Raw genomic sequence first — 72,089 nt, forward strand, 5'->3', positions numbered from 1 at the left:
AAACTGATTTTGCATGCCTTATTTCCTTATTCTATGATTGATTTATTTTGTTTCCTTGTTTGTTCGTTCAATTTTTACTGCTATATAAACCCCTACCCATTTTAGGACAGACTTGAATCGACATATTTTCATTAAAACAAATTGAGGCTTTGTTATGCTATTCTCTTGTTCTGTATTCTGTTTTTGGCCGGCTGTTATTCAACCTTCTCTTAGTGCAAGCATTGCCCGGAGTTCTTTCGAAGCTCTTGGGGACTTTGACGCATTGAGATTCTGGGTTCTTTTGGAATTTTTGCTCTTTACTTTTATTCGTTTAACTTCTAAGTTATTAGACTTCTGCAATTTTATTTTTATGTGTCTGTGATTTGCATACATTCTCACTTCTGAAATTCATAGCTTAATATGTTTCTGGACTGCCCTTATGTGCAATTCTGCTAGCTTTACCTCAGTTTTAGGTCTCTTTAGAATTTAATTTCACACAATGTGGCTACTCTGAAACATGTATTTGCCTAATTTGAGCAATTTAGATTATGTTAAATCCGTTTAGCCAATGTGTTCTGAACTATTGTTGTGTGTGACCTTTGAACTTGTTAGCATCTCTTTAATGTTTAGTTTTGCTTAAAATGTCAATTATGTTATTTGAATATGCTTCATCTGTATAATTTGTACGTTCTTTAGTTAATTGGTCTATTGTGTCCAAAACCTGAATATTTACATTTACTATCTGACATGAGCTTGTTTTCCCATTATGTTCTAAATCTGTATAATGGTAATCTTGCCTATGTAGTATGTTTTGAGTCTGTGTTAAGATCCTTCTCTACCAACCATGACTAGTTCCTTATTAATATGTCCCTCAGCATATTTTTGGCTCACTTGATCCACCTGTAATTTTCATAATTTGTGTTGCCCCATCATGTCTAATGCAGTTCTGCCGTCTGATGTGAAATTATCATGGCTATTTTATGACACTAGGATATATACTTAGCATAATTTGGACCTTTAGGTTTTCACTTGTTTGGTATTGGGCATCTGTGCATGATAATCTTTGTCAATCCTGCAAACTTGTCCTTTCCTTAACTCTGCCAATATGTGACTACCTATGTGCTAAGTGTTGAACCTGCTTCTAAATCTTTACTAAACTTGCTTTTAAATCCTGTGACCTGTTCAATTATCTACTCTATATGCTCAACGTGACCATGTTTGTTTTAAGTTATAATTGTATTCCTTAATTCCTGTCTCTCAACCTTGGTCCACTCTCCTTCACTTGTTACATATGCTCTCTTAAATTTCTCATTCTTAGCCAACTGAAAGCCAAGGCTACCTAGGCTTTACTACTGACCTCCTAGTGTGAGCACTGCTCGGGGTCCATTTGAGGCCCTTGTGAACTCTGACACACTAGGATTTGGGTCCTTAGTCATTCCTTGAAACTTAAACTACCCCCATTCAACCCCTTTCTTCCTATTATCTGTTGTACATCTAAGTCGGCTGGTTTAAATGATGTAATGCTTGGCAATATGGTTATATGAATTGACTTTGGGCTCCTCTATGGATTCTAGGGGTCCATTTGAGGCCCTTGTGAACTCTGACACACTAGGATTTGGGTCCTTAGTCATTCCTTGAAACTTAAACTACCCCCATTCAACCCCTTTCTTCCTATTATCTGTTGTACATCTAAGTCGGTTGGTTTAAATGATGTAATGCTTGGAAATATGGTTATATGAATTGACTTTGGGCTCCTCTATGGATTCTGGGGTTATGTTGATGAATACGACTCCTTGTTAGAAGTCTGGGTATGCTGTGTGAGAATTGCTGAAGGCCCAAACAGTGCTGGATATTTCATTTGGGCCTGTTGTGGGCCTATTGTCATTATTTGTATAACATTTGTATCTTACTCATTAATGGGCCTGTAATAACTTTGTATAAACGATTGGGGTGTTAGTAAAGTGAGGAATTGGTAGATTTCTAATATTTGCATACCAAATGGGTAGATAATATGCCTATAGGACTCAATGATTTACTTGTTATATATATGCTATTCCATCACTATGTGCACTATAGAAATCATGCCATTAGGGGAAAAACACACATACACACAGTATGCTAGCAAACATGAATTCAAAGTTCTGCAATTATGCTTACTGCTATGTTCTACTAGAAAACCTGCCTATAGGAATAAATGTCATTGATTTCAATTCGCATCAGCATTCACTAGAAATCATGCCTACAATATTCTGACTATTCTGTTTGCCACTGTAACCTAGAAAATATGTCTATAGTATTAAGGTATGACGATAAAATCAGCTCTAAGTGCTAAACGTTAGAGACCCTGCCTATAGGATATAATTACTAGCCATAATTTGTTAATGTTAAATCGCTCAAACATTGTTTCACGTATGCTATTGTTAGAAAGCATGAATAATTCTGGGCTTTCCTCCAATAGATTTAATTGTTACTTAGTGATTCACACCTAGACACAACATCTATAGGTTAAATAACTGAAAATCTGCAATCTCAAATCAGCATGCAACAATCGTATAATTATTTGGAGATAAGCAGCGCCTAGCCTTTGAAACCGCTTGTATGTTTTAATGCATAGTCACATAGAAATCATGTCTATAGGGATTACGGTTCTTAATTCCGAAATGGCCTAACATGAAAACCTATTTCGCGTGCATTTGTTGCTTAAGTGTGGAGGCTAACTTGAGCCCTTAACTTCCATATTTGAAGTCCAATATGTATTTTGTATGTCGCCTAGTTTTGACATTTTTAAGCAGCCTATATAAGGTCTAGAACTACCTAAATAGAGGTCCAAAGCCTACTGGACCATAGGTATGGGACGGGCAGTGCATGCATAGGGCACAACTTAGAATTGAATTAGAGCGCTCTTAGGTAAACCTTTAACATAGTAATCGGGTAGTAGGAGATGATAGTCTGTGCCCGCTGGATAATATGAGTAACATCCTATCTCAATAGAGTTATGAAATATTATTTATGTTTCACGGGGTGATCCTTCAGGCTAAAAAACATAGGACCCTCCCCCCCCCCTATTCTTTTTCTTTCTTTTCTATTAGAATGAAAAAAATAGTTGTACTTCCCTATTCAATATCTCTTTGTAATAAAATTCTTATATTTTGTACTTTCTTTGCTTACTTGATCACATAGACTAATCCATATAATTTATGTTCGGCCGGGACCCACAGTTGTAGACCTCGAGGAGTGCCTAACACCTTCTTTTTGAGGTAACTTGAGCCCTTACCCGATCTTTGGTGGCGTTGACTAGTTAGAACAGAGTTATTTGCAAATAGGTGCCCTAACGCACCTTAAAAATCGTTAGGTGGCGACTCTACTCTTTTAATACCTCCTTTAAAAGAGTTGTCACATGTCGAAGCCTGATTTCGCGAGCAAAAGGGGTGCAACAGTGGCCGCACACAAAATTGTGCGGACCGCACAAATTTCTACGGCCCCACTCACTTTTGTGCGGACCGCAGAACTTCAGCAAGGTTCAGGTAAAGAGTGAGGACCGCACTTAAAATTATGCGGCTGCTCTCAACTTCAATTTTGACCAACTTTGGTCAACCTATAAATAGGACCTCATTGCACTATTCACAACTTTACTTACTCTTAACTTCTGAGACCCAAGCAAGCACAGTGCATACAAAGTACCTTACAATCCACATTCATTTCATCAATGTAGATTCTTACATGCATACTTCATCACTGGTATTTTCAATTCATGTTTAGATTTTTCAATTTTTTTTTTTGTTTTTTTTGTTCTTAATTAGTATAGTTATTTTTAGGCCTAAAATGTCAAATGTTCTTCATGTGTGCTTGAAATTGTGTGGGTAAGTTCATGTGTGCTCATTGGGGACTGGGTAGATCATTCATCATGTTTAATTTGCAAATACCATGTTTAAATTGTGCAAAAACGAAAGTTGCAAAACCTAAGTTAGTGCCATTTTATTTTTGATTGTGCGGTCGCACACAAAAAATTGTGCGGTCCGCAGATCTTGAGTTAGGTCAAAATGTGATACATGAAAAGTGCGGACCGCACTCAAAATTGTGCGATCCACGAAAAAATAGGTGCGACTGCACTTTGGAACTTCAAAGAACCAGTAGTCTGAATCTGGTTTTGTCCGGCCGCACTCAAAATTGTGCGGTCCGCAGACAAATTGGGCGGTCCGCGGAAAAATGTGTGCAACCCCACTTTGAAACTTCAGCATGAACCTGGTTTTGTGCGGCCGCACTCAAAATTATGTGGTGCACACTTCAGCATGTGCGACCACACTTTGGAATTATGCGGTCCGCTCAAGGTAGTCTGCGTCCACACTCAATATTGTGCGGTCCAAACTGTCTCTTTTGTACACTGATTTCCTGCAATTATTAACATGCTTCTAAACTTTAACTGACTTATGTGCTTCGTATTGCAGACAATGGTTCATTCACGAGGTATAGGTGATACATCTAAAAGGAGGGGTGAACACTCCCGAGGCCGAGGAAAGGGCACTCAACCTCTGGGAGTGCAATCCAAAGCAATAACCAAAAAACCGACCACTGGGAGAGGTAGGGCCATAGAGCCCTCAGAATCAAGCTCGTTTGTCCCGTCTAGGGAAGCCTCTGAGGGTCACTCAGTGGAGGTACAACCTGAGGCCCAGTCCCAACCACCACAATTCACTGGGAGATACCAACTGCGCAACGAACCCTCTACCACAACAAGTTCTTCTGAGGATTCTGATGTCGGTTTCCAGGGTTCAGATCTCTACTCTACACACACTCCCTCTACACCAGTCATAGTAGATGATAATGATGTTCCTGATGATGGTATGAGAGGTGACACAAGAGTGGGTGTCCTAGACAGGTCGAAGAAGAAGGAAGCATGGAAAGGTAGGTTCGTGAGTTTGGTTGCCTTCACAATGTTTAGAGAGTGGTGGCCTCAGAGATTGCTCACACTCGAGCAACAATTCTTGCTGAAAGATTTGGATAAATACAACCCAAATATACTTAAGTAGTTCAGGGAGCGCAAGGGGTGGATATGTTTCACCAAGAGTGTTATGGATGCCAAAGAGCACTTGGTACGGGAGTTTTATGCCAATGTGGCACACATCAAGAACAGTACCAAAGTGACCAAAGCGAGAAATTTGAAAGTCAGATTCGACCCAAGCACTCTGAACACTTACCTGGGATTCGAGGAGGTAGAGGCAATCCAGTACATGGAGAAGCTTATTATGGGTGATGCAGCTCACCCTTGGTTAGCAGATATTTTGGTTCCTCCAGGACCACCACCACCGTGGATCACAGCAGGGGTTCCCATTGCACAGGCCACCCTCAACTTTGAAGCAAAGGGGTGACAAACTTTTATGTGCAGTCGTATTGACCCAAGCCAGAATGAGAACAATCTTCCAGTTCCCCGAGCTGCTTTGGTGGCATCTATCATGGCCGGGTACCCAATCAATGTGGGTTCCATCATGTCGGCCAACATGTCAGTGGTTGTCCGAAAAGGTGAAAGCTCCTACCTATATCCCAACACCCTCACAGAATATCTCACGGATGCAAAGGTGGAGCTGAGGAGTTTTGATACAAAAGTGCTGGCCAAGAATCCCTTTTCATGGTACTCTCTACAAGGTTCGGGAAGCCCAAAGTTCAAGGGTAAGGCAACTGCCACCGTTGGCCAGTCTGATGAGCCATCGGTGGTGGTTACAAATTCTGCTGCTGAGCCATCTACAACTCCCATGCCTTCCACAGTGGCCGGTCCTTCCACCGAGATAGCTGACATGCTACCACCCTCATATTCTAGACCATCAACATCAATACCAGTGCCTTCCTCATCCATATATCCACTCACTGCGCTGCGAGTCTCCCAGCCATTTGCGAGTCTCAACAACTGGATGCAGACAACTACTTCAAAGTTCTATGACATATCCAGTGATGTTGCAGCACAGTCTTCTACACCAACAACACCACAGGTTCCTCCGTTAGTAGAGGAAACATTAAAGAAGATCCTGGATAACCAGAAGACCATTATGGATACACTGGTGGCATATGAGGGAGCTATGAAGGAGTTGGGCAAACAGGTGAAGAAGATGAGGAAATCCCAGGCCTCGAAGAAATCAGTGGAGAGTTTGAGAAAGGAGGTGACAAAGATTGCAGTAGCTGGTGATTTACCATTTGACCTACTGATGGAGACAGATCTATCAGTACCAGCAGACCCAACAACACTATCAGTAGAGGCACCAGCTGGCCAGTCTGACGAGCCAGACCTTGTTGCCCATACTGCCAAGGAGATGCTTCAAATGCTCATCAACCCCGTTGTTCACCGAGAAGAGGATGATGAGATACAGTTGGAGGATCCCGAGGGTGGTGATGCTGCCATGCACCCTGAGACCACATAGGGATTTTTCATTACTCTCTACCCCCCCTTATTTTGATTTTTCTAAGCATTGAGGATAATACTTATTTTTATTCAGGGGGTGGTCAATTTTGATGGGTTTGATTTGATGACATTGGCATGTAATAACTTTAATACTTTTTTGTTTTATCTTTATTTTCTCTTTTATTATGTATATATTCCTCCCTCTCTTTTGATGTATATATTCTATTCCCCTCGGTTTGTATATTCATTTGTCTTACTTTTAGTAGCTTATTTCATAGCTTCTTTATTTTGTTTACTTAGTAGTCTAGCTTCTTATTTATGTTAATAGCTTCTTTTTGATTTGGTAACTTATTTTTATGTTTAAGTGAGCAATAAGCCTTTCGTTTTCTTAATACCACGGTTCTTTCCAAAGGTGGATTTTGTGTGAACCGAGTGGCTCTTCCCAACGATGGATGGCGTGACAACCTTCTTAAGGGATTGAGTCCATTTTTGATGTTTAGGTAGAAATAGTAGTGTTAATGAAACAAAAGGGGGTCAAGCATGCTTCACTTGGTACCAACACACTTAACTACACGCTTATGGTTAACAACAAGCTTTTGGAAAGAAATATCTCTAGTTAGTGACCTTGTGACTCTTGTGTTGACTTAGGCAATCATCGGGTGGTTTAATTGTACCATTAGTGATCTTCAAACTTGAATACGGTTGTTGTGGGCCCTCGACTCTATCCTCTATAATAATCCGGTTGTGTGATAGGTGAGATATTTTGTTACAAGTCCAAGTACTCGTGCGAATGGTCTAGAACTTGCCCCAAATGTATTTCTAGGCGAAATTCTAAGTTTGCTTGGCTTGAGAAATGATTGTAGGCTCTCCTGGGCCCAATTTGAAACCTTTTATGGCCCACCAATGATGTTATCCTTAGTCAACCCTTTTGAGCCTAAAGTCTTTTTCATTCGATAACCATGTTACAAGCCTTTACCCGTTTTATAGTGACCCTCTCTTGGCACCCGAGTTTTCCTTAGCACTCATGAGAAACAAATGGTGAAAACATAAGTTTGGGGGAGAGATGAGGAGTTTGAAAGTGGTATCAAGGCAGAAGAAGATAAAAGAAATGAAGAAAAGGAAAGGCAAAGAAAAAGAAAGAAAGAACAAAAGAAAAACACAAAAAGAAAGTGAATAATTTGATGGGTTGAAAGGATTCAAAAGTAAAAAAAATGCAAAGCATGGAAAAAACAAAGAAGGAGAATATTAATATCATTACCAAGTAAGACTGATATCAAGTCTCTCTAGTCCCCTAAGGAAAAGAAAAATGACTCAAAGAGTCGGCAAAGTATGAGCCGAAAAGAGAAAATGGAATACTAAAGGAAAGATGAACCTGTTCCATCCCAATATTTCCCTCCTTAGTCCAAAAGCCTTCATTACATGCCAAAAAAGTCCTACGTGATTTCAAGCCGAGTAAGCTTATATTAGTAGTGATCTACATGAGCATATGGTACTTAGAGCCGTACTTGTGTCATTCTTTGGAGAGTGATGAGCGAACCTTTCATGAATCATTGAATTGAGTGCTACATTCTTGAGTGAGATGAACTTACGGAGAGTATAGGAGGAGTTTGGGATCCATAGTGACCTACATGAAAGTGCGAACTTCCTTGATGAGTAAAGTCAACTCTTGATGCTCAAGTGTCACATTAGAGCTACTTGTGCTATATCATTCAAAAGATGGCCTTGTTGATAATTCATGAGTGTGTGAGTAATTGTTGGTCTCAATTGATGTGTGTTTGATGCAACTTAGGCCAGCTAAAATAGCTCTTTTCTTTTGGAGATGGGAATCACCTTATTTGCTTGAGGACAAGCAAAAGCTTAAGTTTGGGGGAGTTGATAAGTAAGGATTTTGACTACTTATTTTCTCTCTTTTACTTTAGTTTTAGCTCAAAAATACTTAAAGGTATTCCCGAAATTGATAAAATATGCTTACTTGTAGGAGCATTGGAAAAAGAGCCAAAATGATGAAATTCAACTCAAGAAGGAGTATTTTTGGACAAGGACTAAAACCAAGCAAAAGAGCAAAGTGCGGACCGCACAATATTGAGTGTGGCCGCAGACGACGAAGGACCTCTAACAGAATGCCTTTGCAAAGTGCGGACGGCATAATTATTGTGTGGACGCAGAAGAGAGGTTCAAAGAGATAGAGTTCTGAGTCCATGAAGAAGTGCGGACCACACTATTATTGTGCGGCCGTAGAATTCACGAGTGTGGACAACACAATTATTGTGCGGCCGCAAAAGATGAGGTTCAAAGAGATGGAGTTCTGAGTCCATGAAGAAGTGCGAACCGCACTATTATTGTGCGGCCGTATAAGTCAAGAGTGTGACTACACTCAGAAATGTGCGGTCCACAGAAGTCCCTCATGTCAAGCTCAAATTCAAGAGTGCGGCTGCACTCAGAAATGTGCGGTCCGCAGAATCTGAAGACGTGCGGCCGCAACCCAAAATTGTACGGCCGCAGAAGTCCATCCTGTCAAGCCCAGCTTCAAAGTGTGGACCGCACACAGAATTGTGCGGCCGCAGAACCTCCGCAGGGTCAATTATGTCCGATAATTTCAGCTGTGTATAAATAGTTCTGTTTGTCAAATTAAGGTCACGTTTGAACTCCAGAATGTAAATAGACGTTTTTCTTTTATTGCTTTGGAAAATTTGTATTAGTTTATCATTTTAACATTGGATTTTCATCCCTTTATCAGCTATTATGAGTTTAATCTTTTTTTCTTCTCAAGTTTCTTCATTTTTGCTTATGAGTAGCTAAATCTCTAGGTAGGGTTTTGACCCAATACTAGTATGGGTACCTAATGGGTGTTTGATTTAGGGCTTGTTTAAGGTTGGGTGTATGATATTTAGCCTAGTTCTTGCTTGAATTTAGGAATTAATGGTTGCAAATATTGATTCATGCCTAATTAACTTAGTCTCTAATTGAGAAAGAGAGACTAAGTCTAGGAAAACTTGGCTAAGAAGAAATTGGGGTGAACTCAAGAAATTGATAGCCCCAATTAAAGGATTGAATATAGAGATAGTAAAATTCGGCATGAGCATATATCAACGGTTTTGTGAAATACCCAGTTGGACTTGAGAAAGCCAAAATTGGCAAAACCACTCTAACTACCGAGAGAGAGAAAAAGGGTGTCGTAACAGTTTTATATACAGTTCAAATAATATCAAAACGATAAAAAGTGGCATTTAGAACATTAGGCTCAAACACGTAAACAATTAAATAATAAACAAAAATCAAGTATAACAACTATTCTATGCTCGAATTCTGAATCCTGAACCAGAGATTCTGGGTTCGTTACCCAGCAGAGTCGCCAGAGCTGTCATACTTCTTTTTTCCCGAGGGATAGGGGAGTTGTTCCAATTAAAGTAACATTATTCGAAGTAGGATTATTTTTTAATTTAGAGTCTCCACTTGAAATTATTATTATGGGACAAAGTTACTAGTTTATTTTAAAATACCAAATCAAGGAAATTGACTCTATTTATGGTTTGCGAACACAGAAGTCCGGGTAAGTAATTATGTTAACCTGGGAGAAGGTGTGAGGCACTCCCGGATTTCGTAATTTTAACACGGTGGCTTTACAATTACACATGTCTTAATTAGCTGAATTATTACATGTTTAAAACCTTTTATACGCTACCGCTTCTATACCGCTTTTAATTAAATTATAACCGCCTTTTAGTATTTATGGAGTTATTTCTTGAACAAGTTACGATATCGTACACTTGTCGTTTTGGTACACATTGCAAACCGCACCACGTGAAATACACCTGTGATTTATAACATGTTTATTATTATTATTTGAAGTTATGGTCAAGTCACGCGAAACGCGCACTTGAACTGGGGTTACGTATCATGGCTATGCCACAATGATTTATTAATCGCGCCTAAAGCAAGCTACGATGTTCATCAATTGTTTATTTCCCTAAGTTTGAGATTATTAGTGATAGATCTAAGAGTTATGAAAATTATTGTTGAAAGAAATGGCATGATTTGGTTATTTGGAAATATGCATCACAAAAATGGAGAAGAACGTTTTGGACTCATGGATTCCACTTATTTTGGCCCAGATTCTTCTAAATTCAAAATAATCCCCACGACCAAGTCATTTTCACTAAATCCACACCTTATTTTCAACCTCTGTCAGCACATACAATTCCATTTCTCTTTAACAAATTTAAAATTGCTTCCTACTTCTACACATGACTCCAAACTCATAAAACTAAAAATATACATCTAAGTATCTAACCCATGGAAATTCTTAAACAGATACATGACTTAGACATACTAGTTGTCACGACCCAAAATCCATTATAGGCCGTGATGGCACCTAACACCGCTGTCAGGCAAGCTAACAATAATTAATAAATTTAATTACTCATTTTAGTATTTGAAATCATGATTTCCTTCAACTTAATAATAAAATATAGACTTTACAGAGTAAATAAAAATATTTTCACAATTTCCATACCAAACAACCCATAATCACCCCAAAACTCGATGTCACAAGTGTATGAGCATCAACTAGGAAGTGGAATAAAATATAGCATCTGTCCGAAATATAAATTGGACAGAAAAAAATATAAATACTCCGAAGGAGACTCTGCTAGCTGCAGATCGTAGTATAGAATGCAGCTCACATAAATCCTCACAATAACCGCGCATTTGCGCCCACAAGGCCACTAGACATATATGTACCTGGACAAAAATGTACAGCAAGTGTAGTATGAGTACGTAAATCAACGCGTACCCAGTAAGTATCCCATCTAACCTCGAAGAAGTAGTGATGAGGGATCGACTCCGACACTTACTATGGGCTAACAATAAATACTGATATTATACTTAAGCATGGATTGTATGAAATAGTTGTAAACTCAATAACAAGAAGTGAGTGGACAATTCTTCTATTAATAGGAAATTTTTTCAAACTTATTCTCGTCATTTAACAATGTATATCTCAAGCCAAAGAAGCAATATCAATTATAATTGGTTCCAAAGATTTATCATGCACAAATTATGTCGAGGTCGTACGGCCCGATCCAACATAATAATTAAATTGTGCAATGTTGAGGGTCGAACGACACGAACCATAGATGCATCTATCTGGTACCGAGGCATTCGGCCCACTCCACAAAAGAGAAAACACATTAAACAACCAATTCAAAATTTATTAAGGGAAAAATATTCCAAGAATTATAAATTCTCATTTAACGGTCAAGTAAATGAAGTTTAACCATTTTACAATTCCTTTATCGAGTTTCTAAATGTTTTAAATAATTAAATTAACCAGTAGGGCACAAACATCGCAACTACAACATGATATGGGTCCTAGACTACCCGTACATAAGCATAATAGTAGCTACGTATGCACGGACTCTCGTCACCCCGTACGTACGTAACCCCCACAAATAGAAGCACATAATGATTTGATTCACCTATGGGGTTAATTTCCTCTTACAAGGTTAAAAATGAGACTTACCTTGCTCCGAAGTCTCATAACCGGCTCTAAAGCCTTTCCAACAACTCAAACCGATGTCCATCGCTCCAAAACTAGTCAATAAATATGCAAATCCATAAATATATACTTTAATACTAACTAAATTCAATTTACAATAATTTTTAACTCCGCTCGAAAAGTCATTAAAAATCACTTTCGGACCCACGTGCCCGGATTTCAAAATTTTTCGGAGATAATCCTCACCCGTAACACTACGAACTCAAATATACGATTTATTCCAATTTCCATGACCAATTTCGTGGTCAAAATCCAAAAATACCAATTTTTAGGTTTTTCTTCAAAATCTCAAATTCCTACCAATTTCCATGTTTAAATCCATAGATAAACCAAGTATTTAACTTGCAATTGGTGAGATCACTTACCTCATGAAGGATGACAAAATGGCACTCCAAAATCGCCCCCAAGGATGGCTCCAACGAGAGAAAAGAGATGAAATGAGCCAAAACCCGATTTAGCTAACTTAAGTATTCTGCCCAGGCGACCTCCGCACCTGCGCTCACTGGACCGCTTATGCGGTTCCGCAGGGGCGGCAAAATGTTCTGCTTCTCTGGAAGTCCCCCAGCTGCCCAGCCCACTTCTACGCTAAAATCCCCGCAGGTGAGCATCCGCTTCTCCGGAAAATCATCCGCACCTGCGGACAGAGTCCCCCACTCTCTTTTTGCTTATGTGACCTCCTAACCGCTTTTACGGCTCTGCACATGCGGCCAAAACCTCGCAGGTGCGGTTACACCAGATGATAACATCTCTATCATTCCTCCAGGCCTAAACTCGATCCGTATACCACTAGAAATCCACCCGAGGCCCTCGGGACCTCAACCAATTATACCAACACGTCTTAAAACACAATATGTACTTAGTCAAGCCTTCAACTCATATCAAACAGCGCTAAAAACACGAATCGCCCTCCAATTCAAACTTATTGAACTTTGTAACTTCAAACGTTTACAATCGATGTTGAAACCTATCAAATCACGTCCGATTGACATCAAATTTTGCACACAAGTCATATTTGACATTACGGACCTACTCCCACTTCCGGAATCAGAATCCGACACCGATATCAAAAGTCCACTCCCTGTCAAACTTCTCAAAATTATCCAAATTTCCAACTTTCGCCAAATGACCCCAAAATGACCTACAGACCTTCAAATCCACTTATGAATGCACTTCTAAAGGCAAAATCAACATACGGAGATATTCTCAGACTCGGAATCCCAAACGGACATCGATAACATTGAAATGAACTTCAACCCAAATTTATGAAATTCTTCCAAATGCCAACTTTCCACAATAGGCGCCGAAACGCTCCCGGGTCATCCAAAACCCGATCCGGACATACGCCTAAGTCCAAAATCATCATACGAACCTGTTGGAACCTTCAAACCCTGATTCCAAGGTCGTTTACTCAAAATCAACCCTTAGTTAATTCTTCCAACTTAAAGCTTCCGAAATGAGAGTTTCTTTTCCAAATCAACTCTGAACTTCCCGAAATTCAATTCAGACCACACGCTCAAGTCATTATACCTGAAGTGAAACTACTCAAGGCCTCAAATCATCGAACGACGCGCTAAAGCTCAAAATGATCGGTCGGGTCGTTACATTCTCTCCCACTTAAACACACGTTCATCCTCGAACGTGCTAAGAACTGCTCTGAAATTTGCCGAAATCATTGGTCAACACCTCGTGCACCTACCCATGCTACCACAACCCGGTTGAGCACATTAGCTAGAGACAATCTGAAGATCTTCCCCTTTATTTAGTCAAGTAAGTCTTAGAGTCGAATTCCAACATCCGGAATTCTCCATCAGGCCTGTTTCCAACATAGGAACACCGTATCATTCACTACACATTGCACCAAACACGATTATATACTCTTACTAAATTCTTACCATGCACCGCATAATTCACATGACCATAATAACATTCTCCGATAACAATAGCCGAAATTCCACGAATCTGATGCCAACAATACACCTCATGACATGTATAAGTCCTGTTCCAACTCTTGCAATGCTGCCATGACGGTAGAGATGTGCAGAAATTCATAACCAACTGTCGAGCCAACAAATCATTGAGTTTCTTCTCTTGACAAGAACCATTACCTCATTATGAACCAAATAATGATATTTGCTCTTTAATATGCTTCATATAAATGTGATCGCACTGATCCCAGGTCTAAAAATCTTGTCTCACCCAGTACAAGTCGTTCCGGTAATAAGCCACCACAAACACTACCAAAGGTCTCATATGATGCCACCATGTGCCAACAATCCACAAACTCGAATGTGATACATAAGGAAATGAAATCTGGAAGGAACTACTCAACTCACGTAACTAATTGAACAACCAAAAGGATGTTATGAACCTTCCTCAGAAAGAGAGAAACAAAACACACAAGAATAGATATGGGGAGCTGTACTCACATCACACTGTTGCAGCTTGCAACCCCATCTACACATGATACCGTTGCGGCGTGCAACCCGATCCAATCATGATACCCGTGGCGGCGTGCCTCCCAATCCAAACAACATATCTGTGGCGGCGTGCCACCCGATCCACACATAATAATCTAAACAAAACATACCTCGAGTCGTAACGCTCATACTCATGAAATGGCCGAATATCAACCATAAGCACGCCAAGTGCATAATACAAATCCTAGGGAGACGGGTAGCGTCATACGCTATAAAACTCAAGCACAACTAAGGTGCGATATATGATCTGCATCTTGAGATCCATCCTGCTCATATAACACCACCGCTATGCGAGACCTCAACACATTGTACAAATAATCAAGCCGTCTCACAACCCACACGGCACAATAGAGTATTACATGAAGTAGCTGACGACGAAAATAACATACAATCCCCGAATACTCCTCCATAAGGAATGCTATGTTGCATGAACAGACCCAGGCTGGTGTGGAATACACATCCACATTTGGACCCATCAACGGACCCCAAACTGATTCTGATCATAGCATGCTTGGGCAAATACCCTCTCAAGGATCCACAATGACCTTTTTCCCATGACACACAAGAACAACCGTCAAATCCGGATAAAACTTCCACAATTCATAATCAATTGAATAGAGCACCTTTCAGGCCTAAACTCTCACATTAGCGATTGTACCAAAATCTCCATACTTGGTTTCAATCTTTAATCAATCAAGTGACTACATGTCACACTTATACAATATTCCTATGGGATACGCTCCCACGACCTTCCGCACCAGCTAACAAGTCTGCACATCCATACCACCGGCCACACTAATGCTGTAAAGCAAATCAAGAAGCCGTAAATTAGTACAACCTCTTACACAAGATACCGATCTCAGGTGACACTAAAGACAATACTAGCTTACTCTAAACATCTAAATTCTTCCCTGCTAATCGAAGCTCGTGAAATTCTTGTCAACACCGAACTGCAACCTTGATCCTCAGCTTTCAATTTCCCATGCCGCTCACTGCACCTAACGTGCCAATACGTGAGAGTACAAGAATTCCCTAATAACCCCTGATCCACTAATAAAATAAATACTCCATCATATAGTAACCTTTCACTTAACCCATTTTAGGAGAACTATTGCAACACACGACCAAATTCTCATAACCGTAGAAAATACAACCCCAAGTAGTGGTCTAAACCACCATAACTCTTTCGGGATCCATCCACACATAACAGGAGATAATAATCGAATACTCCCCAATAAATCAAATTATGGCGAACGTCAAGCCTCGCATGTACTACCACAATCACACGTACAATTTACATGCTGAAGGAACTGATCATTGCCACCATCGTGCCGATTTAACCATTGCTAATTGATCCGACTTCTTCTAATTTACTCCGGACTTGCCTTAGGAATAATCATAGCTCCATTCAAAACATGACGAACCTAATTTGCACTCATCCAGAATGACCCTATTTCACGAGACCACGTTGTCTCAAAACCCACAAACTATCTCATACCGTCCTTGTGTGCATATTCACATCTTCAACTGGTACACCCATTCTGATATTTCCTTTATGAATCCGAAGCTATTTTCTCCCATTTCTCCAATGCTACACCGTAGACCGATGATAACGTAGAATACTCTCCAAGCCCCTTTTCATGATCCACTACAAAATCTCAATACTTAACCATACTACTAGCTCGAAATCCTTAGGCATCGCACTTTGAATTTTGAACCCACTAGAACCATTGTTGAGAGTCACCCACTCCGACTTGTTTCTAATTATGATCAAACTCCAAGGCCCTGCTAGCACATGAACACCCTCTCAAGGACGCACTCGGTCGAATCACTTTCCTTGTACATCACATCTACACGAAGCATAAACTCCGAGTCTTCCCAAAGCCTAAACATGAATCGATAAGGCCAATTGTAGCAAATATTCCTCAAATCCTTGGCTCAAATCAACACTGATGTTCTCTTTTCTTAGTCGTAACAACCCACCAATATGCCAATAACCAGAAACCTCACAAGTAGACAACCATGTAATCCAATCGTAGGTGGTGGGGCTATCCCACTTAAGCTTGAAGCTACCATTACATGATCCTGGAACCTACCAAGATTCCTTATTCTTTACTGACATGACCTCGCGCAATCGACCCGCCAAATTCCTCGAAATCTTCCTGTTAACCATTTAACGAACGCTCTGAATCACTAGCCACATTTACATATTCGACCTCTTATCGGATAGCCAGTAAAATTCTTCATAGAAGCTTCATCAACACCATGCAACAGTTAACCTGCTCACCGAAAATAACCCACATGTGGAAATTCCATGCTGACATCTTCTAATAACGCTGCACAGAGTATAATTACCATGAAACGAATAAACCATCCCCAGCTCGTGCTCGTTCATCAGCTGTACAAGTTTGTTCACTCCTTATGGACATCAACTAAAGGTACGACAATACATTCCAATCCAAAGTCATGTTGTATCCTTCTTCATACCATGCAACTCCTTTCCGTCGTATCAACCCTTCTCCGTATAGCAGCCAATATTCCAAATTAAGTTCGTAGACTTAGTCATTGTCCACCATGAGTTCCAAATCACTCTAAACTTTCCTCAACACGTGTAGCTATCCTACCACAGAACCCATCTGATACTCTGCCACTCTCCCACTTTGGTCAAACCCTCTTCTTTAAGAAATTACTCGACTTCTACTTCTCACACTTGGCCTTCTAGAAACTTAACCACGACAAGACACCTCCCACATGTCTTTCCTCATCCTCCGCTGCCCAGTTGTTGCCTTAAATCAAAATTCGTCTTTATAGCACTTGAACCAATATATCGCTACCAACTTTAAACCTCTCCGAAGATCATCCTTCTCGATCCATCAACACTTGGAACACTAATTCGACCCTAAAACACTACACACCGTGATCTCTGACAGCCGTTTTCCCCGGTCCCATTTCACAATACCCTGCCCTAAAGGAGAATTGATGAAGACCATAACATTGACGAACTTAACATATTTAATCAAGATGACGACACCACATCACAGATAAAAATTCCACCACGCTCGAAAATACCAAGTCTCGTTTCTCCATCAACCCAGACCTGAACATCCTTAGTCTGATTGCTTTTCCTCCGCTGCAAATAAAATACTGAACCTCTGAATCATGCACTAAGAAAAACCCCTTTTCAAGTCGTTCACTGCCCCGACACATAGACAAGAATCCTACCATTATATCAATACTGTGCGATAACAACTTATGAACATCATAGCTATCTATGCATAGCCTCAAGACCATCGAAAATACAGCTACTGAGCTGAAATGACAGAACATCCTTCCGCAAGGTGACGACATTAACCCAAACGAATACGCAGGGAGAAACATCCTACACCACCTCTACAGTACTATTAAAATTTCTTGATTCCCAGTTGATAACAAGCGCTTCACATCACATAAGATTGAATAGGAAAGAAATAAAGGCATAAGCCTCAAAGGAATCAAGTCGCACGATGGGGAATCAAGAAGGGAAATGCTCCTAACAGCCCTGTAGCCTCTCGAAGATAAGTACAGACGTCTCCGTACCGATCCGCAAGACTCTACTAGACTTGCTCATGACTCGTGAGACCTAAGTGAACCTAGTGCTCTGATACCATGTTGTCACGACCCAAAATCCATTATAGGTCGTGATGACACCTAACATCGCTGTCAGGCAATCCAACAATAATTAATTAACTTAATTACTCATTTTAGTATTTGAAACCATGATTTTCTTTAAATTTAATAATAAAAGATGGACTTTATAGAGTGAATATACCAAACAACCCATAATCACCCCAAAACTCGAAATCACAAGTGTATGAGCATCAACTAGGAAGTGGAATAAAATATAGCATCTGTCCGAAATACAAATTGGACAGAAAAAAATATAAATACTCTGAAGGAGACTCTGCTGGCTGCGGATCGTAGTATAGAATGCAGCTCACATAAGTCCTCGCAATAACCGCGCATTTGCACCCATAAGGCCACTAGACATATATGTACCTGCACAAAAATATGCAACAAGTGTAGTATGAGTATGTAAATCAACACGTACCCAGTAAGTATTCCGTCTAACCTCGAAAAAGTAGTAACGAGGGATCGACTCCGACACTTACTATGGCTAACAATAAATACTGATATTATACTTAAGCATGGATTGTATGAAATAGTTGTAAACCCAATAACAAGAAGTGAGTGGACAATTATTTTATTAATAGGAAATTTTCCCAAACTTATTCTCGTCATTTAACAATTTATATCTCAAGCCAAAAAAGCAATATCAATTATAATTGGTTCCAAAGATTTATCATGCGCAAATTATGTTGAGGTTGTACGGCCCGATCCAACATAATATTTAAATTGTGCACTGCCGAGGGTCAAACGACACGAACCATAGATGCATCTATATGCTACCGAGGCGTTCAGCCCGCTCCACAAAAAAGAAAACACATTAAACAACCAATTCAAGATTTATTAATGGGCAAATATTTCATGAATTACAATTTCTCATTTAACGGTCAAGTAAATGAAGTTTAACCTTTTTACAATTTCTTTATCGAGTTTCTAAATGTTTTAAATAATTAAATTAACTAGTAGGGCACAAACATCGCAAGTACAACATGATATGGGTCCTAGACTACCCGGACATAAGCATAATAGTAGCTATGCATGGACTCTCGTCACCTCGTGCGTACTGTCACAACCCAAAACCTAACCCATCGTGATGGAGCCTATCGTGATACTAGGCAAGCCGGCATTTCCAAAACACTTTCAACATTTAACAGAAATGAATTAAGATATTTAAAATAACCATAATGTTTCATAAAAATGGGGTAAAACCCAAAATCATAAGTGCGGAAAAATAGCCCGACACCGGGGTGTCACTAAGTCATGAGCATCTAGATATCCAGTTTAACAAAAATAGTGTCTAAGTATCAACACAGAAAAGAAAGAAAACATAGAAGGAGAGATAAGGTCTGCGGACGCCGACAATTACCTCGTTGTCTCCGGTACTCGATCGCGCATGACAACACTGACAACCAGTTTCTTCACCACCCGCCTAGCCTTCTCAACGGTCTTAGCGTGACAATCTAGAATAGCATGACATAGAGACAACCAATCCATACCCAAAATCACATCAAAAGTAACCATACTAAGCAAAAAGAGATCCACTCTAGTCTCCAAACTCCCAATAGTTACCACACATGACCGATATACACGGTCTACAATGATAGTATCGCCCACTAGAGTGGATACATGAGCAGATGCAACTAGAGACTCACGGGGCATAACTAGATAATGAGCAAAATACGAGGACACATATGAATATGTGGAACCAGGGTCAAATAATACATAGGCATCTCTATGGCAAACTGAGATAATACCTGTAATCACATCATCCGAAGAAACGGGCCTAGACGCCCCCTGATCGGCCTCCCCCTCTAGGGCGGCCTCTAGCTGACTGAACCCCACCCCTAGATGGCTGGGCGGATGGTGAAGAAACTGATGCTGATGCCATCGACCGAGAATTATGCTGTGGACTTCCACCAAATAACCTAGAGCAATCGCTCTTAAAATGACCAAAATATCCGCACTCGAAACAGCCCCTCCTCTGACCAAACTGCTGCTCTTGATGCCCCGCAGAACTACCCGTAGACACCTGAGCTGACGAGGCAGGGTGAGAACTCTGCGCTGGTAGTGCACTGAATGAAGACTGACCCTGCTGATAGCTATGTGAACCATGTCCAGATGATGCACCATGGTGAACTGGGCGAGCCATTTGAGCATGTCTGAAATGACGACCTCTACCGTGCTGGAATTGACCCCTAGAAGGAACGCTGCTAAATCCACCCTGACCACGAAGCCTCTTGGCCTCCCTCCCAACCCGCCCTTGGCTGCGAACCATCTCAATCTGACGAGCAATGTCGACCACCTTGTCGAAAGTAGCACCATACACTCTCTCTCTAGTCATAAGCAATCGCAGCTGAAAAGTGAGGCCATCTATGAACCTCCTGATCCTCTCCCTGTCCGTGGGAACCAATAAGATAGTATGACGGGCCAACTCTGATAATTGCATCTCATACTGCATCACAAACATATCACCCTGAGGAAGCTGCTCGAACTTCCTGCACAGCTCCTCTCTACGGGACTGAGGCATGAACTTATCTAGGAATAGACCGGAGAATTGCTGACAGGTAAGGGTTGTTGCGCTGACCGGCCTACGCCTCTCGTAAGCCTCCCACCAACTGAAGGCAGCTCCAGAGAACTGAAAATTAGTGAATGAGACCGCCCTGGTCTCTAGAATACCTGTTGTATGGAGTATCCTCTGACACCTTACCTGTCCAAAAAGCCTTGTGCATCCTCTCCGTCGATGCCACTGAAAGATGGAGGCTGGAGTCTCCCAAACCTCTCCAATCTACGCTGCTCATCATCAGGTATGATAGGAACTACATAGTCCTGAGCAGCTGCAACCGGCTGGGCTGGTGGTGCCCTCGGTGTCTGGAGTCCCTGTACCAACTGCTCTGGTGTGCGGGTGGCGGGAGTCTGGGCATCTTCCCCGGCCTGAGAAGTGGTTGCAGTGTCCAGAACAGAGACCGCCTGAGTAAGACTAGTACATGCGGTCAGAGTCTGAGCTAAGGCCTCCTGAAGGCCTAGGATCAAAATAGGCACAGGTGGTGCCTGAGCTGTCCCCACAGGCTCGTCCATAACTAGAGCCTGCTCCTGAGCTGGGGCAACTGGTGGATCTGCAGGTGCTGCCCTAGTTGCGGTGCGAGCTACACCTCTGCCCCTACCGCGACCTCTACCGCGACCTTGGCCTCTCGCGGCCTTAACTGGTGGTACCGGTGGCTATCCATCCTCCCCCCGTAGTACGCGTCCTCACCATCTGTGAGAGAATTACAACAATATAAATTTAGTCACTAGAATCAAAAGATTCGCACGACAAGAATTCAAGAATCTAAAATTTCCTAAGGGTTCGGCAGCCTCTCGAAGATAAGTACAGACGTCTCCGTACTGATCCGCAAGACTCTACTAAACCTTCTCATGACCCGTGAGACCTATGTAACCTAGGCTCTGATACCAACTTGTCACGACCCAAAATCTAACCCGTCGTGATGGCGCCTATCGTGATACTAGGCAAACCGACATTTCCAAAATACTTTTAACGTTTAACAAAAATGAATTAAGACATTTAAAATAACCAGAATATTTTTTTTAATAAAAACGGGGTAAAACCCATAATCATAAGTGCTGAAAAATAGCCTGACATCGGGGTGTCACCGAGTCATGAGCATCTAGATATCCAGTCTAACAAATACAGTGTCTTAGTATCAATACAGAAAATAAAGAAAATATAGAAAGAGAGACAAGGTCTGCGGACGCCGGCAGCTACCTCGTTGTCTCCGGTACTCGATCGCACACGAACTCAACGACCTCGCTGATCAAACACACCTGGATCTGCACATGACGTGCAGGGTGTAGCATGATTACAACCAACTCAGCAAGTAACAGAAATATATAAGGAACTAAGAAGCAGTGAAGAGCTATACAATTACAGTTCATTTTTCAATAATTCCAGCAAAGAATAGACATGCTTTCATATCCGGTAGTTTAAGTCCAATCAATTTTATATAGTTAAAGTTCGTGTAATCCAGATATAGAATCTTTCAGGAATTTCACAACAATGACAAATAGCAACTAAATTCATCAACAAATAAAAAGAAAACAGGCACAGCCTCTCAGGGCAACAATCACTCAACTCGTCACAATAGCTCAAAACTCGGCTCTCAGCCCTCAGTACTCACACTCAATATGTACCTGCGCTCACTGGGGGTGTACAGACTCCGGAGGGGCTCCTTTTAGCCCAAGCGCTATAATCCGCACAGACAACTCACATGCTGCACGAACAACTCATGTGCTATAGTATCATATCAAGATCCGCACTGATAACTCACATGCTGCACAGACAACTCACGTGCTATAGTATCATATCAAAATCCGCACGGACAACTCACGTGTTGCACGGACAACTCATGTGCTACGGTATCATATACCTCACAAACATGCCCTCGGCCTCACTCAGTCGTGAACTTCTCTAGTCTCTCGGGCTCTCAGAAATCATAAAGATCTGCCCAAACAACAATAATATGATGCATCAATAATAAACAATATAGAATGAGGTAAATAAACAAGTAAACTGTGACTGAGTACAAAACAACAATTAAGCAGATAGTTCAACAGGTACGCGACCTATGCAGGTCCCAACAGTACCATCACGTAGTCTAAGCATGATTTCTAACACGATTTGTAGTCAAATTTCTATAACACAGTGAGAGCATATAGCTAGCAACAAGTTATTCAACTTTATAGTTCCACGGAATGGACCAAGTCCCAACTCCTATGGTGCACTCCCACACGCCCATTACCTAGTATGTGCGCCACCTCCAAAATACTCACATAATCCAATAATCCGGGGTTTCATACCCTCACGTCCAGATTTAAAACTGTTACTTATCTCAAACCACGCAAAATCCTACTCCACAATGCCTTTGCCCATCGAATAAATCTCCAAATACCCTGAATCTAGCCACATGCAGTACCATATAATTAATATAGGCTAAAAGAATCAATTCCATAAGATAAATACGAAATTATAAGCCAAAATTCGAAATAGGTTCAACACCACCCCGGGCCCACGTATCGAAACCCGATGAAAGTCACAAAACCCGAAAGCCCATTCACTCACGAGTATAACCATACCAAATTTATCAAAATCTGACCTCAATTGCCCCTCCAAAACCCCAAAATTTACTCTATAATTCCCAAGCCCTAATCTCCCAAATCTCACCTCAAACACTCACCAACTAGGTGTAACAATCATTGGGGAAACACCATTATTGAAGATAAATAGGCACAAGAAACTTACCTCAGCGATTACTCTAAAATCTCTCTCAAAATCCCAAAAATCTAAGCTAAAAAATGATGAAAAATCTCGAAGTCTTCTATTTATAGGTCCTGCCTAGACTTCTCGCACCTACGGCTCCATTTCCGCATCTGCGGAGCCGCATCTGAGGGAAAAGCCCCGCTTGTGCAGAAAAATCACTAAAACACTGCCTCCGCTCCTGCGATCAAGTGACCGCATCTGCGCTCTTCGCGGGTGCGGGAACTACATCGCACTTACGGTCCAAACTTGCACCTGCACCCCTAAATCCGCTTCTGCGACCATTGCAGGTGCGGGAATGTCATCGCACCTGTGTCCTCTGCCAAGATCCTCCTTAGCCGCATCTGCGGTTCCTTCTTCGCTTCTGCGGGCTCGAACCCGCGGTTCCCACTCCCTAGGTGCGGTTACACTAGTAGCAGCAGCTTCAGCGGCAATCCCTCAACTCCCATCAAGCCGTTAACCACCCAAAATCACCCCGAGACCTCCGCGACCTCAACCAATAATACCAACAAGTCCTACAACCCGATACGAACTTAGTCGAACCTTCAAATTCCTCAAAACAATATCAAAACACCAAATTACACCCGGATTCAAGCCTAAAGAACTTCTAAAGTTCTGAATTCCACAACGACGCCGAAACCTACCAAACCACGTCCGATTGAACACAAATTTTTCACCCAAGTCAAAAATGACACCACGAACCTACACCAACTTCCGGAAACTCAAGCCTAATTCTACTACGGACCTCCAAATCACATTTCGAATGCGCTCCTAAGTCCAAAATCACCTAATAGAACCATAAAAATTCAAATCTGAGGTCGTTTTCCCACAAGTCGGCATCCGGTCGACTTTTCCAACTTAAGCTTCAAGTAAGAGACTAAGTGTCTCAATTCACTCCAACACTACTCCGGACCCGAACCAACTAACCAGCTAAGACATAATACAGCTGTAAAGCATAAAAGAAGCAGAAATGGGGAAAATAGGGCTATAACTCTCGAAATGACCGGTCAGGTCATTACATGCGTACGTAGCCCCCACAAATAGTAGCACCAAATGATTTGATTCACCTATGGGGTTAATTCCCTCTTACAGGGTTAGAAAGGCGACTTACCTTGCTCCGAAGTCCCATAACCGGCTCTAAAGCCTTTCCAACAACTCAAACCGATGCCCATCGCTCCAAAACTAGTCAATAAATGTACAAATCCATAAATATATACTCTAATACTCATTAAATTCAATTTACAACAATTTTCAACTCCGCTTGAAAAGTCGATAAAAATCACCTTCGGCCCCACGTGCCCGGATTCCGAAATTGTTTGGAGATAATCCTCACCCGTAACACTACGAACTCAAATATACGATTTATTTCAATTTTCATGACCAATTTCGTGGTCAAAATCCAAAAATCCCAAATTCTAGGTTTTTCTTCAAAATCCCAAATTCCTACCAATTTTCATGTTTAAATCCATAGATAAACCAAGTATTTAACTTGCAATAGGTGAGAATTATTTACCTCATGAAGGATGACAAAATGGCACTCCAAAATCGCCCCCAAGGCTAGCTCTAACGAGAGAAAAGAGGTGAAATGAGCCAAAACCCGATTTGGCAAACTTAAGTATTCTGCCCAGGCGACCTCCGCACCTGCGCTCACTGGATCGCTTCTGCGGTTCCGCAGGTGCAGCAAAATGTTCCGCTTCTGCGGAAGTCCCCCAGCTTGCCAACTTACTTCTACGCTAAAATCCCCACAGGTGCGCATCCTCTTCTACAACAAATCATCCGCACCTGCGGACACAGTCCCCCACTTCATTTTCGCTTCTGCGACCTCCTAACCGCTTTTGCGACTCCGCACCTGCGGCCAAAATCTCGCAGGTGCGGTTACACCAAATGACAGCATCTCCATCATTCTTCCAAGCTCAACCTCGATCCGTTTACCACCCGAAATCCATCCGAGGCCCTCAGGACCTCAACCAATTATACCAACACGTCTTAAAACACAATATATACTTAGTCGAGCCTTTAACTCATATCAAACAGCGCTAAAAACACGAATTACCCTCCAATTCAAACTTAATGAACTTTGAAACTTCAAACTTTTACAATCGATGCTGAAACCTATCAAATCACGTCCGATTGACCTCAAATATTGCACACAAGTCATAATTGACATTATTGACCTACTCCCACTTCCGGAATCGACATCCGACCCCGATATTAAAAAGTCCACTCCCGGTCAAACTTCTCAAAATTATCCAAATTTCCAACTTTCGCCAAATGACCGCCAAATGACCTACGGGCCTCCAAATCCACTTTTGGATGCGCTACTAAGGCCAGAATCATCATACAGAGCTATTCCCAAATTCGGAATCCCAAACGGATATTGATAACATCGAAATGCACTTCAACCCAAATTTATGAAATTCTTCCAAATGCCAACTTTCCACAATAGGAGCTGAAACGCTCCCGGGTCATCCAAAACCCGATTCGGACATACGCCCAAGTCCAAAATCATCATACGAACCTGTTGGAACCTTCAAATCCCGATTCCGAGGTCGTTTACTCAAAATTAACCTGTAGTCAATTTTTCCAACTTAAAGCTTCCGAAATGAGAGTTTCTTTTCCAAATCAACTTCGAACTTCCCGAAATTCAATTCTGACCACGCCGCAAGTCATTGTATCTGAAGTGAAACTACTTAAGGCCTCAAACAGCCGAACGACGCACTAAAGCTCAAAACGACCGGTCAGGTTGTTACACTAATAATTATGTTTTAACAAGAATATCATCTAGCTTTCATTAGGCAAATAAAATTGTAGCAAATATCATGGAACTAAGAAGCATGTTAAAGAAGAAAAAGGGACCTTGTATTAACGGAAAACTCCAAGCCAACGTACAGAAAATTAGTCGTTTATCCAAAAGCAGATAAGACGAAAACTCGACTCGAAGCCAAAAAAGAACCTCGCGCGGGAAACCTTACTGATCTCATATTGGGGACCTCGCTAATGACGAAACCTCACCTCGGACCTACTCCAACGTTCGACATTACGGACCTACTTTAACTTGCGGAATCGGAATCCGATCCCGATATCAAAAAGTCTACTCCCCGGTTAAACTTTCAAACTCAAATTCTTATTTTAGCCATTTCAAGTCTAATTTAACTACGGACTTCCAAATAAAATTCCGAACACGCTCCTAAGACCAGAATCACAATACAGAACTATTCTCAGGCTTGGAATTTTAAACGGACCTCTATTACTCCAAAACCTACTCCAAACCAAATTTAAAGAACATAAACATTCAAATAGTTGATTTTTACTATTAATCGCCAAAACGTTACCGGGTTGTCAAAAATCCGATTCAAACATACGCCCAAATCCAAAATCATCATTCGAACCTATTGGAACCGTCAAATTCTAATTCTGGGATCGTTTTCTCATAATGAAAGTTAAACTTGCCCTTTTAAAGTCAAACTAAGGAACCAATTCTTTCGATTTCAGCCCGATCACTTCCAAATTCCGAATCAACCGTCCCCGTAAATCATAAATAATAAAAGCACATACGGGGAGTCTTATTTAGGGAAACGACGTTCTAACAGTCAAAACGACCGGGTGGGTCGTTACACATAATTTAAATATGAAAGGTAAAAAAGTCGGTCAATATTTCAGGGACATTTTTGTCGTTCAACATTTAGCGTGTAACATTCTTGCTTTTATAATAATATAGACGAGTCTCTATGTACGTGCTTCGCACATAATTTTCTAGCACTAAGAAAATAAAACGTGAAAACAAAAAGGTTACGCAAGAGAGTAAATATAAAAAGTGTATAATAATAACATATCTAATAGTTAACGGGAGATATGTGAATATACTTGTTACAGTAAAGCGTTGATTTCATCCAACTTATGATATTAAATATACCACTTTTTGTTAGCTAATTCATTTTTTATCATAATTACTTTTTTAGTTGCTTATACAAAAAGATAAGGAAGACTTCCGTGCGAATATAAGAGACTTGATAGATTGAGGCGTAAGAACTTGCTTCGTGTTGTGTCGTTTTGTCATATGAAGGAAGAGAAGCTTTTGGTCGCTGAATTTGTCAACAGTGTTAGCCTTGCTATTTATCTAAATATCTTACTACTCTTTAGACTCTCATATAATTAATTAATTAGTCACCGACAATCATAGCAGATTGATCTTGATTATTATATTAATTATATAATTAATTAATTAGTCACCGACAATCATAGCGTTTCTTAGAAAGAGCGGCTAATCGGACCTGACAGGCGCAGGTAGCATTGATCTTGATTAATATATTAATTTTTAATGAAACTAAATGTTCTCCAAAAATTTAAGAAAAGAAAAAAATTTATATTATTAAATGCGTTCTCTGTTTATGGTTCTTTTATGCTAAATAATTAAAATTTGTTGTCTTTCAAACATAATTCCTCTACCTTCAAAGGAGCATCCTAATTGTTTTCAAATAAACAATTTTTTTGTTGCTTTTTTTTTTATACAATCCTTTCTAATAAAGTTTTTACTTTCTTCATCTTGAGGAAGAAGCTCAGACACTATAAAGTATGTTACGTTGTTTATATTAGGGATATATATATATATATATAAGTACTACAAAATGAGATGAAATTTTAACATTATTAAATTTATGAATATTTCAAAAATATAAGTAGAAATAATGTTGAGATTACGATTAGTCTCGATTCTACTCGAAGGATGATACTATAAAGAAAATATAAAATTTAAATAAAAATCAATAACTTATGAGCTACAGGGCGTTCCATTATATATTTTTCAAGTAGATAGACTAATTTAGGTAAACTTCACTTTGCAAAATAAAAAAAATGTACATCCTTATGCATAAATTCAAAGGAGCATAAAATAAAATAAAAATATAACAAAAACTTATTAAAACTATGTCTTGAATTGCTGGCTTCCAAAGATCCAAAAGTTTTTAATAATTGAGATCACCACAACCTAAAATAAAGAAGGAGGCCTATGGAAGATCCTATATTAAAAGTGGGAAAATATAATCGCATATCTAAGGCATATTTTGAATGATTCTTTGTTTTACTTTTATGGAACTCACACCATGGGAGCTAAATACCTATATCTGAAAAGTTGACTTTCATAAATCGTAAAAATATTGAGTAAGGAGGAGGAAGAGAAGTAGGAAGGTTATGCAAACATGTCATCTTGTAAAATAAAACTCATTACCTTGTAGCTTGTTATCAAATCAATTATGATACTCTATAGTTTAAATTGTGACAAGTTTAACCTACGCATCACTCGCCCCGGCCATGAACTTCTCAAATAGATGAATCACCTAGCCATAACATCACAAGAATAATATATATAAATTCTATAAAAACTTGATAACACTCCTTAAAATATTTTGAAAATTAAAAAAACACAACAAATAGTACATAAAACATCATTAAACTAAAAATTAGCGAAAAGGATTACCTGTGGTGCCTCAGGTCTCCAAACCTCTAGCCAATCCAAGATTTAAGATCCAACAAAAAAGGGAGGTGATTGTATTATGTAAGTCAAGTCCTCAAGCGAGACAGTATGATCTTCGTATGCAAAATATGTCAAAATATTTCACACCTCATGATAATCTGACTAAATTCTTCTCTCCACGTCCTCCCTTAATCAATCATCTTCCGTAATAATCAATTGTATATCATATCTGAATGATTAGCCTAAAAAGACTATTTATTTTATCTCAGACAAATAATGTATAAAGTGCGAATGATCGGCAATATTTTTAGAACTTGTATAAACTTAAGACATTTATGACATTAAAATTTAATTCAGTCAAAATAAATCTTAAGATTCCTTGTTTCATCTAGAGAGGATGCAACATAGAGAAGGAGCACTTAAGAAAAAGTTTATGGAATGCACGACATAGTTTTATCACCATATACACATAGCATCAAATATGCATATATACAAAATACATTACAAAATAATACTTTATCAGATGAAATTAATCAATTGGACAACCAAAGTATTAAATAAATCTCTATAGAAGTTACTCTAAAGGAAAATAAAAGAAAATTTAGAAGAATTTATGCATTAAATTGGAGTGACTCAACCGGTCATTTTGACTATTAGAACCCTGTTCTCCTAAATAAAACTTTCCGTATGTATTTTTATTAATTTATGACTTGCGAGAATGGTTGGTTCAGAATTTGAAAGTGATCGGGTTGAAATCGGAATAATTGGTTCCTTAGTTTGGCTTTAAAAGGCCAAGTTTGACTTTGGTCAACATTTTGAGAAAAACGATCCCGGAATCGAGATTTGACAGTTCCAATAGCTCCGTATGGTAATTTTAGAGTTAGGAGCGTGTTCGCAATTTTATTTGGAAGTCCGTAGTTAAATTAGGCTTGAAATGGCTAAAATAGGAATTTAAGTTTGGAAGTTTGACCGGGGAATTGACTTTTTGATATCGGGGTTGGAATCTAGTTCCGAAAATTTTTATAGCTCCCTTATGTCATTTATGAATTGTGTGCAAAATTTGAGGTAAATCGGACTTGATTTGATAGGTTTAGGCACCGAATGTAGAAGTTGGAAATTTTAAGTTTCATTAAGCTTGAATTGGAGTATGATTCATGATTTTAGTGTTGTTTGATGTGATTTGAGGTTTCGACTAAATTCGTATGATGTTTTAGGACTTGTTAGTATATTTGGTTGAGGTCCCGAGGGGCTCGGGTGAGTTTCAGACGGCTAACGGATAATTTTTGGCCTTTGGGAGATTCCTGATAGCTGCTGGTATTTTTCTTCTGATTTCTTTATATGCGATCGCGTAAGTTCGTCTGCGATCGAGTAGGGTAATTTGGGCAGAGGTGACTTTGTTCTACGCGATCGCCTGAGATAGTTTGCGATCGCGTAGGCCTGTTTGAGGCAGTGATTTTTTTGTTCTTAGCGATCGCGTGAATAGGGCTGCGATCGCGTAGGTGTGGGAGTTTGGTATTCGCGAATGCGTGAAGAAGGTCGCGTTCGCGTAGAGTAAGTGGAGCAGAAGGGGAGGCCACGCGTTTGTGCATCGAGATCGCGTGAATTGGTTTGTGATCGCGTAGGCCTGTAAGTTTGAACTTCGCGATCGCGTGGACAAGTCCGCGATCACGTAGGGTTATTTTTGGGCAGTACAAATTTCTTCTACGCGATCGCGTGAGGAAGTTCGCGATCGCGTAGAAAAATCACTGGGCAGAGAGTTTAAGTTCTGAAAAATGGGACTTCCCATTTTTCATTTTTACCGATTTGGAGCTTGGATTGAGGCGATGTTTGGGAGATTTTCAGAGAAAACAACGGGGTAAGTATTCTTAACTCAATATTGGTTGAATTACCCGAATTCATTACTGTTTTTATCATTAATTGGTGAATTAAGTTGGAAAAGTTTTAAAAATCCTCTTGGATAGATTTGAGGATTTGAGGGCCGAATTATTATCGGAATTTAGTAATTTTGGTGTGGGTAGACTCGTGGTTGAGTGTGCGTTCATATTTCGTAACTTTCGCCGGATTCCGAGACGTGGGCCCCATAGACAATTTTTGAGTTAATTTTGGATTTTTATTGAAAAATATAGTATTTTCTTATGAAATCTATTCCTATAATATTTAGTGATTGTATCGAATTATTTTGGCTAGATTCGAGCCATACAGAGTTGGATAATCGAGGAAAAGGCCTACTAGTGGATTTAATTAGAGCAAGTTGAGGTAAGTCTCTTGTCTAATCTTGTGTAACGACCCGACCGGTCGTTTTGAGCTCTAGCGCGTCGTTCGGCGGTTTGAGCCCATGAGCACCTTCACTTCAGATATTATGACTTGTGCGTATGGTCGGAATTAAATTTCGGGAAGTTCGGAGTTGGATCGGAAAGTAAATTCTCATTTCGAAAGCTTTAAGTTGGACCTATTGCGAAAGTTAGCATTTTGGAAGAATTTCATTAATTTGAGTTGAAGTGCATTTCAATGTTATCAATGTCCGTTTAGAATTCCAAGTCCGGGAATAGCTCTGTATGGTAATTCCGGTATTGGGAGCGCGTCTGAAAATGGATTTGGAGGTCCGTAGGTCATTTTGGGGTCATTTGGCGAAAGTTGAAAATTTGGATAATTTTGAGAAGTTTGACCGGGAGTGGACTTTTTGATATCGGGGTCGGATTCCGATTTCGGAAGTTGGAATAGGTCCGTAATGTCAATTATGACTTATGTGCAAACTTTGAGGTCAATCGGACGTGATTTGATAGGTTTCGGCATCGAATGTAGAAGTTGAAATTCTAAAGTTCATTAAGCTTGGAATGGGGTGCGATTCATGAATTCGACATTGTTTTATGTGATTTGAAGGCTCGACTAAGTTCGTAACGTATTTTGGGACATGTTGGTTTATTTGGTTGAGGTCCCGAGGGCCACCGGTGGATTCTGGAAGGTTAACGGATCGATTTTTGGACTTAAGAATTTCTGAAGCTTAATGCTTCTGGTGTAATCGCACCTGCGTGACTTTGGTCGTAGGTGCGAGATCGCGGGTTCGGCGAATTGCTAGCAGAAGCGAGAAGGGACTGAAGCTGGGGGAGCTGCAAAAGAGGACTGGAGAAGCGCACATGGTTTGCACAGGCATGAGACAGCTACCGCTGGTGCGTAAAATTTCGCAGATGCGCATAGCAGGTCGAACCTGCGACGCTCGCAGAAGAAAAGTAATTTTCGCAGGTGTGAGGTCTTGGCTGGGAATTGGGGACCGCAGAAGCGGAATTTGGACCGCACCTGCGGAGCCGCAGGAGCGGCTATTGGACCGCAGGTGCGAAGGTCGGGCTGGGCAGTGTGTTTCTTTAAAATGGGACTTGGCCCATATTTCTCCCATTTTCATTTGGTTTGGGTGAGTTTGAAGATCTTTAAGGAAAAATTTTCAGTAATCAACTCAAGGTAAGTGATCCCCACTTAGTATAAGTTAAATACATGCTTTGTACAAGAAATTAAACATGAAAATTAGTAGCAATTGTAGGGGTTTTGGTCGAAAATCTAGAATTTGGTATTTTGGATTTTCACCACGTATTTGGGCATGGAATTTGGAATAAATCATCTATTTGAGTTCATAAGGTTATAGGTAATGATTATCTTCGAAAATTTTCAGAATCCGGGCACGTGGTCCCTCGGGTGATTTTATCGACTTTTCGAACGGAGTTGGGAATTGTTCTAAATTGAATTGTTATTAGTATTAGAGTATATTTTCATTAGTTTGCACATTGTCTGGCTAGTTTGGAGCGTTGGGCATCGATTTGAGTTGATTGAATAGCTTAGGAGCTGGTTATAGAACTTCGGAGCGAGATAAGTCTCCTTTCTAACCTTAAGACACTTATGACATTAAAATTTAATTCAGTCAAAATAAATCTTAAGATTCCTTGTTTCATCTAGAGAGGATGCAACATTGAGAAGGAGCACTTAAGAAAAAGTTTATGGAATGCACGACATAGTTTTATCACCATATACTTATAGCATCAAATATGCATATATACAAAATATATTACAAAATAATACTTTATCAAATGAAATTAATCAATTGGACAACCAAAGTATTAAATAAATCTCTATATAAGTTACGCTAAAGGAAAATAAAAAAAAATTTAGAAGAATTTATGCATTAAACTGTAGTGACCCAACCGGTCATTTTGACTTTTAGAACCCCGTTCCCCTAAATAAAACTCCTCGTATGTGCTTTTATTAATTTATGACATACGGGGATAGTTGGTTCAGAATTTGGAAGTGATCGGGTTGAAGTCGGAACAATTGATTCCTTAGTTTGGCTTTAAAAGACCTAGTTTGACTTTGGTCAATATTTTGACAAAACAACCCCAGAATCGGGATTTGACGGTTCCAATAACTCCGTATGGTAATTTTGGACTTAGGAGCGTATTCGGAATATTATTTGGAAGTCCGTAGTTAAATTAGGCTTGAAATGGCTAAAACAAGAATTTAAGTTTGGAAGTTTGACTGGGGAGTTGACTTTTTGATATCGGGGTCAGAATCCTGGTCCGAAATTTTTCATAGCTCCCTTATGTCATTTATGACTTGTGTGCAAAATTTGAGGTAAATCGGATTTGATTTGATAGGTTTCAGCACCGAATGTAGAAGTTGGAAATTTTAAGTTTCATTAAGCTTGAATTGGAGTATGATTCGTGGTTTTAGCATTGTTTGATGTTATTTGAGGTTTCGACTAAGTTCATATGATGTTTTAGGACTTGTCGGTATATTTGGTTGAGGTCCCGAGGGGCTCGGGTGAGTTTCGGACGGCTAACGGATAATTTTTTGCCTTTGGGAGATTCCTGATAGCTGCTGGTATTTTTCTTTTGATTTCTTTATACGCGATCGCGTAAGTTCGTTTGCGATCGCGTAGGGTAATTTGGGCAGAGGTTACTTTGTTCTACGCGATCGCGTGAGATAGTTTGGTTTGCGATCGCGTAGGCTTGTTTGAGGCAGTGATATTTTTTGTTCTTAGCGATCGCGTGAATAGGGCCGTGATCGCGTAGGTGTGGGAGTTTGGTATTCGCCAATGTGTGAAGAAGGTCGCATTCGTGTAGAGTAAGTGGAGCAGAAGGGGAGGCCACACGTTTGTGCATCGATATCGCGTGATTTGGTTTGCGATCGCGTAGGCTTGTAAGTTTGAACTTCGCGATCGCGTGGACAAGTCCGCGATCCCGTAGGGTTATTTTTGGGCAGTACAAATTTGTGTTACGCGATCGCGTGAGGAAGTTCGCGATCGCGTAGAAAAACATCACTGGGCAGAGAGTTTAAGTTTTGAAAATGGGACTTCGTCCTATTTTTCATTTTTACCGATTTGGAGCTCGAATTGAGGCGATGTTTGGGAGATTTTCAGAGAAAACAACGGGGTAAGTATTCTTAACTCAATATTGGTTATATTACCCGAATGCTTCACTGTTTTTATCATTTAATTGGTGAATTAAATTGGAAAAGTTTGAAAAACCCTCTTGGATAGATTTGAGGATTTGAGGGCCGAATTATTATCGGAATTTAGTAATTTTGGTATGGGTAGACTCGTGGTTGAGTGTGCGTTCATATTTGGTAACTTTCATCGGATTCCGAGACGTGGGCCCCGCGAACGATTTTTGAGTTAATTTAGGATTTTTATTGAAAAATATAGTATTTTCTTATGAAATCGATTTCTATAATTTTTAGTGATTGTATCGAAGTATTTTGGCTAGATTTGAGCTATACAGAGTTGGATAATCGAGGAAAAGGCCTACTAGTGGATTAAATTGGAGCAAGTTAAGGTAAGTCTCTTGTCTAATCTTGTGTGACGACCCGACCGGTCGTTTTGAGCTCTAGCGCGTCGTTCAGCGGTTTGAGCCCATCAGCAGCTTCACTTAAGGTATTATGACTTGTGCGTATGGTTGGAATTGAATTTCGGGAAGTTCGGAGTTGGATCGGAAAGCAAATTCTCATTTGGAAAGCTTTAAGTTGGAAGAATTGACTAAGATTGGATTTTAGAGTAAACGGCCTCAGAATCGGGATTTGAAGGTTCCAGCAGGTTTGTATGATGATTTCGGACCTAGGTGTATGTTAGGATCGGGATATGGATGTCTCGGGAGCGTTTCGGCATCTATTACGAAAGTTAGCATTTTGGAAGAATTTCATTAAATTTAGTTGAAGTGCATTTCAATGTTATCAATGTCCGTTTGGGATTCCAAGTCTGGGAATAGCTCTGTATGGTGATTCCGGTTTTGGGAGCGCGTCTGGAAGTGGATTTGGAGGTCCGTAGGTCATTTTGGGGTCATTTGGCGAAAGTTAAAAAATTGGATAATTTTGAGAAGTTTGACTGGGAGTGGACTTTTTGATATCAGAGTCGGATTCCAATTCCGGAAGTTGAAGTAGGTCCGTAATGTTAATTATGACTTGTGTGCAAAATTTGAGGTCAATCGGACGTGATTTGATAGGTTTCGGCATCGAATGTAGAAGTTGAAATTCTAAAGTTCATTAAGCTTGGAATGGGGTGCGATTCATGAATTCGACGTTGTTTGATGTGATTTGAAGGCTCGACTAAGTTCGTACCGTATTTTGGGACGTGTTGGTATATTTGGTTGAGGTCCCGAGGGCCTCCGATGGATTCTGGAAGGTTAACGGATCGATTTTTGGACTTAAGAATTTCTGAAGCTTAATGCTTCTGGTGTAATCGCACCTGCGTGACTATGGCCGCAGGTGCGAGATCGTAGGTTCGGAGAATTGCTCGCAGAAGCGAGAAGGGACTGAAGCTGGGGGAGCTGCAGAAGCGGACTGGAGAAGCGCACCTGCGTGTGCGCAGGCGCGAGACAGCTACCGCTGGTGCGTAACATTTTGCAGATGCGCATAACAGGTGGCACCTGCGACGCTCGCAGAAGCGAAGAAATTTTCGCAGGTGCGAGGTCTTGGCTGGGAATTGAGGACCGCAGAAGCGGAATTGGGACCACACCTGTGGAGCCGCAGGAGCGGCTATTTGACCGCAAGTGCGAAGGTCGGGCTGGGCAGTGTGTTTCTTTAAAACGAGACTTGGCCCATTTTTCTCCCATTTTCATTTGGTTTGGGCGATTTTGAAGAGCTTTAAGGGGAAATTTTCAGTAATCAACTCAAGGCAAGTGATCCCCACTTAGTATAAGTTAAATACATGGTTTGTACAAGAATTTAAACATGGAAATTAGTAGCAATTGTGGGGGTTTTGGTCGAAAATCTAGAATTTGGTATTTTGTATTTTGACCACGAATTTGGGCATGGAATTGGGAATAAATCATATATTTGAGTTCATAAGGTTATGGGTAATGATTATATTCAAATATTTTCAGAATCCGGGCACGTGGTCCCTCGGGTGATTTTATCGACTTTTCGAACGGAGTTGGGAATTGTTGTAAATTGAATTGTTATTAGTATTAGAGTATATTTTCATTGGTTTGCACATTGTCTGGCTAGTTTGGAGCGTTGGGCATCGATTTGAGTTGATTGAATAGCTTGGGATCCGGTTATAGAACTTCAGAGCGAGGTAAGTCTCCTTTCTAACCTTGTAAGAGGGAATTTACCCCATAGGTGAAATAAATCAATATGTTCTCCTATTTGTGGGGGCTACGTACGTACGAGGTGACGGGAGTCCATGCGTAGCTACTATTATGCTTAAGTCCGGATAGTCTAGGACCTAAAAGCATGCTCTACTTGTAATATTTGCAACCTTGTTGTCAATTTAAAATGCTTAAATCATATCGAACTTGGTAAATAAATTTTCTAAAAAGCTAATCATCATTTCTTGACTGTTAAAAGAGTAATTGCCATTTCCTTGGATAATTTCCCCTTGATGAATTCTTGATTGACTGTTTGAATGTGTTTATCTTTGTGGAACGGGACGAACGCCTCAGCAGATTAAATAGATGTATCTATGGTTCACGCCATTCGACCCTCTGGCAGTGCACAGTTTAAATATTTGTTGGATCGGGCCGTACGACCTCGGCATGATTTGTGCATGCTTGTAATTCTTGCCTTGAAATTTATAAATAATGATATTTCCTCCTTAGTCTGAGATAAATTGATAAATGATGAAATGTGAATTTGGAAACCTCTTATTAACAAAGGAATTGTTTACTTGATTCATGATTTTCTTGAGTTTACTGCCGTTTTTAATAAATCCACGACTAATTATATTATTGATGGCCACAGAAAGTGTCGGAGTCGATCTCTCGTCACTACTTCCTCGAGGTTAGAAGGGATACTTACTGGGTACACATTGATTTATGTACTCATACTACACTTGCTGCACGTTTTATGCAGGTACATATATGACTAGTGGCCTTGTGGGTGGAGAGGCGCGGTTATTACGGGGATTTAGGTGAGCTGTATCTTATGTACGACCCGCAGCCAGTAGAGTCTCCTTTAGAGTATTGTATTTTCTTTCCTGTCCAAATTTGTATTCCGGACAATTATTGTATTTTATTTTAAATTCCTAGAAAATGCTCATGCACTTGTGACACCGGGTTCTGGGATGATTATGGGATGTTCAGTATTGAAATTGGAAAACATTGTTCTTTATTCTGTAAATTCATCTTTTACTAGATAAATTGAAGTAAATTTACAATTTTAAAAATATTAAAGTGAGAATTTAATTAACTATTTAGTGTTGGCTTGCCTGGAAGTGATGTCCGATGCCATCACGACCTTTATCAGATTTTGGGTCGTGACAATATGGTATCAGAGCACTAGGTTCACTTAGGTCTCTCGAGTCATGAGCGAGTCTAGTGGAGTCTTGCGGATCAGTATAGAGATATCTGTACTTATCTTCGAGAGGCTACAGGGCTGTTAGGAGCACTTCCCTTCTTGATTCCTCATCATGCGATTTGATTCCTTTGAGGCTTATGCCTTCATTTCTTTCCCATTCAATCTTATGCGACGTGATGTGTTGCTTATAAATCGGGAATTGAGGAATTGTAATGGTTCTACAGATGTGGTGCAGGATGTTTCTCCCTGCGTAGTTGATTGGGCTATTGTCGTCGCCTTGTGGAAGGATATTCAGTCATTTCAACTCAGTAGCTGTACTTCTGAGAGCTTTGAGGTTATGCACAGGTTGCTATAATGCTCAGGAGTTGTTATCACATAATATTGATGTGATGGTAGGATGCTTGCCCATGTGTCAGGGTAGTGAATGACTTGAAATGAGGTTTACTTAGTGCATGATACAGAGATTCAGTATTTTACTTCCGACGGAGGAAAGGCAACCGAACCGAGAATGTTCAGACTTGGGTTGATGGAGTAGCGGGACTCAATATTTTCGAGCGTTGTGGAATCTTCGCCTATGATGTGGCATCATTGTCCTTGATTGGTTATAATGTGTTAAGTTCGCCGGTGTTATGGTTTCCTTCAATTCGCCTTGGGGCAGAGTATTATAAATGGTGCCGAGAAAGCGGCTGTCAGAGGTCACAGTGTGCAGTGGTTCAGGATCGAATCGGCATTTCCGGTATTGATGGCTCGAGAAAGATGATTTTCGAAAAGGTTTGAAGTTGGTAGCGATCTATCAGTTCAAGTGCTACAGAGGTAGATTTTGATTTAAGGCAACAACTGGGCATCGAAGAATGAGGAAGGACATGTGGGAGGTGTCTTGTGGTGGTTGAGTTCCTAGAAGGCCAAGTGTGAGAAACAGAAGTCGAGTAGTTGCTTAAAGGATAGGGTTTGACCAAAGTGGGAGACTGGCAAGGTAGCATATGGGTTACGGGGTAGGATAGCTACATGTCTTGAGGAAAGTTTAGAGTGATTTGGGATTCATGGTGGTCAGTGACTAGGTCTACAGACTTAATTTGAAATATTGGCTATTATGCGGCGGGAGATTAGATACAACAGAAAGGAGGTGCATGATATGAAGAAGGATACCACATGACTTTGGATTGGAATGTATTGTCGCACCTTTAGTTGACATCTATGAGGAGTGAACGGACTGGTGTAGCTGGTGAATGAGCTCGGACTCAGGATGATCTATTGATTTGGTAGTAATTATACCCAGTGCAGCGATGTTGGAATATGTAGGCATGTAATTTCCACAGGTGGGTTATCTCCTGTGAGCGGGTTAGCGGTCACGTGGTGTTGACGAAGCTCCTGCGAAGAATTCTACTGGCTACCCGGTAAGAGATATTATATGTAAAGGTGTCTAGTGGTTCGGAGTGTTTATTAAAGGTTAATAGAAGGAATTCGGGGAATTTGGCGGGTTGATTGTGCTGGATCATGTCGATGAAGGAAGAATCTTGGTGGGTTCTAGGTTTATGCAATAGTAGCTTCAAGCTAAGTGGGAGAGTCCCACCGCCTACAGTTGGATTTCATGGTCGTCTATTTGTAAGATTTCTGGGTATCGACATATTAATGGGTTGTTACGACTAAGGAAAGAGAACATCAGTGGTAATTTGAGCAAGCGATTTGAGGAATGTGTGCTATAGTTGGCCTTATTGATTCATGCTCAGGCTTTTGGAAGACTCAGGATTTATGCTTTGTGTAGAGGCGAGTTACAAGGAAGCTGATTTGACCAGGTGCTTCTTTGAGAGGGTGCTCATGTGCTAGCAGAGCCTTGGAGTTGATTATAATCGGGACCAAGTCAGAGTGGGTGACTCTCAATAATGGTCCTAGTAGATTCAAGTTAAGGTGTGGTGTCTAAGGATTTCGAGTCCATAGTATGGTTGAATATCGAGCTTTTGCAGCGGATTATGATAAAGGAGCTTGGAGTGTTCCGTGTTATCTTTGGTCTACAGGGTATCATGAGAGGAAGGGGAGCATGTAACTTTGGATTTATAGAAGAATCATCAGAATAGCTGTATCAGTTGAAGACGCGATTATGCGCACAAGGAGGGTATGAAATGGTTCGTGGGTTTTAGGGACAATGTGGTCTCGTGAAAATTTGTAGAATTTTGGGATTTTGAAGGAAAACCTAAAAATTTATATTTTTGGATTTTGACCGCGAATTTGGGTATGGAATTGAGAATAAATCATATATTCGAGTTCATGATGTTATGGGTAATGTTTACCTTCGAAGATTTTTGGATTCCGGACACGTGGGCCTGGGGTAAATTTTAGGAATTCTTCAATTTGGGTTGGAAAATCACTTTAATAGTTAGGATGTGAACTCTTGAACATGTATTGATTAGTTTATATACCATTTGATTAGTTTTGGATTGTTAGGCACCAAATTAAGGGTTTGAGCATAATCTTGGACCGGAAAGTAGGCTTTGAGGCAAGGTAAGTCTCTTTTATAACCTTGTAAGAGAGAATTAATCCCATAGGTGAATTGAATTAAAATGTGCTTCTATTTGTGGGGGCTATGTACGCACGAGGTGACGAGAGTCCGTACGTAGCTACTAATTATACTATTGTCCGAGTAGTCTAGGACCCATATCATGCTATACTTACAAATATTTGTACCCTACTTGTTAATTTAATTGCTTAATTCTTTTGAAACCTGATAAAAGAATTAAATTTCACTTACTTGAAGTTGTGAATGGAACACTTGACTGTTATTGAAAATTTGTGTTTTCCTTAAAATATTTTGTGTTTGTGGAGCAGGCCGAATGCCTCGGTAGCAGAAAGATGCATCTATGGTTTGTGCCTTTCGACCCTCGGTTGTGCACGGTTTAAATATTATGTTGGATCAGGCCGTACGACCTCGACATAATTTGCACATGATATATCTTTGGAACCAATTATAATTGATATTGCTTCTTTGGCTTGAGATACAAATTGTTAAATGATGAGAATAATTTGGAAAAGATTCCTATTAATAAAAGAATTGTCCACTCACTTCTTGTTATTGAGTTTACAGCTGTTTCATACAATCCATGCTTAAGTATAATATCAGTATTTATTGTTAGCCCATAGTGAGTGTCGGAGTCGACCCCTCGTCACTATTTCTTTGAGGTTAGACTATATACTTACTGGGTACACGTTTATTTACGTACTCATACTACACTTATTGCACATTTTTGTGCAGGTGAATATATGTCTAGCAGACTTGTGGGTGTTGAGGCGCGGCTATTTCGGGGACTTAGGTTAGCTGCATCCCATGTTGTGAATTCGCTGCACACATAGTCTCCATCAGAGTTATCTACCCTCTTCTGTCTAATTGTACTTTCAGACAGATGTTGTATTTCTAATATATTTCCTAGTTGATGCTCATGTACTTGTGACACCGAGTTTTGGGGGTGATTATGGGCTGTTCAGTATTGTAGTTGTGAGAATACTATCATTTACTTTGTAAAGTTTATCTCTTACTATTTAATTGAAGGAAATTGATTTCAAAAATATTGAAATGAGTAATTAAGTTAATCAATTATTATTGGTTGGCCTGACATCGGTGTTAGGCACCATCACGGCCTATTATGAAATTGGGTCTTGACACCATGATATCAGAACACTAGGTTAACTTCGGTCTCACGAGTCATGAGCGAGTCTAGTAGAGTCTTGCTGGTCGGTATAGAGACATCTGTACTTATCTTTGAGAGGCTACAGGGCTGATAGGAGCACTTCCCTTCTTGATTCCTCATCATGCGATTTGATTCCTTTGAGGCTTGTGCCTATATTTCTTTCCTACTCAATCTTATGCGACATGAAGCGCTTGTTATCAATTGGGAATCGAGGAATTTTAATGGTACTACAGATGTGGTGGAGGATGTTTCTCCCTGCGTAATTGCTTGGGCTATGGTCATTGCCTTGCGGAAGGCTGTCCTCTCGTTTCAGCTCAGTATTAGTAATTCCTATGGTTTTGAAGTTGGGCACTAGTTGTTATGATGATTCATGAGTTTTTATCGCATAGTATTGGTGTAATGGTAAATTCTTATCTATGTGTCGGGGCAGTGAATGACTTGAAAGGTGATTTTTCTCGGTGCATGATTCAGAGGTTCAACGTTTTATTTCCAGCAGAGGAAAGGTAATCGGACTATGAATGTTCAGGGTTGGGTTGATTGAGTAACGAGAGTTGGTATTTTCAAGCATGGCAAAATTTTTATTTGTGATGTGGCGTCGTTGTCCTTGTCGAATATGTTAAGTCTGTCAATGTTATGGTTTTCTTCAATTCGACTTCGGGGCAGGGTATGATGGAATAGTGTCGGGGAAGCGGCTGTCAGAGATCGCGGTGTGCTGTGGTTTAGAATCGAATCGGTGTTCCTAGTGTTGATGGCTCTAAAAAGGTGATCTTCGGGAAGGTTTAAAGTTGGTAGCGATCTATTAATCCAAGTGCTACAGAGATGGATTTTGATTTAAGGAAACAGCTGGGCAGCGAAGGATGAGGAAGGACATGGCGGAAGGGAGTCTCGTGGTGGTTGAATTACTAGTAGGTTAAGTATGAAAAGCAGAAGTCGGGAAGTTGCCTATAGGAGAGGGTTTGACCAAAGTGGGAGAGTGGCAGAGTAGCATATGGGTTTTGTGGTAGGATAGCTGCACGCCTTGAGGAAAGTTTAGAGTTATTTGGAACTCATGGTGGACAATGACTAAGTCTACGAACTTAATTTGGAATATTGTCTGCTATACGGAGAAAGGTTGGATACGACGGAAAGGAGTTGCTTGATATGAAGAATGATACAACATGACTTTGGATTGGAATGTATTGTCGCACCTTTAGTTGATGTCCACGAGGAGTGAACGGACTTGTACAGCTGGTGAACGAGCATGGGCTCAGGATAGTTTATTGGTTTCATGGTAATTATACTCGGTGCAGCGTTGTTGGAAGATGTCGGCATGGAATTTCCACAGGTGGGTTATTTTCGCTGAGTAGGTTAACGGTTGCGTGGTGTTAATGAAGCTCCTTCGAAGAATTCTACTAGCTACCCGGTAAGAGGTCGAACATGTGAATGTGGCTAGGGATTCAGAATGTTCATGAAATGGTTAACAAGAAGATTTCGAGGAATTTGGCAGGTCGATTGCGCAAGGTCATGTTAGTGAGGAAGAAGGAATCTTGGTAGGCTCCGGGGTTATGTAATGATAGCTTCAAGCTAAGTAGGAGAGCCCCACCGTCTATGATTGGATTGCATGGTTATCTACTTGTGCAATTTCTGATTATCGGTGTATTGGTGGGTTATTACGACTAAGGAAAGAAAACATCAGTGGTAATTTGAGCAAAGAATTTGAGGAATATGCGTTATATTTGGCCTTATCAGTTTATGTTCAGGTTTTGGGAAGACTTAGAGTCTATACTTCATGTGGATGTGATGTACAAGGAAAGGAATTCAGCCGGTTGCTTCTTTGAGAGGGTGTTCATATGCCAGCAGGGCCTTGGAGTTTGATTATATTTAGGAACAAGTAAGAGTGGATGACTCTCAACAATGGTCCTAGTGGGTTCAAAATTAAAGTGCGGTGCCTAAGGATTTCGCGTCCGTGGTATGGTTAAGTATCGAGTTTTTGCAGTGGATTATGAAAGGGGTTTGGAGTGTTCTATGTTATCATCAGTCTACGGTGTAGCATTGGAGGAATGGGAGAAAATAACTTCGGATTCATAGAGGTATTATCATAAGGGGTGTACCAGTTGAAGATGCGAATGTGAGCACAAGGAGGGTATGAGTTAGTTCATGGGTTTTGAGACAGCATGGTCTCGTGAAATAAGGTCACTCAGGATGAGTGTGGATTTGGGTTCGTTATGTTTTGAATGGAGCTATTATTATTCCTAAGGCACGCCCGGAGTAAATTAAAAGAAGTTGAATCGGTTAGCAATGGTTGAATCGGCATGATGTGGCAATGATCAGTTCCTTTGACGTGTTAAGTTTTACAGGTGGTTGTAGCGGTACGTGCGAGGCTTGATGACCATCATAATTGATTTTACTTGGAGGCATTCGAGTTATTATGGCCTGTTATGTATAGATGGATCCCGGAAGGGTCATGGTGGTTTAGACCACTACTTGGGGTTGTATTTTCTGTGGTTATGAGAATTCGGTCGCGTGTTGCAATGGTTCTCCTGAAATGAGTTAAGTGAAAGGTTTCTATATGACGGAGTGTTTATACTATTAGTGGATCAAGGGTTATTATAGAATTCTGGTACTCTCACGTATTGTCATGTTAGATGCCGTGAGCGGCATGGAAATCAGAAGTTGAGGATCAAGGTTGCGGTTCGATGTTGACAAGAATGTCACGAGCTCGGATGAGAAGGAAAGAATTCAGATGTTTAGAGTAAGCTGGTACTGTCTTCAGCGTCACCTGAGATCCGTGTCATGTGTAAGAGGCTTTGTGTACTGATTTGCGGATCCTTAATTCGCTTTACGGCATTAGTATGACCGGTGGTATGGATGTGCAGGCTTGTTACCTAGTGCAGAAGGTCGTGGGAGCGTATCCCACGGGAAGATTGTATAAGTATGAGATATAGTCACTTGATTGATTAAAGATTGAAATCAAGTATGGAGATTCTTGTACTATCGCTAATGTGAGGGTTTAGGCTTGAAAAGGCGCTCTATTTAGTGAGTTGTGAATTGTGGAAGTTTGTTCCGGATTCGACGGTTGTTCTTGCGTGTCATGCAAAAAGGGTCATTGTGGATCCTTGAGTGGTTTTTTGCCCAAGCATGGTATGATCAGAATCGGTTCGAGGTCCGTTGATGGGTCCAAATGTGGATGTGTACTCTACACCAGCCTGGGTGTGTTCATTCAGCATAGCATTCCTTATGGAAGAGTATTCGGGCGTGGGATGTTAATTTCATCGCCAACTATTTCATGTAATACTCTATTGTGCCATGTGGGTTGTGAGATGGCTTGATTATTTGTACAGTGTGTTGATGTCCCGTGTAGCGGTGGTGTTGTGTGAGAAAGATGGCTCTCGAGATGCAGATCATATATCGCACCTTAGTTGTGCTTGAGTTTTATAGCGTATGACGCTACCCATCTCCCTAGGATTTTTATTATGCACTTGACGTGCTTATGGTTGATATTTGGGAATTTCGTGAGTATAAGCATTACAGCTCAATGTGTGTTTTCTTTAGATTATTATGTGTGGATCGGGTGGCACGCCACCACGGGTATGTTGTTTGCATCGGGTGGCACGCCGCCACGGGTATCATAGTTGGATCGGGTTGCACGCCGCAACGGTATCATGTGTGGATCGGGTTGCACGCCGCAACAGTGAGATGTTGAGTATAGTTTCCCATAGCTATTCTTGTGTGTTTTGTGTCTCATTTCTGAGAAAGGTTCATAACATCTTTTCGGTCATTAAATTAGTTACGTGGGTTGAATAGTTCATTCCAGAATTCGTTTTCCTTATGTATCACATTCGACTTTGTAGCTTGTTAGCACAACGTGGCATCATATGAGGCTTTTGCAGTATCTGAGGTGGTTTATTGCTTGAGCAGCTTGAACTGGATGAAATACGATTATTGGACCTGGGATAGCTTGGGAGCCGGTTATGGAACTTCGGAGCGAGGTAAGTCTCCTTTCTAACCTTGTAAGAGGGAATTTACCCCATAGGTGAAATAAATCAATATGTGCTCCTATTTGTGGGGGCTACATATGCACGAGGTGACGAGAGACCGTACGTAGCTACTATTATGCTTAAGTCCGGTTAGTCTAGGACCAAAAAACATGCTCTACTTGTAATATTTGCAACCTTGTTGTCAATTTAAAATGCTTAAATCATATCGAACTTGGTAAATAAATTTTCTAAAAAGCTAAACATCATTTCATGACTGTTAAAATAGCAATTTCCATTTCCTTGGATAATTCCCCCTTGATGAATTCTCGATTGATTGTTTGAATGTGTTTATCTTTGCTGAACGGGCTGAACGCCTCGACAAATTAAATGGATGCATCTATGGTTCGTGCCATTCGACCCTCTAGCAGTGCGCAGTTTAAATATTTGTTGGATCAGGCTGTATGACCTCGGCATGATTTGCGCATGCTTGTATTGCTTTCCTTGAAATTTATAAATAATGATATTGCCTCCCTGGTCTGAGATAAATTGATAAATGATGAAATGTTAATTTGGAAACCTCTTATTAACAAAGGAATTGTTTACTTGATTCATGATTTTCTTGAGTTTACTGCTGTTTTTAATAAATCCACGACTAATTATATTATTGATGGCCACAGTAAGTGTCGGAGTCGACCTCTCGTCACTACTTCTTCGAGGTTAGGCAGGATACTTACTGGGTACGCATTGATTTACGTACTCATACTACACTTGCTGCACGTTTTGTGCAGGTACACATATGACTAGTGGCCTTGTGGGCGCAAAGGCGCGGTTATTACGGGGATTTAGGTGAGCTGCATCTTATGTACGACCCGCAATCAGTAGAGTCTCCTTCAGAGTATTGTATTTTCTTTCCTGTCCAAATTTGTATTCCGGACAGTTATTGTATTTTATTTTAAATTCCTAGAAAATGCTCATGCACCTGTGACACCGAGTTCTGGGATGATTATGGGATGTTCAGTATTGAAATTGGAAAACATTGTTATTTATTCTGTAAATTCATCTTTTACTAGATAAATTAAAGTAAATTTACTATTTCAGAAATATTAAAATGAGAATTTAATTAACTATTTAGTGTTGGCTTGCCTGACAGTGGTGTCCGGTGCCATCACGACCTTAAACGGATTTTCGGTCGTGACATCTTGTGAGGGAGAAATTAGTCCATAGGTGATTAAATTAATAATTGTTGCTAATTGTGGGGACTATGTACGCACGAGGTGATGAGAGTCCGTACGTAGCTACTATCTATGCTAAAGTCCAGGTAGTTTAGGGCTCAAAGCATGAATTATGTGCGTAAATTGTTTTCTTTATTTAATTAAATTATTTGAACTATATTGTGAAATTTTAGGAAAGATAGTAAAAGATGAAAATCTCATATATAATTAATTTTCTGTTTAAATTAATTAATTATTAAAAGAAATTTCTCATCCTCTCGAATTAATCTTATAATAATATACTCTCATTCCGGAGGTACATAAGAAAATGTCCTCCTTTCTTGTGGAGCGGGCCGAACGCCTCGGCAGTATAGATGCATCTATGGATCGCGCCATACATCCCTCGGCAGTGTACACGACATTCTAGATCGGGCCGTACGACCTCGGCAGAAATCATGCCTAATAATAATAATAATTACGGGATATCTTGATATTGTAATTGCAGCTTGTGAATTTAATTAATAGATTAGAAATTGTAGCATTTTAAGGAATTTAATTATTTTTGTTAGCTAAATAAGATTATTGTTAGTTCTATGAATCATGTTGATTTAAATAATTCCTTTATTTTATTTCAATTATTATTATTGATCCTTAGTGAGTGTCAAAGTGGACCTCTCGTCTCTACCTCTTCGAGGTTAGGCTTGATACTTACTGGGTACACGTTGTTTACGTACCCATGTTACACTTGCTGCACTTTTTGTGCAGAACCTAAGACAGGTGCTATCGTTGGATCTATCGACGCACACCCGCGTTATCCAGAGGCTTAGTGGTGAGTTACTTTCTGAGCCGTTCTGCAATAACTGATGCCTCTTCCTAAATATTTTATTCTGTCTACTTTATTTCGGACAATATTTATAATTTTTGTATAATCTACTACAAGCTCAAACACTTGTGACACCAGGTATTGGCACACACATTGGTAGAATTGGGATTTGATTATTTTTCTTGGATTTAAATTAATCGGTATCTTTTTTATTTCCTTTAATATTGCTAGTAAAAAGAATAAAATTACTTAGAAAATTATTAAAAATGATTGGTGTATGTTTAATTTACTGGTTTGGCTGGTCTAACCGTGACGTTGGGCGCAATCACGACTTATAGGTGAAATTGGGTCGTGACAATATGGTATCAGAGCACTAGGTTCACGTAGGTGTCACAAGTTATGAGCAGGCCTAATAGAGTCTTGCGGATCGGTACAGAGATGTCTGTACTTATCTTTGAGAGGCTATAGGGTGTTAGAAAACTACCTTTCTTCATCTTCCATCGTGAAATTGATGCAATACTAAATATATTTCTCTTATTCTCTCACTGATGGTGAGAACGCGCTCTAATGAGGTTCCAAACCAGGGAAGAGCTACTCCCCCAATTGCTAGAGGCTGAGGCTGAGGCGGAGGGAGGGCTCCAACTCGTGGTAGGGGATGAGGACGTCCCAGGATTATTCCAGTTATGCCACCAATGGGTCCAGCAGAGGATCCCATTATTGAGCAACAGGGCGAGGTGCTTGTGGCAGAGCCAGCTCCGGTGGATTTCACATCTACACCTGGATTCCAGGATGTCATGGGTCGTATGCTGCGGTTTATGGACACTATGACCCAGGCCGATTTATTTTCGGCAGACCCGGCCACATCTCAGGCGGGCGGGGTAGCACATACTCCGACCGCACAATCTCATGGGAAGGCAGCTGTTGTATATCAGACCTAGGGTGTACTACCCGTGGGTAGAGCCCAGCTAGTGGCAACATTTACACCTGAGACCAAGCCAGCTGCAGCCGCCGATCCACAGAAACTATTGGATAGATGGACTAGACTACATCTTCATGTCTTTTATGGTGAGCGACATGAGGATCCCCCGAATTTCATTGATGTGCAGGGATACACGGTACAACATGAGGATATTGTAGTCTCATGGGGTTGACTTTGCTACTTTTTAGCTAGAGGGTAGGGCCCGTAGATGGTGGAAGTCTTACCTTCTTGGCAGGCCAGCAGATTCTTCTCCCATGACTTGGGACAAGTTCACCCGTATTTTATTGGACAGGTATATTCCACCCTCCCAGAGGGAAGAGTTGCAGTTTCAGTTTGAGCAGCTCCAGCAGGGTCAGATATCAGTAACCGATTATGAGATGAGGTTCTCTGAGTTATCTCGCCATACACTTATGATACTCCATACTGAGGCGGAGAGAGTGTAGAGGTTTATTGCGGGTTTACATACTGGCATTCAGGTCACTATGGCCCGAGAGGTTGAGATGGGTACTTCTTATGAGCTAGTCATGGAGATAGCCCGAAGGATTGAGGGTGTGCGTCAGCGTAGTCGAGAGCAGGTTATGAGAGATAAGCGGTTTAGGTATTCTGGAGAGTTCTGAGGTGCTTCGTCTGGGGGCAGAGGTCAGTTCGTGAGAGGGCAGTCCAGCAGGCCCCCATATCCAGCACCACCGCTTCCTCGGGGTCCTCCAGTGCGACCTTATTTCAGTGTTATGCCAGAGAGTTCTTATCGCCCATCGGCTATTAAGGGTTCTTCCAGTGGGTATTCAGGTCACCTGGGCCATATTCTTAGTCAGCAGCCCATCGCACCTAAGAGTTATTACGAGTGCGGGGATCCCAGTCACATGCGGAGATTTTGCCCCAGGATTCGGGGTAGACCAGTGCAGCAGGGTCAACAACCTATGATTACCGCACCAATTGCTCCACCAGTTGTCTGACCACCAAGAGATGGAGGACATATGGGGTAGGGGCTATCCTAGAGGTGGAGGTCAGATAGGCGGAGGCCAGCCAGTTAGCACTCCAGCTCGGTTATATGCTTTTCCGGCCAGACCGGATACAGAGGCCTCAGATGCCGTGATTACAGGTATTATTTCTGTTTGCAGCAAAGATGCCACCGTATTATTTAATCCAGGGTCTACATATTCCTATGTGTCGTCTCTATTTGCTCATTTCCTGGGTGTTTCTCGTGAGTCCTTGAGTACTCATGTTTATGTGTCCACTCCTGAGGGCGATTTTGTTGTTTTGAATCGGATCTACCGGTCATGTATTATTACATTATGTGGTTATGAAACTATAGCAAATCTCCTATTGCTTGAGATGGCCGACTTTGAAATCATCCTAGGCATGGACTAGTTATCTACATATCATGCCATCCTAGATTGCCATGCCAAGACTCTTACCTCGGCTATGCCAGAATTTCCTAGGTTGGAGTGGAAGGGTTCGTCTGTTAGTGCATCTAATCGGGTTATTTCTTTTATGAAGGCTCAACACATGGTTGAGAAGGGTTGTTTAGATTATCTAGCCTATGTTCGGGATACTACTGCAGAGACTCCGACTATTGATTCAGTGCTTGTAGTTCGAGAGTTCTCCGATGTATTTCCTTCAGATCTTCCAGACATGCCACCTAATCGTGATATTAATTTTTGTATTGACTTGGCTCCAGATACCCAGCCTATATCTATCCCACCGTATCGCATGGCTCCAAAATAATTGAAGGAGTTGAAAGAACAACTTGAGGAGTTACTAGCCAAAGGGTTCATTATACCGAGTGTATCGCCTTGGGGTGCACCGGTATTATGTGTGAAGAAGAAGGATGGAATGATGCGAATGTGTATTGATTATCGTTAATTGAACAAAGTCACTATTAAGAACAAGTACCCATTTTCGCGTATTGATGATCTATTTAACCAGTTGTAGGGTGCTAGGGTGTTCTCTAAGATCGACTTGAGGTCGGGGTACCATCAGTTGAAGATTCGGGATTCGGATGTTCCGAAGACTTCTTTCCGGACTAGATATGGTCATTATGAGTTTCTGGTGGTGTCCTTCGGTTTAACTAACGCCCCGACAACATTTATGGATTTGATGAACAAGGTATTCAGACCATATATTGATTCGTTTGTCATTGTCTTCATTGATGATATTTTTATTTACTCACGCAACAAGGAAGATCACAAGCAGCATATGAGAGTGGTGCTTCAGACGCTGCGGGAACAAAAGCTATATGCTAAGTTCTCCAAATGTGAGTTCTGGCTAGAGTCTGTAGCATTTCTGGGGCATATTGTATCGGGCGAGGGCATTAAGGTTGATCCCAAAAATATTGAGGCAGTTCAGAATTGGCATCGTCCCACTTCCGCAACTGAGATCATGAGTATCCTAGGTTTAGCAAGTTATTATCGTCGGTTCGTGGAGGGTTTTTCATATATTGCATCACCTTTGACCAAATTAGCCCATAAGGGTACTCCGGTTCCGATGGTCCGATGATTGTGAGGTGAGCTTTCAGATGTTGCCTTCCGGTTTGGGGATGTATACAGTGTATTGTGACACTTAAAGTTTGGGTTGTGTATTGATACAGGAAGGACAAGTTATTGCATATGCTTCACGTCAACTAAAGCCCCACGAGAAGCATTATCTAGTGCATGATTTGGAGTTAGCTGCGATTGTTCACGCTCTTAAGATTTGGAGGCATTATCTTTATGAGGTGTCTTGTGAGGTTTACACTAATCATCACAGTTTGCAAAATTTGTTCAAGCAGATGGATCTAAATTTGAGGCAGCGCATATGGCTTGAGTTACTAAATGATTATGATATTACTATCCCGTATCATCTAGGCAAAGCAAATGTAGTTGCAGACGCCTTGAGTAGAAAGGCAGAGAGTATGGGTAGTTTGTCTTTCATTTCAGCAGAGGAGAGGCCATTAGCTTTGGATATTCAGTCCTTGGCTAACGGACTTGTGCGGCTGGATATTTCAGAGCCCAGCCGAGTTCTTTCATGTGTTGTGGCCCAGTCTTCACTATTTGATCAGATCAAGGCTCGCCAGTTTGATGATTCACACTTAATGGTTCTTCGAGAAACGGTACTACGGGGTGGTGCTAAGGATGTTACTACTGGCGCAGATGGTGTTCTATGACTCCAGGATCTTCTCTGTGTTCCAAATGTGGCTGGACTGAGGAAAAATATCCTAGAGAAGGCACACAGTTCTCGGTATTCTATTCATCCAGGTGCTACGAATATGTATTATGACCTGAGGCAGCATTATTGGTAGCGACGATTGAAAAAGGACATAGTTGAGTATGTAGCTAGGTGTCTAAATTACCAACAAGTTAAATATGAGCACAGAGGCCAGGTGGCCTACTTCAGCAGATAACTATACCAGAGTGGAAATGGGAACGCATCACTATGGACTTTGTAGTTGGGTTGCCGCGGACCTTGCAGAAGTTTGATGCAGTTTGGGTGATTGTTGACAGTTTGACCAAGTCGGCACACTTTATTCCGGTTGTGACTAAGTATACTTCATAGAGGTGGCCCAGATATATATTCAAGAGATAGTGTGGTTGCACCATGTGCCATATCAGATAGAGGCCCTCAGTTTACTTCACATTTCTGGAAAGCAGTACAGAGTGAATTGGGGACACGTGTAGAGCTCAGCACAGCCTTTCATCTGCAAACCGACGGGCAATCAGAGCAGACAATTCAGATTTTGGATGATATGCTCAGGGCATGTGTGTTTGACTTTGGAGGTCAGTGGGATCGCTTCTTGCCTTTGGCCGAGTTTGCTTATAATAACAGTTGCCAATCCAGCATCGAGATGGCTCCATTTGAGGCGTTATATGGTCGGCGATGTCGTTCGTCTATCGGATGGTTTGAGCCCGATGAGTCTAAGTTATATGGTTCTGATTTGGTGAAAGATGCCTTGGAAAAGGTAAAGTTGATTCAGGAGCGACTTCGTACAGCACAGTCCAGACAGAAGAGTTACGCAGATCAGAAAGTGCATGATTTATCATTTCTGGTGGTTGAAAAAGTTCTCTTGAAAGTTTCGCCGATGAAGGGAATCATGAGATTTGGGAAAAAGGGGAAGTTGAGTCCAAGGTTTATAGGCTCATTTGAGGTGTTGAGACGAGTTGGGGAGGTTGCTTACGAGCTTGCTTTGCCTCCCAGTCTATCAGGAGTTCATCCAATTTTCCATGTATCTATGCTCCGGAAGTATCATGCCGACCTGTCACATGTGTTAGATTTCAGCACAGTTCAGCTAGATAATAGCTTGTGTTATGAAGAGGAGCTAGTTGCCATTGTTGATAAACAAGTTCACTAGTTGAGGTCCAAGAGAATTTTAGCAGTAAAAGTCTAGCTGAGTGGCCAACCAGTCGAGAAAGTGACTTGGGAGGCCGAGGAAAACATGCGGAGTAGATATCCACACTTATTCAACACTCCAGGTACAATTCTAAACCCGTTCGAGGACGAACGTTTGTTTAAGAGGTGGAGAATGTAATGACCCAACCGGTCATTTTGACTTTTAGAACACCGTTCCCCTAAATAAAATTCCCCGTATGTGCTTCTATTAATTTATGACTTGCGGGGATGGTTGGTTCAGAATTTGGAAGTGATCGAGTTGAAATCGGAACAATTTGTTCCTTAGTTTGGCTTTAAAAGGCCAAGTTTGACTTCGGTCAACATTTTGAGAAAAATGACCCCGTAATCGGGATTTGATGGTTCCAATAGCTCCGTATGGCCCCGGAATCGGGTGCAACTTGTGTTTCTGATGTTATTTGAGGCTTCGACTAAGTTCGTATGATGTGTTAGGACTTGTTGGTGTAATTGGTTGAGGTCCGAGGGACCTCGAGTGAGTTTCGGACGGCTAATAGATCAATTTTGGACTTTGAATTCTAGCTGAAGAATGTTGGTTTTCTATCACTGGTTTCCTTCTATGCGATTGCATGAGAAGGTCGACGATCGCATAGGCTTGTTTAGGAAGAGGTGAAATTGTTCTATGCGATCGCATAGGCTTGTTTGAGGCAGTGACGATTCTGTTGTTCGCGATCGCGTAACTGTGGGAGTCTATTATTCGCAGACGTGCGAAGAAGGTCGAGTTCGCGTAGAGTAAGTGGAGCAGAAGTGGAGGTCACGCGTTTTATGCTTCGCGATCGTGTGGACGAGTCCGCGATCGCGTAGGCCTGTGAGTTTGAGCTTCGCGATTGCGTGAAGGACACCACAATCGTGTAGGGTCTTTTATGGACAGTGGAAGTTTGTGCTTCACGATCACGTGTGGTTGTCCGCGATCGCGTAGAGCAAATGACTGGGCATAGAGTTTAAGTTCTGAAAATGGGACTTCATCCCATTTTACATTTTTACCGATTTGGAGCTCGGAGAGAGACGATTTTTGGGAGATTTTCAAGGAAAACAACGGGTAAGTGTTCCTTACTCAATATTGGTTAAATTACTTGAATCCATGGTTGTTTTCAACATTTAATTAGTGAATTAAGTTGGAAGATTTAGAAAACCCTCTTGGTTTAATTTGAAGATTTGAGGGTCGAGTTGATGTCAGAATTTGGTAAAATTTGTATGGTTAGACTCGTGGTTGAATGAGCTTTCAGATTTTGTAACTTTTGTCAAGTTCCGAGATGTGGGCTCCATAGGGTGATTTTTGAGCTAAATTTCGGATTTTGTTGGAAAATTAGTATTTTCTTATGAAATTAATTTCAATAAATTTTATTGACTGAATCGAATTATTTGTGGCTAGATACGAGATTTTGGAGACCAATTCTCGTGGCAAGTGCATAGCAGAATAAAGAATTACACAGTTTGAGGTAAGTAACAGTTTTAAATTTGGTCCTGAGGGTATGAAACCCCAGATTATGTGTTATGTGATTGGTTTTGAGGTGACGCACATGCTAGGTGACGAGCGTGTGGGCATGCACCGTAGGAATTGTGACTTGGTCAAATTCCATGGAACTGTGTAGTTGAATAATCTGTTGATACCAGTACATTCTCTATGTGTTAGAGAAAATTGAGCTGAGACTCGTGTTAAAAATCATGCTTAGACATATGCTGTTATTATTGGTACCCACAAGGTCATATCTGTGGTTGAATTATATGTTCAAGTTGTAATTTCACATTCAGTCATATTTATTCATTTTATATCATATCTCAGTCTATGTTACTATTTATTAATACATCATATTATCATTTTTGGGCTGATTTTCATGACATCTTGAGCCCGAGAGACTGTAGAGGTTGATGACTGAGTGAGGCCGAGGGCCTAATTGTGAGGATATTTATGGATCGAGCTGCACGCCGCAACATGCTTTATTGATTTATACCATGATTGGCTTGAGATAGCACTTGGGCTGAAGGAGCCCCTCCGGAGTCTGTACACCCCCTAGTGAGCGCAGGTACCTACTGAGTGCGAGTGCCGAGTGCGAGCGCCGAATGCTGAGTGACTGTGAGGAATGAGTGACTGTGAGGACAGAGTGACTGTGAGGTTGGAGTGAATGGGAGGTCTGAGGGACTGTTACTCTGAGAGGATGCATTGATTTCATTATTTGCCACATTTCAGCTGTCATATATCACTATTTTGAAAATTTCGGAAAAACATTATTTTCTGTTTCAGTTAAATTTGATATGAAATTTTTGTGAAATTTTAAATGTTGAACTTGAGAGCACGCCTATCCCTTTTATGTTGGAAATTAATGTATTTGGACTTAGCTAAGAAGCTCGACACTAGTTTCAGTTCCTTATTTATTATTGTTACTTACTGAGTTGGTTGTACTCATACTACATGCTGCACTTTGTGTGTAGATCCATGTGCTCCCAGACACAGTCGGTGTTGATTCTTTTGCACAGTTGATTTTCCGAAGATTCAGAGGTAGCTGCCATGCTTTGTAGACCTTGTCTCTCCTTCCCTATCTCCCTGTTTACTGTATTTGACCTCATACTATTATAGACCAATTTTTACAGACTTGTAACGTATAGATGCTCATGTACTCAGTGACACCGGGTTTTGGGAGTGTTTATATCTATATTTGTGAGTTTTCTTCCGCTGAATTTAAATATTTTGTTTTCAAACTTTAAAGATATGGTGGTTTATTGAGATTGTCGGCTTGCCTAGTATTGTGATAGGCGCCATCACGACATGTGAGATTTTGGGTCGTGACAAGTTGGTATCAGAGCCTAGGTTACATAGGTCTCACGAGTTATGAGCAGGTTTAGTAGAGTCTTGTGGATCTGTACGGAGAGTATGTACATATCTTCGAGAGGTTGTCGAACCCTTAGGAAAATTTCTCCTTCTTGCATTCTGTCGTGCGAATTTGTTGATTTCGGAAACTAAATTTCTGTTATTCTATTCTTTCACAGATGGTGAGGACACGTACTACCGGATCAGACGGTCAACCACCAGTGCCACCAGTTAGGGCCGCGAGAGGTCGGGGCCGAGGTAGAGGTCGAGGTGTAGCTCGTACAGCAGTTAGAGAAACACCTGTAGCACCACTAGCTACTCCAGCTCAGGAGCAGATTCCAGATACAGCTGAGCCGATAGGGCCAACTAAGGCAGCAGTTGTGCCCATTGTTATTCCAGGCCTTCAGGAGGCTTTGGCCCAGATATTGACAGTTTGTACTGGCCTTGCTTAGGTGGTTTTGGCTCAGGCCGCACCTGCCAATTCTCGGGCCGGGGGAGGTACTCATACCCCTGTTGCCTGTACTCCATATTAGGTAGTACATGGACTTCAAATACCAGGGGCACTACCAGTCAAGCCAGTTGCAATTACTCTGGCCCAGGTAGTCCCCATTATGGCACATGATGAGCAGATGAGACTTGAGAGACTTGGGAGGCTACGACCTCCATCATTTAGTGGTACTGAGTCATAGGATGCTTAGGGTTTTCTGGGTAAGTGCCAGCGGATGCTTCAGACAGCGGGTATTCTGGAGACTAGTGGGGTCTCGTTCATTAATTTTCAGTTTTCTGGAGCTAGCTTCAGATGGTGGGAGGCTTATGAGAGGTGCAAGCCGGTTGGTGCAGTACCACTTACATGGAAGGAGTTCTCCGTTCTCCTTTTGGAGAAGTTTGTGTCGCAGTCTCGCAGAGAGGAGCTACGTAAACAGCTTGAGCAGTTACGTCAGGATGGAATGTCTGTGATGCAGTACGAGATGAGATTTTCTGAGTTGGCTCATCACGAAGTTTGGTTGGTTTACACTGAAAGGGAGAGGATTATGAGGTTCATTGATGGCCTCACATATCAGCTACGATTACTTATGACTCGGGAGAGAGTATCTGTTGCTACTTTTGATGAGGTAGTTGACATTGCTCAGCAGATAGAGATGGTTCGTAGTCAGGAACGTGGAGAGAGAGAGGCCAAGAGGCCTTGTGGTCGAGGTGATTTCAGCGGTGTTCCTTCAGTGGGTCATTTTTACCGCGGTAGGGGTCGTTCTTACAGACATGCTCAGACGGTCATCCAGTTCACCGTGTTGCATCATCCGTCCAGGGTTAGTATACTTCTTATCATGGTCAGTCATCTCTCAGTGCCCTCCCAGCCCAGAGTTTGTCCCATGCCCCTTTAGTTCAGGGTTCATTTGCACCGGGTGCTTCTAGCAGTTATTCGGGTTCTCGGGGTCCGATTCATTCTGCACCACCACTAGTACCTGGGAGGTTCTTTGAGTGCGGGGAATTTAGGCATATGTGGAGTTAGTGTCCTCGTCACTCGGGAGGTCTAGTGCAGCAGAGGAGTCATACTACGACTTCAGCACCAGTTACTACACCACCACCCCAGCCAGCACGGGGTGAGGGTCAGTCAGCTTGGGGTCGCCCAAGAGGGGGAGGTCGATCAGGTGGCAGTCAAGCTCGATTCTATGCTTTTCCTGCCAGGACAGATGTCGTTGCCTCAGATACAGTAGTCACAGGTATTGTCTCAGTGTGCCACAGGGAAGCTTCTATATTATTTGGCCCTGGTTCTACTTATTCATATTTATCATCGTACTTTACTCATTATCTGGATATGCCTCGTGAGTCCTTAGTTTCACCTGTTCGTGTATTTACACCGGTGGGTGATACTATTATTGTGGACCGTGTATATCGGTCTTGTGTGGTAACTATTGGGGGACTAGAGACTAGAGTTGATCTCTTATTGCCCAGTATGGTTTCAATGTAATCCTGGGTATGGATTGGTTGTCTCCATGTCATGCTATTCTGGACTGTTACGCAAAAACCGTGACGTTGGCGATGCCGGGGTTGCCGAAGGTCGAATGGAGAGGATCTCTAGATCATGTTCCCAGCAGGGTAATTTCTTATTTGAAAGCCCAACGTATGGTTGGGAAGGGGTGTTTTATATATTTGGCTTTTGTGAGAGATGTTGATACAAATACTCCTACTATTGATTCAGTACCAGTAGTGAGAGACTTACCAGATGTATTTCCTGCAGACCTGTCGATTATGCCACCCGACAAGAATATTGATTTCGGTATTGACTTGGTGCAGGGAACTCATCCCATTTTTATTCCTCTGTATCGTATGACACCAACTGAGTTAAAAGAATTGAAAGAGAAACTTCATGGACTTCTTGATAAGGGGTTTATTAGGCCTAGTGTGTCGCCTTGGGGTGCATCAGTTCTGTTTGTGAAAAGGAAAGATTGTACTATGCGTATGTGTATTGATTACAGGCAGTTCAAAAAAGTTACAATCAAGAATAAGTATCCTTTGCCGTGTATTGATGATTTATTTGACAAATTTCAGGGAACGAGGGTATTCTCCAAAATTGATTTGAGATGCGGGTATCACTAGTTGAAAATTCGGGATTCAGATATTCTAAAGACGACATTCAGGACTCGTTATGGTCAATATGAATTTCTTGTGATGTCATTTGGGCTAACCAATGCCCCATCAGCATTTATGCACCTGATGAATATTGTATTCTAGCCGTATCTTGACTCATTTGTCATGAAATTTATTGATGAGATCCTGGTGTACTCACGTAGCCAGGAGGAACATGCACATTATTTGAGTATTGTACTATAGAGGTTGAGGGAAGAGAAACTTTATGCCAAATTCTCTAAGTGTGAGTTCTGGCTTAGTTCGGTGGCATTCTTAGGACACATAGTGTCTAGTGAAGGAACTAAGGTAGATCCGAAAAAGATAGAGGCAGTTCAGAGTTGGCCCAGGCCATCTTCAACTACTGAGATTCAAAATTTTCTTGGCTTGGCCGGTTATTATCGTCACTTTGTGGAGGGTTTCTCCTCTATTGCATCGCCTATGACTAAATTGACACAAAAATGTGCTCTGTTCAGATGGTTGGAAGAATGTGAAGAGAGCTTTTAGAAGCTCAAAATAGCTTTGACTACAGCCCCAGTATTGGTGTTGCCTATAGGTTCAAGGTCTTATACGGTGTATTGTGATGCTTCCCGTATTGGTCTCGATGTAGTGCTGATGCAAGACGGTAGGGTGATTGCCTATGCATCTAGACAATTAAAGGCACATGAGAAGAATTATCTGGTCCACGACCTGGAGTTAGCAGCTATTGTTCATGCCTTGAAAATTTGGCGTACGGTGTCCATTGTGAGGTTTATACCGATCACCGGAGTCTACAACATCTGTTTAAATAGAAGGATCTTAATTTGCAGTAGCAAAGGTGGTTAGAGTTGCTTAAGGATTATGATATCACCATTATCTATTATCCCGGAAAGGCCAATGTAGTGGCCGATGCCTTGAGTCGTAAGGCAGAGAGTTTAGGCAGCCTAGCATACTTACCGGTAATAGAGAGGCCTTTAGCCTTAGATGTTCAGGCCTTGGCCAACTAGTTTGTTAGATTGGATGTTTTCGAGTCGAATCAAGTTTTAGCTTGTGTGATTTCTCGGTCTTCTTTATATGATCGCATTAGAGAGCGCCAGTATAGTGATCCCCATCTTCTTGTCCTTAAGGACACGTTTCAGCACGGTGATAACAAGGAAGTCACTATTGGAGATGATGGTGTATTACGATTGCAGTGCAGGCTATGTATGCCTAATGTAGATGGTTTGCGTGAGTTGATTCTCCAGGAAGCTCACAGTTTACGGTACTCCATTCATCCAGGTGTCGCAAAGATGTATCAGGATTTGAGGCAACACTATTGGTGGAGGCGAATGAAGAAAGATATAGTTGGGCGGATTGCTTCAGAGACCGGGCAGATTGCTTCAGAGACTTGAAATTCCAGAGTGGAAGTGGGAGCGTATTACCATGGACTTCGTAGTTGGGATCCCATGGACTTTGAGAAAGTTTGATGTTGTTTGGGTGATTGTAGATCGGTTGACCAAGTCCGTGCATTATATTCCAGTCGGTACTACTTATTCTTTAGAGCGGTTGGCTGAGACTTATATTCGCGAGATTGTTCGTCTGCACGGTGTGCCAGTGTCCATCATTTCAAATTTGGGTACGCAGTTTACATCACAGGTTTGGAGGGCAGTGCAGCAAGAATTAGGTACACAGGTTCAGCTGAGTACAACATTTCACCATTAGACAGACGGATAGTCCGAGCGCACTATTCAGATATTGGAAGATATGCTACGAGCTTGTGTTATAGATTTCGAGGTTTCTTGGGATCAATTTCTTCCACTGGCAGAGTTTGCTTACAATAAAGGTACCAATCGAGCATTCATATGGCTCCGTATGAGGCTTTATATGGGAGACGGTGTCGCTCTCTGGTAGGTTGGTTTGAGCCGGGTGAGACTAGACTATTGGGTACTGATTTGGTTCAGGATGCTTTGGAGAAGGTTAAATTGATTTAGGAGCGGCTTCACACGGCTCAGTCTAAACAGAAGAGTTATGCCGACAGGAAGGTTCGTGATGTTGTTTACATGGTTGGGGAGAAGGTTTTGCTCAAAATTTCACCCATGAAAGGTGTGTTGAGGTTCGGGAATAAGGGCAAGTTGAGCCCCTGGTATATTGGGACGTTCGAGGTGCTTAAGAAGATTGGAGAGATGGCTTATGAACTTGCCTTGCCACCTAGTCTATCGGGTGTTCATCCAGTGTTTCATGTATCTATGCTACGGAAGTACGTTGGGGATCCGTCTCATGTTTTGGATTTCAGCATAGTGCAGTTGGATGGTAATTTGATTTATGATGTGGAGCGGTGTCCATTTTAGACCGGCAAGTTCGAAAGTTGAGGTCAAAGAACATAACATCAGTGAAGGTACAATGGAGAGGCCATCCAGTCGGAGAAGCTACTTGGGAGATTGAGCAGGAGATGCGGAGCAGATATCCACACCTATTTGAGACTCTAGGTATGATTCTAAACCCGTTCGAGGACGAACATTTGTTTATGAGGGGGAGAATGTAACGACCTGACCGATCATTTTGAGTATTATAACCCCGTTCTCCCATTTACTGCTCAAGTTATGCTTTACAGTTGTTTTATGACTTACCGGGTTAGTTGATTCGGGTCCGGAAGGATTTCAGAGTGAAATGAGACACTTAGTCTCATAATTGAAAACTTAAGTTGGAAAAGTTGACCAGATATTGACTTATGTGTAAACGACCTCGGATTCGAATTCTGATGATTCCAATAGCTCTGTATGGTGAATTAGGACTTAGGAGCGTGTCCGGAAAATTATTTGGAGGTCCGTAGTTGAATTAGGCTTGAGATGGCAAAAGTCAAATTTTTGGGAAGTTTGACCAGGCGTTTACTTTTTGATATCGAGGTCGGAATCCGATTCTGAAAATTTGAATAGGTCAGTTATGTCATTTATGACTTGTGTGCAAAGTTTGAGGTCAATCGGACGTGATTTGATAGGTTTCAACGTTGTTTGTAGGATTTGGAAATTTCAATGTTCGTAAGGCTTGAATTCCGGTGCAATTTGTGTTTTTGATGTTATTTGATGTGATTTGAGGCTTCGACTAAGTTCGTATGATGTTTTAGGACTTGTTGGTATATTTGGTTGAGGTCCCGGGGACCTCTGGTGAGTTTCGGACAACTAACAGATCAAGTTTGGACTTTGCATTCCAGCTAAAGAATGCTGGTTTTATATCACTGGTTTCCTTCTTTGCGATCGCGTGAGAAGGTCCGCGATCGCATAGGCTTGATTGGGCAGAGGTAAAATTGTTCTATGCGATCACGTGAAGGCAACCGCGATCACGTAGGCTTGTTTGAGGCAGTGACAATTTTGTTCTTCGCGATCGCATGAAGAGGGTCGCGATCACGTAGCTGTGGGAGTCAGTTATTCGCGAACGCGTGAAGAAGGTCGCGTTCGCGTAGAGTAAGTGGAGCAGAAGTGGAGGTCACACATTTTATGCTTCGCGATCGCGTGGACGAGTCTGTAATCGCGTAGGCCTCTGAGTTTGAGATTCACGATCGCGTGAAGGACACCAGGAATGCGTAGGCCTGTGAATTTGAGCTTCACGATCGCGTGAAGGACACCGCGATCGCGTAGGGTAGTTTCTGGGCAGTGGAAGTTTGTGCTTCGAGTGTGGTTGTCAGCGATCACGTAGAGCAAATGACTAGGCAGAGTGTTGCAGAGAGTTTATGTTCTGAAAATGGGACCATTTTTATCGATTTGGAGCTCGGAGAGAGAGGATGTTCGGGAGATTTTCAAGGAAAACAACGGGGTAAGTGTTCCTAACTCAATATTGGTTAAATAACTCAAATCCGTGGTTATTTTTAACATTTAATTAGTGAATTAAGTTGGAAGATTTAGAAAACCATCGTGGTTTAATTTGAAGATTTGAGGGTCTAGTTGATGTCAGAATTTGGTAAAATTTCTATTGTTAGACTCGTGATTGAATGAGCTTTTGGATTTTGTAACTTCTGTCGAGTTCCAATACGTGGGCCCCACGGGCGATTTTTGAGCTAAATTTCGGATTTTGTTAGAAAATTAGTATTTGCTTATGGAATTAATTCCAATAAATTTTATTGACTGAATCTAATTATTTGTGGCTAGATCGATTTCGGAGACCAATTCTCGTGGCAAGTGCATAGCGAAATAAATTACACAGTTTGAGGTAGGTAACAGTTCTAAATTTGGTCCTACGGGTATGAAACCCCAGATTATATGTTATATGATTGGTTTGTAGGTGACGCACATGCTAGGTGATGGGCGTGTGGGCGTGCACCGTAAGAATTGTGACTTGGTCAAATTCCATGGAACCGTGTAGTTGAATAATATGTTGATACCACATTCTCTATGTGTTAGAGAAAATTGAGCTGAGACTCGTATTAAAAATCATGCTTAGACATATGCTGTTATTATTGGTACCCACTGGGGTCATTTCTGTGGTTTAATTATATGTTCAAATTGTAATTTCACACTCAGTCATGTTCATTCATTTCATATCATATCTCAGTCTCTCTTGCTATTTATTAATATATCATATTATCATTTTTGGGCTGATTTTCATGACATCTTGAGCCCGAGAGACTGGAGAGGTTGATGACTGAGTGAGGCCGAGGGCCTAATTATGAGGATATTTATGGATCGGGATGCATGACGCAACATGTTTCATTGATTAATGCCATGATTGGCTTGATATAGCGCTTGGGCTGAAGGAGCCCCTCCGAAATCTTTACACTCCCCTAGTAAGCGCAGGTACCTACTGAGTGTGAGTGCTGAGTGCGAGCGCCGAGTGCCAGTGCCGAGTGACGAATGCTGAGTGACTGTAAGGACAGAGTGACTGTGAGGTTGGAGTGAATGGGAGGTCTGAGGTACTGTTACTCTGAGAGGATGCATTGATTTCATTATTTTTCGCATTTCAGCTGTCATATATCACTATTTTGAAAATTTCGGAAAAATATTATTTTCTGTTTCAGTTAAATTTGATATGAAATTTCTGTAAAATTTTAAATGTTGAACTTGAGAGCACGCCTACCCCTTTTATGTTGGAAATCAATGTATTTCGACTTAGCTGAGATGCTCGACACTAGTTTCAATTCCTTATTTATTATTGTTACTTACTGAGTTGGTTATACTCATACTACACGCTGCACTTCGTGTGCAGATCCAGGTGATCCCGGACACAGTGGGTGCTGATTCTTTTGCACAGTTGATTTTCTGGAGATTCAGAAGTAGCTGCCATGTTTCGCAGACATTGTCTCTCCTTCCCTATCTCCTTGTTTACTGTATTTGGCCCCAGACTATTATAGACCGTATTTTACAGACTTGTAACATATAGATTCTCATGTACTCAGTGACACTGGATTTTGGGAGTGTTTATATCTGTATTTGTGAGTTTTCTTCTGCTGAATTTAAATATATTTTTTTCAAACTTCAAAGATATGGTGGTTTATTGAGATTGTCGGTTTGCCTAGTATTGAGATAGGTTCCATCACGACATGTGAGAATTTGGGTCGTGAGATACCTAGATCTGCACAAAAGGATGTGCAGAAGCGTAGTATGATTACACTACAGGGGTACCCAATAAGTGCCAAGCCTAACCTTGGTAGAGTAGTGACGAGGTCAGGTCAGGCCTTACTGAAAATAATAATAAATATACGACAGAGGATATAATAATATAATGAGATGACTGAGGAGTGAACAACACATCAAATAGAGGTAAACAACAGGGGTGCTCCCGAGGAACCGTCTCGTAGTCCCAAAGTAAATATGCAGTACATGGAGATCTCCTAAGGAACCGCCTCGTAGTCCCAAAGTAAATATGCAGTACAGGGGGATTTCCCGAGGAAACGCCTCGTAGTCTCAAAGTAAATATGCAACAAATAACCGAAGGAATAACGAATTTACAGCAAGAATCTTACAGTTAAAGATTTAAATCAAATCAAGAAAGTAGGTAATTCAGCTAAGCATGTTTCACATATTGCAAGTAAGCGTTAAGGCACGTAGACATGTGATACTAGGCTAAACATAATCATTACATATACCAAAGCAACTCAGTTAAAGAATTTAAAAGAAGACTACTCACCAAGAACCGATATTTTCAAATTTAGCCCGTGTAAGCGACATATCACAAAATGTTACAACAATATCAAATCCTAAGGGAATTTCCCTCACACAGGGTTAGATAAGTCACTTACCTCGAATCTAGCTCAATCGGTCAAGTAGTATGCCTTTCCCTCACTTTTCCGACTCCGATCAACTCGAATCTAATCATAATTAATTCGATTCAATCAATACAAATTATAGGAATTAATTTCATATGAAAATACAGAGTTTTCAACAAAAACCTGAAATTTATCTCAAAAGATCACCCGTGGGGCTCACTTCTCAGAATTCGATGAAACTCACAAAATCCGACAACCCATTCAAATTCAATTACGAGTCCAACCATACTAGTTTTACCCAAATCCGACTCCGAATCGATATTTAAATCCCAAAATAATATTTTATGAAATTTCTAAAATTTCCCCTAAATTTCCATCTCAAAATACTTATGAAATGATGAAAACAATGATATATTTCTGTATATTAACCAAATCCGAGTTAGAATCACTTACCCCGATGAATTTCTTGAAATTCCCACGAATATTCGCCACCAAACGAGCTCCCAAAGTCCAACTATGTAATAATACTCTAACCCTCATTTATAAAGTACAAAAATCTGACCTCTCATTGTGCTGACCGCACATTTATTTTACTGTCCACACATTTCCATGTTCTGCGGCCGCGGTCCAAATGTTGCGGCCACACTTCAGTGTGACTGCACTACCAGGTTTTAGTAAATTGATCATAACTTTCTGTACAAATGTCCAAATGATTAAAGGTATACTTTTCTGGCAACCAGACTCAAAGGGCTACAATTTTTGTTTTTGAATCATCTCTGAATTCCTTCTAGATTAAAAGATATATGCTTCCGAAGTCGGACCATCAAACCTGAAAATCTCCTTTCTGCGGCCGCGAGAGAAATTCTATGGACTGCACAATTTCAACTGCGGACAACACAATTTCAACTGCAGTCCGCACAATTACCACTGCCTCTGCACTTTGGGAGTTTGCGGCTGCACATCCGCACTCTAAAATGTACCCTCCGCACTTCAACTGTCCCAAAACATCATTATAGTGCCGAAATGCCCAGACTCCCTCAAAACTCACCCCGAAACACACCCGAGCCACTTGGGACCCCGTCTGAATGTACCAACAACTCCTAAAATGTCATACAAACTTAGTGAAAACCTCAAATCATATCAAACAATGCTAAAACCATGAATCATGCCCCAATTCAAGTTTAATGAACTTAAGAATTTTCAACATCTACATTTGATGCCTAAAACTATCAAATCAAGTCTGATTGACCTCATATTTTGCACACAAGTGATAAATGACATAACAGACCTATGAAAATTTTTAGAACTGGATTCTGATCCCGATATAAAAAAGTCAACTCCCCAATCAAACTTTCAAACTTAAATTTCTATTTTAGCCATTTCAAGCCTAATTTAACTATGGACTTCCAAATAATTTTACGGACACGCTCCTAAGTCCAAAATCACCATACATAGTTATTGGAATCATCGAAAATCTATTCCGGGGTTGTTTATACATAAGTCAACATCTAGTCACGCTTTTCGACTTAAGTTTTCATCTTAGAGACTAAGTGTCTCAATTCATTTCAAAACCTCACCGGACCCAAACTGACTACCCCGACAAGTCACATAATAGCTATAAAGTACAAAATGAGCAGTAAATGGAGGAAGGGGGCTACAACTCTCAAAATGACTAGCCGGGTCGTTACATCCTCCCCCTATTAAACAAATGTTTGTCCTCAAACGAGTTTAGAATTATACATGGAGTGGTGAAAAGATGAGGATAACAGCTACACATATCATGTTCGGTCTCCCAAGTTTCCTCCTTGACCAGATGACCCCTCCACTGTACTTTTACTGAAGCAATGCTCTTCGATCTCAACTTTCTAACTTGTTTGTCCAAAATGGCCACTGGTTCCTCAACGTAAGATAGATCCTTGTCCAACTGGACTGAGCTAAAGTCTAACACACGAGATGGATCGTCGTGGTACTTTCGGAGCATGGAAACAAAGAATACTGGATGAACTACAGTGAGACTAGGTGGTAGTACAAGTTTGTAAGCCACCTTTCCAATCCTTTCAAGAATATCAAAGGCCCAATATACCTATGGCTCAACTTGCCCTTCTTCCCGAACCTCATAAAACTATTCATGAGCGAAACCCAGAGCAAGACCCGCTCACCAACCATGAATGCAACATCACGAACCTTCCGATCCGCATAAATCTTCTGTCTAGATTGGGCTGTACGAAGTTGATCCTGTACCAATTTAACCTTTTACAAAGTATCCTGAACCAAGTCTGTACCCAATAGCCTATCCTTGTCTGCTCGAACCAAACCACTAGAGACCGGTACCGCCTCTCATATAAGGCCTCATATGGAGCCATTTGAATGCTCGACTCGTAGTTGTTGCTGTAAGAAAACTCTTTAAGTGGAAAGAACTTATCCCAAGAACCCCCGAAATCTATCACACACGCACAAAGCATATCCTTCAATATCTGAATAGTGCGCTCGGACAGTCCATCCGTCTGAGGGTAAAATGTTGTACTCAACTCTACCCAAGTACCCAACTCACAATGTACGGCCCTCTAGAACCGTGATGTAAACTGTGTACCCCGGTCAGAGATGATAGATACCAATACGCCATCAAGCCTGACAATCTCGCGAATATAAACCTGAGCCAGCTGATCCGAAGAGTAAGTAGTAACCACAAGAATGAAATGAGTTGACTTGGTCAATCTATCCACAATCTCCCAAACTACACCAAACTTTCTCTGAGTCTGTGGGAGCCTAACAACAAAATTCCTAGTAATCCACTCCCATTTCCATTCTAGAATCTCTAACTTCTTGTAACGACCTAGCCAGTCGTTTTGAGAGTTATAGCATTGCTCCCCCATTTACTACTCATTTTGTACTTTATAGCTATATTGTGACTTGCCGGGATAGTCAATTTAGGTCCGAAGATATTTCGGAATGAATTGAGACACTTAGTCTCAAGGTTGAAAGCTTAAGTTGAAATGGTTGACTGGATGTTGACTTATGTGTAAATGACCCCAGAATAAAATTTCAATGATTCAATTAGCTCTGTATGGTGATTTTAGACATAGGAATGTGTCCGAAAAGTCATTTGGAAGTCCGTAGTTAAATTAGGCTTGAAATGGCTAAAATAGAAATTTAAGCTTGAAAGTTTGACCGGGGAGCTGACTTTTTGATATCAGGGTCAGAATTCGATTCTGAAAATTTTAATAGCTTCGTTCTGTCATTTATGACTTGTGTGCAAAATTTGAGATCAATCGGACTTGATTTGATAGGTTTCAGCATCGAATGTAGAAGTTTAAAATTTCTTAGTTTCATTAGGCTTGAATTGGGGTATGATTCTTGATTTTAGCATTGTTTAATACGATTTTAGGTTTAGACTAAGTCTGTATGTTGTTTTAAGACTTTTTGGTGTATTTGGTTAAGGTCCCTGGGGCCTCGGGTGAGTTTCGGATGGCTATCGAATCGAAATTTGGACTTAAACAACTGCTGGAAATTTTGGCCTTTTGGTGCAATCGCACCTGCAGAATATAGGTTGAGGACGAGGTCGCGACTAGGCATGGATTGAGGCTGAGTTTGCAGAAGTGAGCAAATGGTCCGAAGAAGCGACCAGGTGTGGGTTGAGACCGAGGTCGCAGATGCGAGAAAATGGTCCGAAGAAGCGACCAGGTGTGGGTTGAGGCCGAGGTCGCAGAAGCGACCAGACATGGGTTGAGTTAAATTTCTGATTTTGTTGGAAAATTAGTATTTTCATATAAAATTAATACCAATAATTTGTATTGATTGAATCGAACTAATTATGACTAGATACGAGGAATTCAGAGTCCAATTCACGAGGCAAAGGCATAGCGGAGTAAAGAATTAACCGGTTCGAGGTAAGTGCCTTGTCTAACCTTGTGTGGGGGAAAATACCCCTTAGGATTGGTATTTATATGGAAATTGTGATGTATAGAAAGTCGTGTACGCGAGGCGACGAGTGTGTACACAGGCTAAATGTGGACGATTATGTTTTAAAATTATGTAGATTTGAGTTACATATTAATTAATATATTTTATCCTGTTATATTCATCATCATTGATCTATTTTTATATTTTAAATTTGCCTGACCTTTTCTTACTAATTGCTTTACCTGTTTAGTTGAAACTTTATTTCTTTTATTCTGTGCATTATTTGAAGGTTGGATTTCTTAGTTTAAATATAATTAATATGAAGTATTTAACATTTTAAAATTTGGTGTGGAGGCAACGTGTTAAAATTATGAAATTTTATTTTTGTTGAGTTAAATTGTGACATGCCCCCTTACTTGGATCATTTCCATTGTCATTATTATTAGTATATTGTTAAACTTTTCACCCTGTCTTTTATTATTCTAGTAGGGCCTGACCTGACCTTGTCACTACTCTACCGAGGTTAGGCTTGGCACTTACTGGGTACCGTTGGTGTACTCATACTATGCTTCTGCACATCTTTTTGTGCAGATCCAGTTACTTCCTATCAGACCGGGCATCAGTGAACTACCCGTACGCGGAGACTTCAAGGTAAATCTGCCAGTGTCCGCAGACCTCGGAGTCCCCTTCTATCCTTATTATGTTGTTTTTCCTTATTCTCTTTAGACTCTGATATATAGAGACACTTAGAATAAATTCTTAGAGGCTTGTGACTTTATTTCTACCGGGTTTTGGGAGTTGTAACTATTTGAATCTTGGTTTGATTAATTTTATATGTTGAGATTTGAGTTTCAGTTTTGTATTCTGCATAATTGATAGCTTACATAGTCTTAGAGACTAGGTGCCATCACGACATCCTACGGAGGAAAATTGGGGTCGTGACAAGTTGGTATCAGAGCTATAGGTTCATAGGTGTTATGAGTCACAAGCAGGTTTAGTAGAGTCTCGCGGATCAGTACAGAGACATTTGTACTTATCTTCGGGAGGCTATGGAACTGTTTGGAAAATGTTCACTTCTTTGATTCCTTATTGTGCGCAATTGTTGACTTCGAAATTCTAAAACATTGTATTTCCATTCCCTCACTTATGGTGAGGACACACACAACTGGATCCGATGATCAAACACCCACACCCCTTGTTGGAGCCGCAAGAGGCCAGGGCCGGGGTAGAGGCCGAGACAAAGGCTGAGGAAGACCACGTGGTGCAACCACAACACCCGCTCGAGCTACTGCACAAGAGACACCTGTAGCTTCAGTTCTAGAGCAGGCACTTGAGACACCTGTTACTACTCCTGCACTTAAGAAGACTCTTGCCCAGGTTTTGAGCATGTTTGGCACTCTAGCTCAAGCAAGGTTAATTTCACTTGCTCTTGCCACATCTCAGACCGGGGGAGGAGCACAGACTCCCGCCATCCGTACCCCAGATCCACGGACCCAGGTTGACCATGCTCTAGAGGTTATACCAGTGCAGCCAGTTGTCCCAGTTCGGCCCAGGGTTAGGGCAGCAATTTCGGATGGGGAGCAGCTCAGGCTCGAGAGGTACAAAAAGTACCACCCTCCCAATTTCAACAGTTTGGCTTCAAAGGATGCTTAGGGTTTTCTAGAGGAATGTCACCATATCCTCCGTACTATTAGTATTGTGGATTCTAGTGGGGTTTCTTTAATGACATTCTAGCTTAGAGGAGCGGCCTACTAATGGTGGTGGCATACGATTTGGATAGTCTGGTCGAGGCAACTTCACTCACTTGGACTCAGGTTTCACATATGTTCTTGAGGAAGTATTTTCCTCAGAGTCTCAAAGATGCATGGCACGCAGAGTTTAAGCAGTTGTGCCAGGGTTATATGACCGTGTCAGAGTATGCAGTCTGATTCAGTGATTTGGCTAGGCATGCACTAGCCTTGGTTGCTACTGTTCGAGAGCTGGTTCATCGATTTATTGAGGGGCTCTACCATAGTATCAGATTCAGTATGGCCCGAGAACTAGAGATGGACATCACATACCAACAGGTGGGGTCAATTTCTAGGAGATTGGAGGTTATGCGGACTCGGGATATAGAAGAGAGGGAAGCTAAGAGACCTCGAGATTCTGGCACATATAATAGTTCTCGTGCCCCAGCTGTAGCCCGTCATGGTAGAGGTTATGTGGGTCGTCCTATTCATTCAGTACTTTTAGCTTCCAGCAGTACTCCGGCTCCTCCCAAACCTAAGGTTCCATATTATGCATCGCCAGTATCTATTGTACCTCCTGCATGGGGTGCTTTCAGCGGTCAGTCCAGCCGATCAGGCACGAGCTAGTCTCAGAAGCCACATTCTCCTAGGGCTTGTTTTGAGTGTGGTGACACTCGTCATATAATGAGGGATTGCCCCAGACTTATGAGGGGTGCACCTCCACAGATTTCTTAGGCTCCACTAATTCCACAGGGCCCTCAGGCTTCTCAAGCAATGATTACTGCACCAGTTGCCACTCCACGTGCACAGCCAGCTAGAGGTGGAGGTCGGACAGGTAGAGGTCACCCTAGAGGGGGAGGCCAAGCCAGATATTATGCCCTTCCGGCTAGGACGGAGACAGTTGCATCTAATTCTGTTATCACATGTATTTTTCCGGTCTGTCATAGGGATGCATCAGTCTTATTTGATCCAGACTCCATTTGTTTTTATGTGTCATCTTATTTTACCTCGTATTTGGGCGTACCCCATGACTCTTTGAGTTCATCTATTTATGTATCTACACCTGTAGGTGATTCTATTATAACGGACCGCGTGTATCGGTCGTGTTTGATTGTTATCAATGGTTTTGAGACCAAAGCTGATTTATTATTGCTCAGTATGGTGGATTTCAATATTATTTTAGGCATGGTCTAGTTTTCGGCGTATCACGCTATCCTTGATTATTACACCAAGATGGTGACGTTGGTTATGCCAGGTCTACCGAGGATAGAGTAGAGAGGTACCTTAGATTATGTTCCTAACAGGGTTGTTTAATTTCTTAAGGCACAACGAATGGTTGAGAAGGGGTGTGATGCGTATTTGGCCTATGTGAGAGATGTTAGTGTTGATACTCCTACCGTGGAATCAGTTCCGATAGTAAGGGATTTTCCATATGTATTCCCAGTGGATCTTCCGGGTATGTCTCCCGACAGGGATATTCATTTTGGCATTGATTTGTTACCAGGCACTCAGCCCATTTCTATTCCACCATATCGTATGGCCCCAGCAGAATTGAAGGAATTAAAGGAGCAGTTACAGGAGCTACTTGATAAGGGTTTTGTTTGGCCTAGTGTATTTCCTTGGGGTGCTCCTGTCTTATTTGTGAAGAAGAATGATGGTTTTATGCAGATGTGTATTGATTATCTCCAGTTGATCAAGGTTACAGTGAAGAACAAGTATCCATTGCCACATATTGATAACCTATTTGATCAACTTCTGGGTGCCAGAGTGTTCTCAAAACGTGACTTGCGTTCAGGCTATCACCAGCTGAAGATTCGGGAGCCAGATATCCCGAAGACTGATTTCAGGACTTGGTATGGTCATTACGAGTTCTTTGTGATGTTTTTTGGGCTGACCAACGCCCCAACAACTTTCATGCATTTGATGACCAATGCCCCAACAACTTGACTAATTTGTCATTGTGTTAATTAACGACATTCTAGTGTACTCCCAGAGCTGGGAGGATCATAAGCCTCACATGAGGACTGTGCTTCAGACTTTGAGAGAAAAGAAGTTATATGCAAAATTTTCAAAGTGTGAATTTTGGCTTGATTCAGTGAGATTTTTGGGTCATATAGTTTCTTGCGAGGGGATCAAGGTAGATTCGAAGAAGATTGAGGCAGTGCAGAGTTGGTCCATACCGTCCTCAGCTATGGAGATCCAGAGTTTCCTTAGTTTGGCGGGGTATTATCGCCGATTTGTAGAGGGTT

This window comes from Nicotiana tomentosiformis, chromosome 3 (assembly GCF_000390325.3).
Source record: "Nicotiana tomentosiformis chromosome 3, ASM39032v3, whole genome shotgun sequence".
Taxonomy (NCBI): domain Eukaryota; kingdom Viridiplantae; phylum Streptophyta; class Magnoliopsida; order Solanales; family Solanaceae; genus Nicotiana; species Nicotiana tomentosiformis.